Raw genomic sequence first — 72,089 nt, 5'->3', positions numbered from 1 at the left:
TATCAGTATATTACATTATATCCAATGTAGATATAGTATGAATGATGTTGTTGTTAAATGTACATTGATCTGTGGGAAGGAATCAGTATATTACATTTTATCTAATGTAGATACAGTAATAATGATATCGATATTGAATGTACCTTGATCTGTGGGATGTAATCACTATATTACATTATACCTAGTGTTGATATAGTATGAATGCTGTTGTTATTAAATGTACATTGATCTGTGGGAAGGAATCAGTATATTACATTATGTGTAATGTGGATATAGTACTAAGGATATCGTTATTAAATATAGGTACATTGATCTGTGAGCAGGGATCAGTATATTACATTATACCTAATGTAGATATAGTAATAACGATTTTGCTATTATATGTACATTGACGTATGGGAAGGTATCAGTATATTACATTATATCCAATGTAGATATAGTATGAATGATGTTGTTATAAAATGTACATTGATCTGTGGGGAGGAATCCGTATATTGTATTATATCCAGTGTAGATATAGTATGAATGATGGTGTTACTAAATGTACATTGATCTGTGGGAAGGGATCAGTATATTACATTATATGTGATGTGGATATAGTACTAATGATATTGTTATTAAATATAGGTACATTGAACTATGGGCAGGGATCAGTATATTACATTATATCTAATGTAGATATAGTAATAATGATATCGCTATTAAATATACATTGATCTGTGGGCAGGGATTAGTATATATCATTATGTCTCATGTAGATATAGTATTAATGATAATGTTATTAAATGTAGGTACATTGATCTGTGGGACGTAATCACTATATTACATTATACCTAATGTGGATATAGTATGAACGATGTTGTTATTAAATGTACATTGACCGGTGGGCAGGGATCAGGATATTACATTATATCTAATGTAGATATAGTAATAATGATATTGTTACTAAATGTAGGCACCTTGGTCTGTGGGAAGGGATCAGTATATTACATTATACCTAGTGTTGATATAGTATGAAGGATGTTGTTATTAAATCTACACTGATCTGTGAGAAGGAATCAGTATACTACATTATATGTAATGTGGACGTAGTACTAATGATATTGCTATTAAATGTAGGTACATTGATCTGTGGGCAGGGATCAGTATATTACATTATACCTAATGTAGATATAGTAATAACGATTTTGCTATTATATGTACATTGACGTATGGGAAGGGATCAGTATATTACATTATATCCAATGTAGATATAGTATGAATGATGTTGTTATAAAATGTACATTGATCTGTGGGAAGGGATCAGTATATTACATTATATCCAATGTAGTTATAGTATGAATGATGTTGTTGTTAAATGTACATTGATCTGTGGGAAGGAATCAGTATATTACATTATGTGTAATGTGGGTATAGTACTAAGGATATTGTTATTAAATGTAGGTACATTGATCTGTGGGACGTAATCACTATATTACATTATACCTAATGTGGATATAGTATGAACGATGTTGTTATTAAATGTACATTGACCGGTGGGCAGGGATCAGTATATTACATTATATCCAATTTAGCTATAGCATGAATGATGTTGTTGTTAATGTACATTGATCTGTGGGAAGGAATCAGTATATTACATTATATATGATGTGGATATAGTACTAATGATATTATTATTAAATATAGGTACATTGAACTGTGGCAAGGGATCAGCATATTACTTTATATCTAATGTAGATGTAGTAATAATGATATTGTTATTAAATGTAGGTACCTTGATCTGTGGGAAGGGGTGAGTATATTACATTATAGCCAATTTAGCTATAGCATGAATGATGTTATTAAATGTACAATGATCTGTAGGATGTAGTAAATACATTACATTATACCTAATGTAGATATAGTAATAACAATTATACTATTATATGTACATTGACCTGTGGGAAGGGATCAGTATATTACATTATATCCAATGTAGATATAGTATGAATGATGTTGTTGTTATATGTACATTGATCTGTGGGATGTAATCACTATATTACATTATACCTCGTGTAGATATAGTATGAATGATGGTGTTATTAAATGTACATTGTTCTGTGGGAAGGAATCAGTATATTACATTATGTGTAATGTGGATATAGTACTAAGGATATTGTTATTAAATGTAGGTACATTGATCTGTGGGAAGGGATCAGTATATTACATTATATCTAATGTAGATATAGTACGAATGATGTTGTTGTTAAATGTACATTGATCTGTGGGAAGGAATCAGTATATTACATTATGTGTAATGTGGATATAGTACTAAGGATATTGTTGTTAAATGTAGGTACATTGATCTGTGGGACGTAATCACTATATTACATTATATCCAATGTAGATATAGTATGAATGATGTTGTTGTTATATGTACATTGATCTGTGGGAAGGGATCAGTATATTACATTATATCCAATGTAGTTATAGTATGAATGATGTTGTTGTTAAATGTACATTGATCTGTGGGAAGGAATCAGTATATTACATTATGTGTAATGTGGGTATAGTACTAAGGATATTGTTATTAAATGTAGGTACATTGATCTGTGGGACGTAATCACTATATTACATTATACCTAATGTGGATATAGTATGAACGATATTGTTATTAAATGTACATTGACCGGTGGGCAGGGATCAGTATATTACATTATATCCAATTTAGCTATAGCATGAATGATGTTCTTGTTAATGTACATTGATCTGTGGGAAGGAATCAGTATATTACATTATATATGATGTGGATATAGTACTAATGATATTATTATTAAATATAGGTACATTGAACTGTGGGCAGGGATCAGTATATTACTTTATATCTAATGTAGATGTAGTAATAATGATATTGTTACTAAATGTAGGCACCTTGGTCTGTGGGAAGGGATCAGTATATTACATTATACCTAGTGTTGATATAGTATGAAGGATGTTGTTATTAAATCTACACTGATCTGTGAGAAGGAATCAGTGTACTACATTATATGTAATGTGGACGTAGTACTAATGATATTGCTATTAAATGTAGGTACATTGATCTGTGGGCAGGGATCAGTATATTACATTATACCTAATGTAGATATAGTAATAACGATTTTGCTATTATATGTACATTGACGTATGGGAAGGGATCAGTATATTACATTATATCCAATGTAGATATAGTATGAATGATGTTGTTATAAAATGTACATTGATCTGTGGGAAGGGATCAGTATATTACATTATATCCAATGTAGTTATAGTATGAATGATGTTGTTGTTAAATGTACATTGATCTGTGGGAAGGAATCAGTATATTACATTATGTGTAATGTGGGTATAGTACTAAGGATATTGTTATTAAATGTAGGTACATTGATCTGTGGGACGTAATCACTATATTACATTATACCTAATGTGGATATAGTATGAACGATATTGTTATTAAATGTACATTGACCGGTGGGCAGGGATCAGTATATTACATTATATCCAATTTAGCTATAGCATGAATGATGTTGTTGTTAATGTACATTGATCTGTGGGAAGGAATCAGTATATTACATTATATATGATGTGGATATAGTACTAATGATATTATTATTAAATATAGGTACATTGAACTGTGGGCAGGGATCAGTATATTACTTTATATCTAATGTAGATGTAGTAATAATGATATTGTTATTAAATGTAGGTACCTTGATCTGTGGGAAGGGGTGAGTATATTACATTATAGCCAATTTAGCTATAGCATGAATGATGTTATTAAATGTACAATGATCTGTATCATGTAGTAAGTACATTACATTATACCTAATGTAGATATAGTAATAACAATTATACTATTATATGTACATTGACCTGTGGGAAGGGATCAGTATATTACATTATATCCAATGTAGATATAGTATGAATGATGTTGTTGTTATATGTACATTGATCTGTGGGATGTAATCACTATATTACATTATACCTCGTGTAGATATAGTATGAATGATGGTGTTATTAAATGTACATTGTTCTGTGGGAAGGAATCAGTATATTACATTATGTGTAATGTGGATATAGTACTAAGGATATTGTTATTAAATGTAGGTACATTGATCTGTGGGAAGGGATCAGTATATTACATTATATCTAATGTAGATATAGTACGAATGATGTTGTTGTTAAATGTACATTGATCTGTGGGAAGGAATCAGTATATTACATTATGTGTAATGTGGATATAGTACTAAGGATATTGTTGTTAAATGTAGGTACATTGATCTGTGGGACGTAATCACTATATTACATTATATCCAATGTAGATATAGTATGAATGATGTTGTTGTTATATGTACATTGATCTGTGGGAAGGGATCAGTATATTACATTATATCCAATGTAGTTATAGTATGAATGATGTTGTTGTTAAATGTACATTGATCTGTGGGAAGGAATCAGTATATTACATTATGTGTAATGTGGGTATAGTACTAAGGATATTGTTATTAAATGTAGGTACATTGATCTGTGGGACGTAATCACTATATTACATTATACCTAATGTGGATATAGTATGAACGATATTGTTATTAAATGTACATTGACCGGTGGGCAGGGATCAGTATATTACATTATATCCAATTTAGCTATAGCATGAATGATGTTCTTGTTAATGTACATTGATCTGTGGGAAGGAATCAGTATATTACATTATATATGATGTGGATATAGTACTAATGATATTATTATTAAATATAGGTACATTGAACTGTGGGCAGGGATCAGTATATTACTTTATATCTAATGTAGATGTAGTAATAATGATATTGTTACTAAATGTAGGCACCTTGGTCTGTGGGAAGGGATCAGTATATTACATTATACCTAGTGTTGATATAGTATGAAGGATGTTGTTATTAAATCTACACTGATCTGTGAGAAGGAATCAGTGTACTACATTATATGTAATGTGGACGTAGTACTAATGATATTGCTATTAAATGTAGGTACATTGATCTGTGGGCAGGGATCAGTATATTACATTATACCTAATGTAGATATAGTAATAACGATTTTGCTATTATATGTACATTGACGTATGGGAAGGGATCAGTATATTACATTATATCCAATGTAGATATAGTATGAATGATGTTGTTATAAAATGTACATTGATCTGTGGGAAGGGATCAGTATATTACATTATATCCAATGTAGTTATAGTATGAATGATGTTGTTGTTAAATGTACATTGATCTGTGGGAAGGAATCAGTATATTACATTATGTGTAATGTGGGTATAGTACTAAGGATATTGTTATTAAATGTAGGTACATTGATCTGTGGGACGTAATCACTATATTACATTATACCTAATGTGGATATAGTATGAACGATATTGTTATTAAATGTACATTGACCGGTGGGCAGGGATCAGTATATTACATTATATCCAATTTAGCTATAGCATGAATGATGTTGTTGTTAATGTACATTGATCTGTGGGAAGGAATCAGTATATTACATTATATATGATGTGGATATAGTACTAATGATATTATTATTAAATATAGGTACATTGAACTGTGGGCAGGGATCAGTATATTACTTTATATCTAATGTAGATGTAGTAATAATGATATTGTTATTAAATGTAGGTACCTTGATCTGTGGGAAGGGGTGAGTATATTACATTATAGCCAATTTAGCTATAGCATGAATGATGTTATTAAATGTACAATGATCTGTATCATGTAGTAAGTACATTACATTATACCTAATGTAGATATAGTAATAACAATTATACTATTATATGTACATTGACCTGTGGGAAGGGATCAGTATATTACATTATATCCAATGTAGATATAGTATGAATGATGTTGTTGTTATATGTACATTGATCTGTGGGATGTAATCACTATATTACATTATACCTCGTGTAGATATAGTATGAATGATGGTGTTATTAAATGTACATTGTTCTGTGGGAAGGAATCAGTATATTACATTATGTGTAATGTGGATATAGTACTAAGGATATTGTTATTAAATGTAGGTACATTGATCTGTGGGAAGGGATCAGTATATTACATTATATCTAATGTAGATATAGTACGAATGATGTTGTTGTTAAATGTACATTGATCTGTGGGAAGGAATCAGTATATTACATTATGTGTAATGTGGATATAGTACTAAGGATATTGTTGTTAAATGTAGGTACATTGATCTGTGGGACGTAATCACTATATTACATTATATCCAATGTAGATATAGTATGAATGATGTTGTTGTTATATGTACATTGATCTGTGGGATGTAATCACTATATTACATTATACCTCGTGTAGATATAGTATGAATGATGGTGTTATTAAATGTACATTGTTCTGTGGGAAGGAATCAGTATATTACATTATGTGTAATGTGGATATAGTACTAAGGATATTGTTATTAAATGTAGGTACATTGATCTGTGGGAAGGTATCAGTATATTACATTATATCCAATGTAGATATAGTATGAATGATGTTGTTGTTAAATGTACATTGATCTGTGGGAAGGAATCAGTATATTACATTTTATCTAATGTAGATACAGTAATAATGATATCGATATTGAATGTACCTTGATCTGTGGGATGTAATCACTATATTACATTATACCTAGTGTTGATATAGTATGAATGCTGTTGTTATTAAATGTACATTGATCTGTGGGAAGGAATCAGTATATTACATTATGTGTAATGTGGATATAGTACTAAGGATATCGTTATTAAATATAGGTACATTGATCTGTGAGCAGGGATCAGTATATTACATTATACCTAATGTAGATATAGTAATAACGATTTTGCTATTATATGTACATTGACGTATGGGAAGGGATCAGTATATTACATTATATCCAATGTAGATATAGTATGAATGATGTTGTTATAAAATGTACATTGATCTGTGGGGAGGAATCCGTATATTGTATTATATCCAGTGTAGATATAGTATGAATGATGGTGTTACTAAATGTACATTGATCTGTGGGAAGGGATCAGTATATTACATTATATGTGATGTGGATATAGTACTAATGATATTGTTATTAAATATAGGTACATTGAACTATGGGCAGGGATCAGTATATTACATTATATCTAATGTAGATATAGTAATAATGATATCGCTATTAAATATACATTGATCTGTGGGCAGGGATTAGTATATATCATTATGTCTCATGTAGATATAGTATTAATGATAATGTTATTAAATGTAGGTACATTGATCTGTGGGACGTAATCACTATATTACATTATACCTAATGTGGATATAGTATGAACGATGTTGTTATTAAATGTACATTGACCGGTGGGCAGGGATCAGGATATTACATTATATCTAATGTAGATATAGTAATAATGATATTGTTACTAAATGTAGGCACCTTGGTCTGTGGGAAGGGATCAGTATATTACATTATACCTAGTGTTGATATAGTATGAAGGATGTTGTTATTAAATCTACACTGATCTGTGAGAAGGAATCAGTATACTACATTATATGTAATGTGGACGTAGTACTAATGATATTGCTATTAAATGTAGGTACATTGATCTGTGGGCAGGGATCAGTATATTACATTATACCTAATGTAGATATAGTAATAACGATTTTGCTATTATATGTACATTGACGTATGGGAAGGGATCAGTATATTACATTATATCCAATGTAGATATAGTATGAATGATGTTGTTATAAAATGTACATTGATCTGTGGGAAGGGATCAGTATATTACATTATATCCAATGTAGTTATAGTATGAATGATGTTGTTGTTAAATGTACATTGATCTGTGGGAAGGAATCAGTATATTACATTATGTGTAATGTGGGTATAGTACTAAGGATATTGTTATTAAATGTAGGTACATTGATCTGTGGGACGTAATCACTATATTACATTATACCTAATGTGGATATAGTATGAACGATGTTGTTATTAAATGTACATTGACCGGTGGGCAGGGATCAGTATATTACATTATATCCAATTTAGCTATAGCATGAATGATGTTGTTGTTAATGTACATTGATCTGTGGGAAGGAATCAGTATATTACATTATATATGATGTGGATATAGTACTAATGATATTATTATTAAATATAGGTACATTGAACTGTGGCAAGGGATCAGCATATTACTTTATATCTAATGTAGATGTAGTAATAATGATATTGTTATTAAATGTAGGTACCTTGATCTGTGGGAAGGGGTGAGTATATTACATTATAGCCAATTTAGCTATAGCATGAATGATGTTATTAAATGTACAATGATCTGTAGGATGTAGTAAATACATTACATTATACCTAATGTAGATATAGTAATAACAATTATACTATTATATGTACATTGACCTGTGGGAAGGGATCAGTATATTACATTATATCCAATGTAGATATAGTATGAATGATGTTGTTGTTATATGTACATTGATCTGTGGGATGTAATCACTATATTACATTATACCTCGTGTAGATATAGTATGAATGATGGTGTTATTAAATGTACATTGTTCTGTGGGAAGGAATCAGTATATTACATTATGTGTAATGTGGATATAGTACTAAGGATATTGTTATTAAATGTAGGTACATTGATCTGTGGGAAGGGATCAGTATATTACATTATATCTAATGTAGATATAGTACGAATGATGTTGTTGTTAAATGTACATTGATCTGTGGGAAGGAATCAGTATATTACATTATGTGTAATGTGGATATAGTACTAAGGATATTGTTGTTAAATGTAGGTACATTGATCTGTGGGACGTAATCACTATATTACATTATATCCAATGTAGATATAGTATGAATGATGTTGTTGTTATATGTACATTGATCTGTGGGAAGGGATCAGTATATTACATTATATCCAATGTAGTTATAGTATGAATGATGTTGTTGTTAAATGTACATTGATCTGTGGGAAGGAATCAGTATATTACATTATGTGTAATGTGGGTATAGTACTAAGGATATTGTTATTAAATGTAGGTACATTGATCTGTGGGACGTAATCACTATATTACATTATACCTAATGTGGATATAGTATGAACGATATTGTTATTAAATGTACATTGACCGGTGGGCAGGGATCAGTATATTACATTATATCCAATTTAGCTATAGCATGAATGATGTTCTTGTTAATGTACATTGATCTGTGGGAAGGAATCAGTATATTACATTATATATGATGTGGATATAGTACTAATGATATTATTATTAAATATAGGTACATTGAACTGTGGGCAGGGATCAGTATATTACTTTATATCTAATGTAGATGTAGTAATAATGATATTGTTACTAAATGTAGGCACCTTGGTCTGTGGGAAGGGATCAGTATATTACATTATACCTAGTGTTGATATAGTATGAAGGATGTTGTTATTAAATCTACACTGATCTGTGAGAAGGAATCAGTATACTACATTATATGTAATGTGGACGTAGTACTAATGATATTGCTATTAAATGTAGGTACATTGATCTGTGGGCAGGGATCAGTATATTACATTATACCTAATGTAGATATAGTAATAACGATTTTGCTATTATATGTACATTGACGTATGGGAAGGGATCAGTATATTACATTATATCCAATGTAGATATAGTATGAATGATGTTGTTATAAAATGTACATTGATCTGTGGGAAGGGATCAGTATATTACATTATATCCAATGTAGTTATAGTATGAATGATGTTGTTGTTAAATGTACATTGATCTGTGGGAAGGAATCAGTATATTACATTATGTGTAATGTGGGTATAGTACTAAGGATATTGTTATTAAATGTAGGTACATTGATCTGTGGGACGTAATCACTATATTACATTATACCTAATGTGGATATAGTATGAACGATATTGTTATTAAATGTACATTGACCGGTGGGCAGGGATCAGTATATTACATTATATCCAATTTAGCTATAGCATGAATGATGTTGTTGTTAATGTACATTGATCTGTGGGAAGGAATCAGTATATTACATTATATATGATGTGGATATAGTACTAATGATATTATTATTAAATATAGGTACATTGAACTGTGGGCAGGGATCAGTATATTACTTTATATCTAATGTAGATGTAGTAATAATGATATTGTTATTAAATGTAGGTACCTTGATCTGTGGGAAGGGGTGAGTATATTACATTATAGCCAATTTAGCTATAGCATGAATGATGTTATTATATGTACAATGATCTGTATCATGTAGTAAGTACATTACATTATACCTAATGTAGATATAGTAATAACAATTATACTATTATATGTACATTGACCTGTGGGACGTAATCACTATATTACATTATATCCAATGTAGATATAGTATGAATGATGTTGTTGTTATATGTACATTGATCTGTGGGATGTAATCACTATATTACATTATACCTCGTGTAGATATAGTATGAATGATGGTGTTATTAAATGTACATTGTTCTGTGGGAAGGAATCAGTATATTACATTATGTGTAATGTGGATATAGTACTAAGGATATTGTTATTAAATGTAGGTACATTGATCTGTGGGAAGGTATCAGTATATTACATTATATCCAATGTAGATATAGTATGAATGATGTTGTTGTTAAATGTACATTGATCTGTGGGAAGGAATCAGTATATTACATTTTATCTAATGTAGATACAGTAATAATGATATCGATATTGAATGTACCTTGATCTGTGGGATGTAATCACTATATTACATTATACCTAGTGTTGATATAGTATGAATGCTGTTGTTATTAAATGTACATTGATCTGTGGGAAGGAATCAGTATATTACATTATGTGTAATGTGGATATAGTACTAAGGATATCGTTATTAAATATAGGTACATTGATCTGTGAGCAGGGATCAGTATATTACATTATACCTAATGTAGATATAGTAATAACGATTTTGCTATTATATGTACATTGACGTATGGGAAGGTATCAGTATATTACATTATATCCAATGTAGATATAGTATGAATGATGTTGTTATAAAATGTACATTGATCTGTGGGGAGGAATCCGTATATTGTATTATATCCAGTGTAGATATAGTATGAATGATGGTGTTACTAAATGTACATTGATCTGTGGGAAGGGATCAGTATATTACATTATATGTGATGTGGATATAGTACTAATGATATTGTTATTAAATATAGGTACATTGAACTATGGGCAGGGATCAGTATATTACATTATATCTAATGTAGATATAGTAATAATGATATCGCTATTAAATATACATTGATCTGTGGGCAGGGATTAGTATATATCATTATGTCTCATGTAGATATAGTATTAATGATAATGTTATTAAATGTAGGTACATTGATCTGTGGGACGTAATCACTATATTACATTATACCTAATGTGGATATAGTATGAACGATGTTGTTATTAAATGTACATTGACCGGTGGGCAGGGATCAGGATATTACATTATATCTAATGTAGATATAGTAATAATGATATTGTTACTAAATGTAGGCACCTTGGTCTGTGGGAAGGGATCAGTATATTACATTATACCTAGTGTTGATATAGTATGAAGGATGTTGTTATTAAATCTACACTGATCTGTGAGAAGGAATCAGTATACTACATTATATGTAATGTGGACGTAGTACTAATGATATTGCTATTAAATGTAGGTACATTGATCTGTGGGCAGGGATCAGTATATTACATTATACCTAATGTAGATATAGTAATAACGATTTTGCTATTATATGTACATTGACGTATGGGAAGGGATCAGTATATTACATTATATCCAATGTAGATATAGTATGAATGATGTTGTTATAAAATGTACATTGATCTGTGGGAAGGGATCAGTATATTACATTATATCCAATGTAGTTATAGTATGAATGATGTTGTTGTTAAATGTACATTGATCTGTGGGAAGGAATCAGTATATTACATTATGTGTAATGTGGGTATAGTACTAAGGATATTGTTATTAAATGTAGGTACATTGATCTGTGGGACGTAATCACTATATTACATTATATCCAATGTAGATATAGTATGAATGATGTTGTTGTTATATGTACATTGATCTGTGGGATGTAATCACTATATTACATTATACCTCGTGTAGATATAGTATGAATGATGGTGTTATTAAATGTACATTGTTCTGTGGGAAGGAATCAGTATATTACATTATGTGTAATGTGGATATAGTACTAAGGATATTGTTATTAAATGTAGGTACATTGATCTGTGGGAAGGTATCAGTATATTACATTATATCCAATGTAGATATAGTATGAATGATGTTGTTGTTAAATGTACATTGATCTGTGGGAAGGAATCAGTATATTACATTTTATCTAATGTAGATACAGTAATAATGATATCGATATTGAATGTACCTTGATCTGTGGGATGTAATCACTATATTACATTATACCTAGTGTTGATATAGTATGAATGCTGTTGTTATTAAATGTACATTGATCTGTGGGAAGGAATCAGTATATTACATTATGTGTAATGTGGATATAGTACTAAGGATATCGTTATTAAATATAGGTACATTGATCTGTGAGCAGGGATCAGTATATTACATTATACCTAATGTAGATATAGTAATAACGATTTTGCTATTATATGTACATTGACGTATGGGAAGGTATCAGTATATTACATTATATCCAATGTAGATATAGTATGAATGATGTTGTTATAAAATGTACATTGATCTGTGGGGAGGAATCCGTATATTGTATTATATCCAGTGTAGATATAGTATGAATGATGGTGTTACTAAATGTACATTGATCTGTGGGAAGGGATCAGTATATTACATTATATGTGATGTGGATATAGTACTAATGATATTGTTATTAAATATAGGTACATTGAACTATGGGCAGGGATCAGTATATTACATTATATCTAATGTAGATATAGTAATAATGATATCGCTATTAAATATACATTGATCTGTGGGCAGGGATTAGTATATATCATTATGTCTCATGTAGATATAGTATTAATGATAATGTTATTAAATGTAGGTACATTGATCTGTGGGACGTAATCACTATATTACATTATACCTAATGTGGATATAGTATGAACGATGTTGTTATTAAATGTACATTGACCGGTGGGCAGGGATCAGGATATTACATTATATCTAATGTAGATATAGTAATAATGATATTGTTACTAAATGTAGGCACCTTGGTCTGTGGGAAGGGATCAGTATATTACATTATACCTAGTGTTGATATAGTATGAAGGATGTTGTTATTAAATCTACACTGATCTGTGAGAAGGAATCAGTATACTACATTATATGTAATGTGGACGTAGTACTAATGATATTGCTATTAAATGTAGGTACATTGATCTGTGGGCAGGGATCAGTATATTACATTATACCTAATGTAGATATAGTAATAACGATTTTGCTATTATATGTACATTGACGTATGGGAAGGGATCAGTATATTACATTATATCCAATGTAGATATAGTATGAATGATGTTGTTATAAAATGTACATTGATCTGTGGGAAGGGATCAGTATATTACATTATATCCAATGTAGTTATAGTATGAATGATGTTGTTGTTAAATGTACATTGATCTGTGGGAAGGAATCAGTATATTACATTATGTGTAATGTGGGTATAGTACTAAGGATATTGTTATTAAATGTAGGTACATTGATCTGTGGGACGTAATCACTATATTACATTATACCTAATGTGGATATAGTATGAACGATGTTGTTATTAAATGTACATTGACCGGTGGGCAGGGATCAGTATATTACATTATATCCAATTTAGCTATAGCATGAATGATGTTGTTGTTAATGTACATTGATCTGTGGGAAGGAATCAGTATATTACATTATATATGATGTGGATATAGTACTAATGATATTATTATTAAATATAGGTACATTGAACTGTGGCAAGGGATCAGCATATTACTTTATATCTAATGTAGATGTAGTAATAATGATATTGTTATTAAATGTAGGTACCTTGATCTGTGGGAAGGGGTGAGTATATTACATTATAGCCAATTTAGCTATAGCATGAATGATGTTATTAAATGTACAATGATCTGTAGGATGTAGTAAATACATTACATTATACCTAATGTAGATATAGTAATAACAATTATACTATTATATGTACATTGACCTGTGGGAAGGGATCAGTATATTACATTATATCCAATGTAGATATGGTATGAATGATGTTGTTGTTATATGTACATTGATCTGGGGGATGTAATCACTATATTACATTATACCTCGTGTAGATATAGTATGAATGATGCGGTTATTAAATGTACATTGTTCTGTGGGAAGGAATCAGTATATTACATTATGTGTGATGTGGATATAGTACTAAGGATATTGTTATTAAATGTAGGTACATTGATCTGTGGGAAGGGATCAGTATATTACATTATATCCAATGTAGATATAGTACGAATGATGTCGTTGTTAAATGTACATTGATCTGTGGGAAGGAATCAGTATATTACATTATGTGTAATGTGGATATAGTACTAAGGATATTGTTATTAAATGTAGGTACATTGATCTGTGGGACGTAATCACTATATTACATTATACCTAATGTGGATATAGTATGAACGATGTTGTTATTAAATGTACATTGACCGGTGGGCAGGGATCAGTATATTACATTATATCTAATGTAGATATAGTAATAATGATATTGTTACTAAATGTAGGCACCTTGGTCTGTGGGAAGGGATCAGTATATTACATTATACCTAGTGTTGATATAGTATGAAGGATGTTGTTATTAAATCTACACTGATCTGAGAGAAGGAATCAGTATACTACATTATATGTAATGTGGACGTAGTACTAATGGTATTGTTATTAAACGGTAGGTACATTGATCTGTGGGAAGGTATCAGTATATTACATTATATCCAATGTAGATATAGTATGAATGATGTTGTTGTTAAATGTACATTGATCTGTGGGAAGGAATCAGTATATTACATTTTATCTAATGTAGATACAGTAATAATGATATCGATATTGAATGTACCTTGATCTGTGGGATGTAATCACTATATTACATTATACCTAGTGTTGATATAGTATGAATGCTGTTGTTACTAAATGTACATTGATCTGTGGGAAGGAATCAGTATATTACATTATGTGTAATGTGGATATAGTACTAAGGATATCGTTATTAAATATAGGTACATTGATCTGTGAGCAGGGATCAGTATATTACATTATACCTAATGTAGATATAGTAATAACGATTTTGCTATTATATGTACATTGACGTATGGGAAGGTATCAGTATATTACATTATATCCAATGTAGATATAGTATGAATGATGTTGTTATAAAATGTACATTGATCTGTGGGGAGGAATCCGTATATTGTATTATATCCAGTGTAGATATAGTATGAATGATGGTGTTACTAAATGTACATTGATCTGTGGGAAGGGATCAGTATATTACATTATATGTGATGTGGATATAGTACTAATGATATTGTTATTAAATATAGGTACATTGAACTATGGGCAGGGATCAGTATATTACATTATATCTAATGTAGATATAGTAATAATGATATCGCTATTAAATATACATTGATCTGTGGGCAGGGATTAGTATATATCATTATGTCTCATGTAGATATAGTATTAATGATAATGTTATTAAATGTAGGTACATTGATCTGTGGGACGTAATCACTATATTACATTATACCTAATGTGGATATAGTATGAACGATGTTGTTATTAAATGTACATTGACCGGTGGGCAGGGATCAGGATATTACATTATATCTAATGTAGATATAGTAATAATGATATTGTTACTAAATGTAGGCACCTTGGTCTGTGGGAAGGGATCAGTATATTACATTATACCTAGTGTTGATATAGTATGAAGGATGTTGTTATTAAATCTACACTGATCTGTGAGAAGGAATCAGTATACTACATTATATGTAATGTGGACGTAGTACTAATGATATTGCTATTAAATGTAGGTACATTGATCTGTGGGCAGGGATCAGTATATTACATTATACCTAATGTAGATATAGTAATAACGATTTTGCTATTATATGTACATTGACGTATGGGAAGGGATCAGTATATTACATTATATCCAATGTAGATATAGTATGAATGATGTTGTTATAAAATGTACATTGATCTGTGGGAAGGGATCAGTATATTACATTATATCCAATGTAGTTATAGTATGAATGATGTTGTTGTTAAATGTACATTGATCTGTGGGAAGGAATCAGTATATTACATTATGTGTAATGTGGGTATAGTACTAAGGATATTGTTATTAAATGTAGGTACATTGATCTGTGGGACGTAATCACTATATTACATTATACCTAATGTGGATATAGTATGAACGATGTTGTTATTAAATGTACATTGACCGGTGGGCAGGGATCAGTATATTACATTATATCCAATTTAGCTATAGCATGAATGATGTTGTTGTTAATGTACATTGATCTGTGGGAAGGAATCAGTATATTACATTATATATGATGTGGATATAGTACTAATGATATTATTATTAAATATAGGTACATTGAACTGTGGCAAGGGATCAGCATATTACTTTATATCTAATGTAGATGTAGTAATAATGATATTGTTATTAAATGTAGGTACCTTGATCTGTGGGAAGGGGTGAGTATATTACATTATAGCCAATTTAGCTATAGCATGAATGATGTTATTAAATGTACAATGATCTGTAGGATGTAGTAAATACATTACATTATACCTAATGTAGATATAGTAATAACAATTATACTATTATATGTACATTGACCTGTGGGAAGGGATCAGTATATTACATTATATCCAATGTAGATATGGTATGAATGATGTTGTTGTTATATGTACATTGATCTGGGGGATGTAATCACTATATTACATTATACCTCGTGTAGATATAGTATGAATGATGGGGTTATTAAATGTACATTGTTCTGTGGGAAGGAATCAGTATATTACATTATGTGTGATGTGGATATAGTACTAAGGATATTGTTATTAAATGTAGGTACATTGATCTGTGGGAAGGGATCAGTATATTACATTATATCCAATGTAGATATAGTACGAATGATGTCGTTGTTAAATGTACATTGATCTGTGGGAAGGAATCAGTATATTACATTATGTGTAATGTGGATATAGTACTAAGGATATTGTTATTAAATGTAGGTACATTGATCTGTGGGACGTAATCACTATATTACATTATACCTAATGTGGATATAGTATGAACGATGTTGTTATTAAATGTACATTGACCGGTGGGCAGGGATCAGTATATTACATTATATCTAATGTAGATATAGTAATAATGATATTGTTACTAAATGTAGGCACCTTGGTCTGTGGGAAGGGATCAGTATATTACATTATACCTAGTGTTGATATAGTATGAAGGATGTTGTTATTAAATCTACACTGATCTGAGAGAAGGAATCAGTATACTACATTATATGTAATGTGGACGTAGTACTAATGGTATTGTTATTAAACGGTAGGTACATTGATCTGTGGGAAGGGATCAGTATATTACATTATATCTAATGTAGGAATAGTAATAATGATATCGATATTAAATGTACATTGATCTGAGGGAAGGAATCAGTATATTACATTATATCTAGTGTAGTTATAGTAATAATGATATTGTTATTATATGTACATTGATCTGTGGGAAGGGAACAGTATATTACATTATATCCAATGTAGACATAGTATGAATGATGCGGTTGTTAAATGTACATTGATCTGTGGGAAGGAATCAGTATATTACATTATATATGATGTGGATATAGTACTAATGATATTGTTATTAAATATAGTTACATTGAACTGTGGGCAGGGATCAGTATATTACATTATATCTAATGTAGATATAGTACTAATGATATTGTTATTAAATGTAGGTACATTGATCTGTGGGCAGGGATCAGTATATTACATTATATCCAATTTAGCTGTAGCATGAATGATGTTGTTGTTAATGTACATTGATCTGTGGGAAGGAATCAGTATATTACATTATATATGATGTGGATATAGTACTAATGATATTATTATTAAATATAGGTACATTGAACTGTGGGCAGGGATCAGTATATTACTTTATATCTAATGTAGATGTAGTAATAATGATATTGTTATTAAATGTAGGTACCTTGATCTGTGGGAAGGGGTGAGTATATTACATTATATCCAATTTAGCTATAGCATGAATGATGCTATTAAATGTACAATGATCTGTAGGATGTTGTAAATACATTACATTATACCTAATGTAGATATAGTAATAACGATTTTGCTATTGTATGTACATTGACCTGTGGGAAGGGATCAGTATATTACATTATATCCAATGCAGATATAGTATGAATGATGTTGTTATTAAATGTACATTGATCTGTGGGAAGGAATCCGTATATTGCATCATATCTAGTGTAGATATAGTAATAATGATATTGTTATTAAATGTAGATACCTTAATCTGTGGGAAGGGATCAGTATATTACATTATATCCAATGTAGTTATAGTATGAATGATGTTGTTATTAAGTGTACATTGATCTGCGGGATGTAATCACTATGTTACATTATCCCTAGTGTAGATATAGTATGAATAATGTTGTTATTAAATGTACATTGATCTGTGGGAAGGAATCAGTATATTACATTATGTGTAATGTGGATATAGTACTACGGATATTGTTATTAAATGTAGGTACATTGATCTGTGGGACGTAATCACTATGTTACATTATACCTAATGTGGATATAGTATGAACGATGTTGTTATTAAATGTACATTGACCGGTGGGCAGGGATCAGTATATTACATTATATCCAATGCAGATATAGTATGAATGATGTTGTTATTAAATGTACATTGATCTGTGGGAAGGAATCCGTATATTGCATTATATCTAGTGTAGATATAGTAATAATGATGTTGTTATTAAATGTAGATACCTTGATCTGTGGGAAGGGATCAGTATATTACATTATATCCGATGTAGTTATAGTATGAATGATGTTGTTGTTAAATGTACATTGATCTGTGGGAAGGAATCAGTATATTACATTATGTGTAATGTGGGTATAGTACTAAGGATATTGTTATTAAATGTAGGTACATTGATCTGTGGGACGTAATCACTATATTACATTATACCTAATGTGGATATAGTATGAACGATGTTGTTATTAAATGTACATTGACCGGTGGGCAGGGATCAGTATATTACATTATATCCAATTTAGCTATAGCATGAATGATGTTGTTGTTAATGTACATTGATCTGTGGGAAGGAATCAGTATATTACATTATATATGATGTGGATATAGTACTAATGATATTATTATTAAATATAGGTACATTGAACTGTGGGCAGGGATCAGTATATTACTTTATATCTAATGTAGATGTAGTAATAATGATATTGTTATTAAATGTAGGTACCTTGATCTGTGGGAAGGGGTGAGTATATTACATTATAGCCAATTTAGCTATAGCATGAATGATGTTATTAAATGTACAATGATCTGTAGGATGTAGTTAATACATTACATTATACCTAATGTAGATATAGTAATAACGATTATGCTATTATATGTACATTGACCTGTGGGAAGGGATAAGTATATTACATTATATCCAATGTAGATATAGTATGAATGATGTTGTTGTTATATGTACATTGATCTGTGGGATGTAATCACTATATTACATTATACCTCGTGTAGATATAGTATGAATGATGGTGTTATTAAATGTACATTGTTCTGTGGGAGGGAATCAGTATATAACATTATGTGTAATGTGGATATAGTACTAAGGATATTGTTATTAAATGTAGGTACATTGATCTGTGGGAAGGGATCAGTATACTACATTATATCCAATGTAGATATAGTATGAATGATGTTGTTGTTAAATGTACATTGATCTGTGGGAAGGAATCAGTATATTACATTTTATCTAATGTAGATACAGTAATAATGATATCGATATTGAATGTACCTTGATCTGTGGGATGTAATCACTATATTACATTATACCTAGTGTTGATATAGTATGAATGCTGTTGTTATTAAATGTACATTGATCTGTGGGAAGGAATCAGTATATTACATTATATGCAATGTGGACGTAGTACTAATGATATTGTTGTTAAATGTAGGTACATTGATCTGTGGGGAGGGTTCAGTATATTACATTATATCCAATGTAGATATAGTAATAATGATATCGCTACTAAATATACATTGATCTGTGGGCAGGGATTAGTATATTACATTATATCTAATGAAGATATAGAAATAATGATATTGTTACTAAATGTAGGCACCTCGATCTGTGGGAAGGGATCAGTATAATACATTATATCCAATGTAGATATAGTATGAATGATGTTGTTATAAAATGTACATTGATCTGTGGGGAGGAATCCGTATATTGTATTATATCCAGTGTAGATATAGTATGAATGATGGTGTTACTAAATGTACATTGATCTGTGGGAAGGGATCAGTATATTATATTATATCCAATGTAGATATAGTATGAACGATGTTGTTATAAAATGTACCTTGATCTGTGGGATGTAATCACTATATTACATTATACCTAGTGTTGATATAGTATGAATGATGTTGTTATTAAATCTACGTTGATCTGTGGGAAGGAATCAGTATATTACATTATATATGATGTGGATATACTACTAATGATATTGTTATTAAGTATAGGTACAATGAACTGTGGGCAGGGATCAGTATATAACATTATATCTAATGTAGTTATAGTAATAATGATATTGTTACTAAATGTAGGCACCTTGGTCTGTGGGAAGGAATCCGTATATTGCATTATATCTAGTGTAGATATAGTAATAATGATGTTGTTATTAAATGTAGATACCTTGATCTGTGAGAAGGGATCAGTATATTACATTATATCCAATGTAGTTATAGTATGAATGATGTTGTTTTTAAGTGTACATTGATCTGTGGGATGTAATCACTATGTTACATTATACCTAGTGTAGATATAGTATGAATAATGTTGTTATTAAATGTACATTGATCTGTGGGAAGGAATCAGTATATTACATTATATGTGATGTGGATATAGTACTAATGATATTGTTATTAAATATAGGTACATTGAACTATGGGCAGGGATCAGTATATTACATTATATCCATTGTAGATATAGTATGAATGATGTTGTTGTTAAATGTACATTGATCTGTGGGAAGGAATCAGTATATTACATTATGTGTGATGTGGATATAGTACTAAGGATATTGTTATTAAATGTAGGTACATTGATCTGTGGGACGTAATCACTATATTACATTATACCTAATGTGGATATAGTATGAACGATGTTGTTATTAAATGTACATTGACCGGTGGGCAGGGATCAGTATATTACATTATATCTAATGTAGATATAGTAATAATGATATTGTTACTAAATGTAGCCACCTTGGTCTGTGGGAAGGGATCAGTATATTACATTATACCTAGTGTTGATATAGTATGAAGGATGTTGTTATTAAATCTACACTGATCTGAGAGAAGGAATCAGTATACTACATTATATGTAATGTGGACGTAGTACTAATGATATTGTTATTAAATGTAGGTACATTGATCTGTGGGAAGGGATCAGTATATTACATTATATCCAATGTAGTTATAGTATGAATGATGTTGTTATTAAATGTACATTGATCTGTGGGAAGGAATCCGTATATTGCATTATATCTAGTGCAGATATAGTAATAATGATATTGTTATTAAATGTAGATACCTTGATCTGTGGGAAGGGATCAGTATATTACATTATATCCAATGTAGTTATAGTATGAATGATATTATTAAATGTACATTGATCTGTGGGATGTAACCACCACGTTACATTATACCTAGTGTAGATATAGTATGAATAGTGTTGTTATTAAATGTACATTGATCTGTGGGAAGGAATCAGTATATTACATTATATCCAATTTAGCTATAGCATGAATGATGATATTAAATGTACAATGATCTGTAGGATGTAGTAAATACATTACATTATACCTAATGTAGATATAGTAATAACGATTTTGCTATTGTATGTACATTGACCTGTGGGAAGGGATCAGTATATTACATTATATCCAATGCAGATATAGTATGAATGATGTTGTTATTAAATGTACATTGATCTGTGGGAAGGAATCCGTATATTGCATTATATCTAGTGTAGATATAGTAATAATGATGTTGTTATTAAATGTAGATACCTTGATCTGTGGGAAGGGATCAGTATATTACATTATATCCAATGTAGTTATAGTATGAATGATGTTGTTTTTAAGTGTACATTGATCTGTGGGATGTAATCACTATGTTACATTATACCTAGTGTAGATATAGTATGAATAATGTTGTTATTAAATGTACATTGATCTGTGGGAAGGAATCAGTATATTACATTATATGTGATGTGGATATAGTACTAATGATATTGTTATTAAATATAGGTACATTGAACTATGGGCAGGGATCAGTATATTACATTATATCCATTGTAGATATAGTATGAATGATGTTGTTGTTAAATGTACATTGATCTGTGAGACGTAATCACTATATTACATTATACCTAATGTGGATATAGTATGATCGATGTTGTTATTAAATGTACATTGACCGGTGGGCAGGGATCAGTATATTACATTATATCTAATGTAGATATAGTAATAATGATATTGTTACTAAATGTAGGCACCTTGATCTGTGGGAAGGGATCAGTATAGTACATTTTATCTAATGTAGATATAGTAATAATGATATCGATATTGAATGTACCTTGATCTGTTGGATGTAATCACTATATTACATTATACCTAGTGTTGATATAGTATGAATGCTGTTGTTATTAAATGTACATTGATCTGTGGGAAGGAATCAGTATATTACATTATGTGTAATGTGGATATAGTACTAAGGATATTGTTATTAAATATAGGTTCATTGATCTGTGAGCAGGGATCAGTATATTACATTATACCTAATGTAGATATAGTAATAACGATTTTGCTATTATATGTACATTGACGTATGGGAAGGGATCAGTATATTACATTATATCCAATGTAGATATAGTATGAATGATGTTGTTATAAAATGTACATTGATCTGTGGGGAGGGATCAGTATATTACATTATATCCAATGTAGTTATAGTATGAATGATGTTGTTATTAAATGTACATTGATCTGTGGGATGTAATCACTATGTTACATTATACCTAGTGTAGATATAGTATGAATGATGGTGTTACTAAATGTACATTGATCTGTGGGAAGGGATCAGTATATTACATTATATGTGATGTGGATATAGTACTAATGACATTGTTATTAAATATAGGTACAATGAACTATGGGCAGGGATCAGTATATAACATTATATCTAATGTAGATATAGTAATAATGATATCGCTATTAAATATACATTGATCTGTGGGCAGGGATTAGTATATAACATTATATCTCATGTAGATATAGTATTAATGATAATGTTATTAAATGTAGCTACCTTGATCTGTGGGAAAGGATCAGTATATTACATTATATCCAATTTAGCTATAGCATGAATGATGTTATTAAATGTACAATGATCTGTAGGATGTAGTTAATACATTACATTATACCTAATGTAGATATAGTAATAACGATTATGCTATTATATGTACATTGACCTTTGGGAAGGGATCAGTATATTACATTATATCCAATGTAGATATAGTATGAATGATGTTGTTGTTATATGTACATTGATCTGGGGGATGTAATCACTATATTACATTATACCTCGTGTAGATATAGTATGATTGATGGGGTTATTAAATGTACATTGTTCTGTGGGAAGGAATCAGTATATTACATTATGTGTAATGTGGATATAGTACTAAGGATATTGTTATTAAATGTAGGTACATTGATCAGTGGGAAGGGATCAGTATATTACATTATATCCAATGTAGATATAGTACGAATGATGTTGTTGTTAAATGTACATTGATCTGTGGGAAGGAATCAGTATATTACATTATGTGTAATGTGGATATAGTACTAAGGATATTGTTACGAAATGTAGGTACATTGATCTGTGGGACGTAATCACTATATTACATTATACCTAATGTGGATATAGTATGAACGATGTTGTTATTAAATGTACATTGACCGGTGGGCAGGGATCAGTATATTACATTATATCTAATGTAGATATAGTAATAATGATATTGTTACTAAATGTAGGTACATTGATCTGTGGGCAGGGATCAGTATATTACATTATATCTAATGTAGATATAGTACTAATGATATTGTTATTAAATGTAGGTACATTGATCTGTGGGCAGGGATCAGTATATTACATTATATCCAATTTAGCTATAGCATGAATGATGTTGTTGTTAATGTACATTGATCTGTGGGAAGGAATCAGTATATTACATTATATATGATGTGGATATAGTACTAATGATATTATTATTAAATATGGGTACATTGAACCGTGGGCAGGGATCAGTATATTACTTTATATCTAATGTAGATGTAGTAATAATGATATTGTTATTAAATGTAGGTACCTTGATCTGTGGGAAGGGGTGAGTATATTACATTATATCCAATTTAGCTATAGCATGAATGATGTTATTAAATGTACAATGATCTGTCGGATGTAGTAAATACATTACATTATACCTAATGTGGATATAGTAATAACGATTTTGCTATTGTATGTACATTGACCTGTGGGAAGGGATCAGTATATTACGTTATATCCAATGCAGATATAGTATGAATGATGTTGTTATTAAATGTACATTGATCTGTGGGAAGGAATCCGTATATTGCATTATATCTAGTGTAGATATAGTAATAATGATATTGTTATTAAATGTAGATACCTTGATCTGTGGGAAGGGATCAGTATATTACATTATATCCAATGTAGTTATAGTATGAATGATGTTGTTTTTAAGTGTACATTGATCTGTGGGATGTAATCACTATGTTACATTCTACCTAGTGTAGATATAGTATGAATAACGTTGTTATTAAATGTACATTGATCTGTGAGAAGGAATCAGTATATTACATTATATGTGATGTGGATATAGTACTAATGATATTGTTATTAAATATAGGTACATTGAACTATGGGCAGGGATCAGTATATTACATTATATCCATTGTAGATATAGTATGAATGATGTTGTTGTTAAATGTACATTGATCTGTGGGAAGGAATCAGTATATTACATTATATCTAATGTAGAAATAGTAATAATGATATCGATATTAAATGTACATTGATCTGAGGGAAGGAATCAGTATATTACATTATATCTAGTGTAGTTATAGTAATAATGATATTGTTATTATATGTACATTGATCTGTGGGAAGGGAACAGTATATTACATTACATCCAATGTAGACATAGTATGAATGATGCGGTTGTTAAATGTACATTGATCTGTGGGAAGGAATCAGTATATTACATTATATATGATGTGGATATAGTACTAATGATATTGTTATTAAATATAGTTACATTGAACTGTGGGCAGGGATCAGTATATTACATTATATCTAATGTAGATAGAGTAGTAATGATATTGTTATTAAATGTAGGTACATTGATCTGTGGGCAGGGATCAGTATATTACATTATATCCAATTTAGCTATAGCATGAATGATGTTGTTGTTAATGCACATTGATCTGTGGGAAGGAATCAGTATATTACATTATATATGATGTGGATATAGTACTAATGATATTATTATTAAATATAGGTACATTGAACTGTGGGCAGGGATCAGTATATTACTTTTTATCTAATGTAGATGTAGTAATAATGATATTGTTATTAAATGTAGGTACCTTGATCTGTGGGAAGGGGTGAGTATATTACATTATATCCAATTTAGCTATAGCATGAATGATGGTGTTATTAAACGTACAATGATCTGTGGGATGTAGTCACTAGATTACATTATACCTAATGCAGATATAGTACTAACGATGTTGCTGTTATATGTACATTGATCTGTGGGAAGGGATCAGTATATTACATTATATCCAATGTAGTTATATTATGAATGATGTTGTTATTAAATGTACATTGATCTGTGGGATGTAATCACTATGTTACATTATACCTAGTGTAGATATAGTATGAATGATGGTGTTACTAAATGTACATTGATCTGTGGGAAGGGATCAGTATATTACATTATATGTGATGTGGATATAGTACTAATGATATTGTTATTAAATATAGGTACATTGAACTATGGGCCGGGATCAGTATATTACATTATATCTAATGTAGATATAGTAATAATGATATCCATATTACATGTACATCAATCTGTGGGATGTAATCACTATATTACATTGTACCCAATATAGATATGTAATGAATGATGTTGTTATTAAATGTACACTGATCTGTGGCAAGGAATCAGTATATTACATTATATGCAATGTGGACGTAGTACTAATGATATTGTTGTTAAATGTAGGTACATTGATCTGTGGGGAGGGTTCAGTATATTACATTATATCCAATGTAGATATAGTAATAGTGATATCGCTACTAAATATACATTGATCTGTGGGCAGGGATTAGTATATTACATTATATCTAATGAAGATATAGTAATAATGATATTGTTACAAAATGTAGGCACCTTGATCTGTGGGATGTAATCACTATATTACATTATACCTAGTGTTGATATAGCATGAATGATGTTGTTATTAAATCTACGTTGATCTGTGGGAAGGAATCAGTATATAACATTATATATGATGTGGATATACAACTAATGATATTGTTATTAAGTATAGGTACAATGAACTGTGGGCAGGGATCAGTATATAACATTATATCTAATGTAGATATAGTAATAATGATATCGCTATTAAATATACATTGATCTGTGGGCAGGGATTAGTATATATCATTATGTCTCATGTAGATATAGTATTAATGATAATGTTATTAAATGTAGGTACATTGATCTGTGGGACGTAATCACTATATTACATTATACCTAATGTGGATATAGTATGAACGATGTTGTTATTAAATGTACATTGACCGGTGGGCAGGGATCAGTATATTACATTATATCCAATTTAGCTTTAGCATGAATGATGTTGTTGTTAATCTACATTGATCTGTGGGAAGGAATCAGTATATTACATTATATATGATGTGGATATAGTACTAATGATATTATTATTAAATATAGGTACATTGAACTGTGGGCAGGGATCAGTATATTACTTTATATCTAATGTAGATGTAGTAATAATGATATTGTTATTAAATGTAGGTACCTTGATCTGTGGGAAGGGGTGAGTATATTACATTATAGCCAATTTAGCTATAGCATGAATGATGTTATTAAATGTACAATGATCTGTAGAATGTAGTAAATACATTACATTATACCTAATGTAGATATAGTAATAACAATTATACTATTATATGTACATTGACCTGTGGGAAGGGATCAGTATATTACATTATATCCAATGTAGATATAGTATGAATGATGTTGTTGTTATATGTACATTGATCTGGGGGATGTAATCACTATATTACATTATACCTCGTGTAGATATAGTATGAATGATGGGGTTATTAAATGTACATTGTTCTGTGGGAAGGAATCAGTATATTACATTATGTGTGATGTGGATATCGTACTAAGGACAATGTTATTAAATGTAGGTACATTGATCTGTGGGAAGGGATCAGTATATTACATTATATCCATTGTAGATATAGTACGAATGATGTCGTTGTTAAATGTACATTGATCTGTGGGAAGGAATCAGTATATTACATTATGTGTAATGTGGATATAGTACTAAGGATATTGTTATTAAATGTAGGTACATTGATCTGTGGGACGTAATCACTATATTACATTATACCTAATGTGGATATAGTATGAACGATGTTGTTATTAAATGTACATTGACCGGTGGGCAGGGATCAGTATATTACATTATATCTAATGTAGATATAGTAATAATGATATTGTTACTAAATGTAGGTACATTGATCTGTGGGCAGGGATCAGTATATTACATTATATCTAATGTAGATATAGTACTAATGATATTGTTATTAAATGTAGGTACATTGATCTGTGGGCAGGGATCAGTATATTACATTATATCCAATTTAGCTATAGCATGAATGATGTTGTTGTTAATGTACATTGATCTGTGGGAAGGAATCAGTATATTACATTATATATGATGTGGATATAGTACTAATGATATTATTATTAAATATGGGTACATTGAACCGTGGGCAGGGATCAGTATATTACTTTATATCTAATGTAGATGTAGTAATAATGATATTGTTATTAAATGTAGGTACCTTGATCTGTGGGAAGGGGTGAGTATATTACATTATATCCAATTTAGCTATAGCATGAATGATGTTATTAAATGTACAATGATCTGTTGGATGTAGTAAATACGTTACATTATACCTAATGTGGATATAGTAATAACGATTTTGCTATTGTATGTACATTGACCTGTGGGAAGGGATCAGTATATTACGTTATATCCAATGCAGATATAGTATGAATGATGTTGTTATTAAATGTACATTGATCTGTGGGAAGGAATCCGTATATTGCATTATATCTAGTGTAGATATAGTAATAATGATATTGTTATTAAATGTAGATACCTTGATCTGTGGGAAGGGATCAGTATATTACATTATATCCAACGTAGTTATAGTATGAATGATGTTGTTTTTAAGTGTACATTGATCTGTGGGATGTAATCACTATGTTACATTCTACCTAGTGTAGATATAGTATGAATAACGTTGTTATTAAATGTACATTGATCTGTGAGAAGGAATCAGTATATTACATTATATGTGATGTGGATATAGTACTAATGATATTGTTATTAAATATAGGTACATTGATCTGTGGGACGTAATCACTATACTACATTATACCTAATGTGGATATAGTATGAACGATGTTGTTATTAAATGTACATTGACCGGTGGGCAGGGATCAGTATATTACATTATATCTAATGTAGATATAGTAATAATGATATTGTTACTAAATGTAGGCACCTTGGTCTGTGGGATGGGATCAGTATATTACATTATACCTAGTGTTGATATAGTATGAAGGATGTTGTTATTAAATCTACACTGATCTGAGAGAAGGAATCAGTATACTACATTATATGTAATGTGGACGTAGTACTAATGGTATTGTTATTAAATGTAGGTACATTGATCTGTGGGAAGGGATCAGTATATTACATTATATCTAATGTAGAAATAGTAATAATGATATCGATATTAAATGTACATTGATCTGAGGGAAGGAATCAGTATATTACATTATATCTAGTGTAGTTATAGTAATAATGATATTGTTATTATGTGTACATTGATCTGTGGGAAGGGAACAGTATATTACATTATATCCAATGTAGACATAGTATGAATGATGCGGTTGTTAAATGTACATTGATCTGTGGGAAGGAATCAGTATATTACGTTATATATGATGTGGATATAGTACTAATGATATTATTATTAAATATAGGTACATTGAACTGTGGGCAGGGATAAGTATATTACTTTATATCTAATGTAGATGTAGTAATAATGATATTGTTATTAAATGTAGGTACCTTGATCTGTGGGAAGGGGTGAGTATATTACATTATATCCAATTTAGCTATAGCATGAATGATGTTATTAAATGTACAATGATCTGTAGGATGTAGTAAATACATTACATTATACCTAATGTAGATATAGTAATAACGATTTTGCTATTGTATGTACATTGACCTGTGGGAAGGGATCAGTATATTACATTATATCCAATGCAGATATAGTATGAATGATGTTGTTATTAAATGTACATTGATCTGTGGGAAGGAATCCGTATATTGCATCATATCTAGTGTAGATATAGTAATAATGATATTGTTATTAAATGTAGATACCTTAATCTGTGGGAAGGGATCAGTATATTACATTATATCCAATGTAGTTATAGTATGAGTGATGTTGTTATTAAGTGTACATTGATCTGCGGGATGTAATCACTATGTTACATTATCCCTAGTGTAGATATAGTATGAATAATGTTGTTATTAAATGTACATTGATCTGTGGGAAGGAATCAGTATATTACATTATGTGTAATGTGGATACAGTACTAAGGATATTGTTATTAAATGTAGGTACATTGATCTGTGGGAAGGGATCAGTATATTACATTATATCCATTGTAGATATAGTATGAATGATGTTGTTGTTCAATGTACATTGATCTGTGGGAAGGAATCAGTATATTACATTATGTGTAATGTGGATATAGTACTACGGATATTGTTATTAAATGTAGGTACATTGATCTGTGGGACGTAATCACTATGTTACATTATACCTAATGTGGATATAGTATGAACGATGTTGTTATTAAATGTACATTGACCGGTGGGCAGGGATCAGTATATTACATTATATCCAATGCAGATATAGTATGAATGATGTTGTTATTAAATGTACATTGATCTGTGGGAAGGAATCCGTATATTGCATTATATCTAGTGTAGATATAGTAATAATGATGTTGTTATTAAATGTAGATACCTTGATCTGTGGGAAGGGATCAGTATATTACATTATATCCAATGTAGTTATAGTATGAATGATGTTGTTGTTAAATGTACATTGATCTGTGGGAAGGAATCAGTATATTACATTATATATGATGTGGATATAGTACTAATGATATTATTATTAAATATAGGTACATTGAACTGTGGGCAGGGATCAGTATATTACTTTATATCTAATGTAGATGTAGTAATAATGATATTGTTATTAAATGTAGGTACCTTGATCTGTGGGAAGGGGTGAGTATATTACATTATATCCAATTTAGCTATAGCATTAAATGTACAATGATCTGTAGGATGTAGTAAATACATTACATTATACCTAATGTAGATATAGTAATAACGATTTTGCTATTGTATGTACATTGACCTGTGGGAAGGGATCAGTATATTACATTATATCCAATGTAGTTATAGTATGAATGATGTTGTTGTTAAATGTACATTGATCTGTGGGAAGGAATCAGTATATTACATTATGTGTAATGTGGGTATAGTACTAAGGATATTGTTATTAAATGTAGGTACATTGATCTGTGGGACGTAATCACTATATTACATTATACCTAATGTGGATATAGTATGAACGATGTTGTTATTAAATGTACATTGACCGGTGGGCAGGGATCAGTATATTACATTATATCCAATTTAGCTATAGCATGAATGATGTTGTTGTTAATGTACATTGATCTGTGGGAAGGAATCAGTATATTACATTATATATGATGTGGATATAGTACTAATGATATTATTATTAAATATAGGTACATTGAACTGTGGGCAGGGATCAGTATATTACTTTATATCTAATGTAGATGTAGTAATAATGATATTGTTATTAAATGTAGGTACCTTGATCTGTGGGAAGGGGTGAGTATATTACATTATATCCAATTTAGCTATAGCATGAATGATGGTGTTATTAAACGTACAATGATCTGTGGGATGTAGTCACTAGATTACATTATACCTAATGCAGATATAGTACTAACGATGTTGCTGTTATATGTACATTGATCTGTGGGAAGGGATCAGTATATTACATTATATCCAATGTAGTTATAGTATGAGTGATGTTGTTATTAAATGTACATTGATCTGTGGGATGTAATCACTATGTTACATTATACCTAGTGTAGATATAGTATGAATGATGGTGTTACTAAATGTACATTGATCTGTGGGAAGGGATCAGTATATTACATTATATGTGATGTGGATATAGTATGAACGATGTTGTTATTAAATGTACATTGACCGGTGGGCAGGGATCAGTATATTACATTATATCTAATGTAGATATAGTAATAATGATATCGATATTACATGTACATCAATCTGTGGGATGTAATCACTATATTACATTGTACCCAATATAGATATGTAATGAATGATGTTGTTATTAAATGTACACTGATCTGTGGCAAGGAATCAGTATATTACATTATATGCAATGTGGACGTAGTACTAATGATATTGTTGTTAAATGTAGGTACATTGATCTGTGGGGAGGGTTCAGTATATTACTTTATATCCAATGTAGATGTAGTAATAATGATATTGTTATTAAATGTAGGTACCTTGATCTGTGGGAAGGGGTGAGTATATTACATTATATCCAATTTAGCTATAGCATGAATGATGGTGTTATTAAACGTACAATGATCTGTGGGATGTAGTCACTAGATTACATTATACCTAATGCAGATATAGTACTAACGATGTTGCTGTTATATGTACATTGATCTGTGGGAAGGGATCAGTATATTACATTATATCCAATGTAGTTATATTATGAATGATGTTGTTATTAAATGTACATTGATCTGTGGGATGTAATCACTATGTTACATTATACCTAGTGTAGATATAGTATGAATGATGGTGTTACTAAATGTACATTGATCTGTGGGAAGGGATCAGTATATTACATTATATGTGATGTGGATATAGTACTAATGATATTGTTATTAAATATAGGTACATTGAACTATGGGCCGGGATCAGTATATTACATTATATCTAATGTAGATATAGTAATAATGATATCGATATTACATGTACATCAATCTGTGGGATGTAATCACTATATTACATTGTACCCAATATAGATATGTAATGAATGATGTTGTTATTAAATGTACACTGATCTGTGGCAAGGAATCAGTATATTACATTATATGCAATGTGGACGTAGTACTAATGATATTGTTGTTAAATGTAGGTACATTGATCTGTGGGGAGGGTTCAGTATATTACATTATATCCAATGTAGATATAGTAATAATGATATCGCTACTAAATATACATTGATCTGTGGGCAGGGATTAGTATATTACATTATATCTAATGAAGATATAGTAATAATGATATTGTTACAAAATGTAGGCACCTTGATCTGTGGGATGTAATCACTATATTACATTATACCTAGTGTTGATATAGCATGAATGATGTTGTTATTAAATCTACGTTGATCCGTGGGAAGGAATCAGTATATTACATTATATATGATGTGGATATACAACTAATGATATTGTTATTAAGTATAGGTACAATGAACTGTGGGCAGGGATCAGTATATAACATTATATCTAATGTAGTTATGGTAATAATGATATCGTTACTAAATGTAGGCACCTTGGTCTGTGGGAAGGGATCATTATATTACATTATATCCAATGTAGATATAGTATGAACGATGTTGTTATAAAATGTACCTTGATCTGTGGGATGTAATCACTATATTACATTATACCTAGTGTTGATATAGTATGAATGATATTGTTACTAAATGTAGGCACCTTGGTCTGTGGGAAGGGATCAGTATATTACATTATATCCACCGTAGATATAGTATGAACGATGTTGTTATAAAATGTACCTTGATCTGTGGGATGTAATCACTATATTACATTATACCTGGTGTTGATATTGTATGAATGATGTTGTTATTAAATCTACGTTGATCTGTGGGAAGGAATCAGTATATTACATTATATATGATGTGGATATAGTACTAATGATATTGTTATTAAGTATAGGAACATTGAACTGTGGGCAGGGATCAGTATATAACATTATATCTAATGTAGATATACTAATAATGATATCGCTATTAAATATACATTGATCTGTGGGCAGGGATTAGTATATATCATTATGTCTCATGTAGATATAGTATTAATGATAATGTTATTAAATGTAGGTACATTGATCTGTGGGACGTAATCACTATATTACATTATACCTAATGTGGATATAGTATGAACGATGTTGTTATTAAATGTACATTGACCGGTGGGCAGGGATCAGTACATTACATTATACCTAATGTAGATATAGTAATAACGATTTTGCTATTATATGTACATTGACGTATGGGAAGGGATCAGTATATTACATTATATCCAATGTAGATATAGTATGAATGATGTTGTTATAAAATGTACATTGATCTGTGGGGAGGGATCAGTATATTACATTATATCCAATGTAGTTATAGTATGAATGATGTTGTTATTAAATGTACATTGATCTGTGGGAAGGAATCCGTATATTGCATTATATCTAATGTAGATGTAGTAATAATGATATTGTTATTAAATGTAGGTACCTTGATCTGTGGGAAGGGGTGAGTATATTACATTATATCCAATTTAACTATAGCATGAATGATCTTATTAAATGTACAATGATCTGTAGGATGTAGTAAATACATTACATTATACCTAATGTAGATATAGTAATAACGATTTTGCTATTGTATGTACATTGACCTGTGGGAAGGAATCAGTATATTACATTATATGTGATGTGGATATAGTACTAATGATATTGTTATTAAATATAGGTACATTGAACTATGGGCAGGGATCAGTATATTACATTATATCCATTGTAGATATAGTATGAATGATGTTGTTGTTAAATGTACATTGATCTGTGGGAAGGAATCAGTATATTACATTATGTGTAATGTGGGTATAGTACTAAGGATATTGTTATTAAATGTAGGTACATTGATCTGTGGGACGTAATCACTATATTACATTATACCTAATGTGGATATAGTATGAACGATGTTGTTATTAAATGTACATTGACCGGTGGGCAGGGATCAGTATATTACATTATATCCAATTTAGCTATCGCATGAATGATGTTGTTGTTAATGTACATTGATCTGTGGGATGTAATCACTATGTTACATTATACCTAGTGTAGATATAGTATGAATGATGGTGTTACTAAATGTACATTGATCTGTGGGAAGGGATCAGTATATTACATTATATGTGATGTGGATATAGTACTAATGATATTGTTATTAAATATAGGTACATTGAACTATGGGCTGGGATCAGTATATTACATTATATCTAATGTAGATATAGTAATAATGATATCGATATTACATGTACATCAATCTGTGGGATGTAATCACTATATTACATTGTACCCAATATAGATATGTAATGAATGATGTTGTTATTAAATGTACACTGATCTGTGGCAAGGAATCAGTATATTACATTATATGCAATGTGGACGTAGTACTAATGATATTGTTGTTAAATGTAGGTACATTGATCTGTGGGGAGGGTTCAGTATATTACATTATATCCAATGTAGATATAGTAATAATGATATCGCTACTAAATATACATTGATCTGTGGGCAGGGATTAGTATATTACATTATATCTAATGAAGATATAGTAATAATGATATTGTTACAAAATGTAGGCACCTTGATCTGTGGGATGTAATCACTATATTACATTATACCTAGTGTTGATATAGCATGAATGATGTTGTTATTAAATCTACGTTGATCCGTGGGAAGGAATCAGTATATTACATTATATATGATGTGGATATACAACTAATGATATTGTTATTAAGTATAGGTACAATGAACTGTGGGCAGGGATCAGTATATAACATTATATCTAATGTAGTTATAGTAATAATGATATCGCTACTAAATGTAGGCACCTTGGTCTGTGGGAAGGGATCATTATATTACATTATATCCAATGTAGATATAGTATGAACGATGTTGTTATAAAATGTACCTTGATCTGTGGGATGTAATCACTATATTACATTATACCTAGTGTTGATATAGTATGAATGATATTGTTACTAAATGTAGGCACCTTGGTCTGTGGGAAGGGATCAGTATATTACATTATATCCACCGTAGATATAGTATGAACGATGTTGTTATAAAATGTACCTTGATCTGTGGGATGTAATCACTATATTACATTATACCTGGTGTTGATATTGTATGAATGATGTTGTTATTAAATCTACGTTGATCTGTGGGAAGGAATCAGTATATTACATTATATATGATGTGGATATAGTACTAATGATATTGTTATTAAGTATAGGAACATTGAACTGTGGGCAGGGATCAGTATATAACATTATATCTAATGTAGATATACTAATAATGATATCGCTATTAAATATACATTGATCTGTGGGCAGGGATTAGTATATATCATTATGTCTCATGTAGATATAGTATTAATGATAATGTTATTAAATGTAGGTACATTGATCTGTGGGACGTAATCACTATATTACATTATACCTAATGTGGATATAGTATGAACGATGTTGTTATTAAATGTACATTGACCGGTGGGCAGGGATCAGTACATTACATTATACCTAATGTAGATATAGTAATAACGATTTTGCTATTATATGTACATTGACGTATGGGAAGGGATCAGTATATTACATTATATCCAATGTAGATATAGTATGAATGATGTTGTTATAAAATGTACATTGATCTGTGGGGAGGGATCAGTATATTACATTATATCCAATGTAGTTATAGTATGAATGATGTTGTTATTAAATGTACATTGATCTGTGGGAAGGAATCCGTATATTGCATTATATCTAATGTAGATGTAGTAATAATGATATTGTTATTAAATGTAGGTACCTTGATCTGTGGGAAGGGGTGAGTATATTACATTATATCCAATTTAGCTATAGCATGAATGATCTTATTAAATGTACAATGATCTGTAGGATGTAGTAAATACATTACATTATACCTAATGTAGATATAGTAATAACGATTTTGCTATTGTATGTACATTGACCTGTGGGAAGGAATCAGTATATTACATTATATGTGATGTGGATATAGTACTAATGATATTGTTATTAAATATAGGTACATTGAACTATGGGCAGGGATCAGTATATTACATTATATCCATTGTAGATATAGTATGAATGATGTTGTTGTTAAATGTACATTGATCTGTGGGAAGGAATCAGTATATTACATTATGTGTAATGTGGGTATAGTACTAAGGATATTGTTATTAAATGTAGGTACATTGATCTGTGGGACGTAATCACTATATTACATTATACCTAATGTGGATATAGTATGAACGATGTTGTTATTAAATGTACATTGACCGGTGGGCAGGGATCAGTATATTACATTATATCCAATTTAGCTATCGCATGAATGATGTTGTTGTTAATGTACATTGATCTGTGGGATGGAATCAGTATATTACATTATATATGATGTGGATATAGTACTAATGATATTATTATTAAATATAGGTACATTGAACTGTGGGCAGGGATCAGTATATTACTTTATATCTAATGTAGATGTAGTAATAATGATATTGTTATTAAATGTAGGTACCTTGATCTGTGGGAAGGGGTGAGTATATTACATTATAGCCAATTTAGCTATAGCATGAATGATGTTATTAAATGTACAATGATCTGTAGGATGTAGTAAATACATTACATTATACCTAATGTAGATATAGTAATAACAATTATACTATTATATGTACATTGACCTGTGGGAAGGGATCAGTATATTACATTATATCCAATGTAGATATAGTATGAATGATGTTTTTGTTATATGTACATTGATCTGGGGGATGTAATCACTATATTACATTATACCTCGTGTAGATATAGTATGAATGATGTTGTTGTTATATGTACATTGATCTGTGGGAAGGAATCAGTATATTACATTATGTGTAATGTGGATATAGTACTAAGGATATTGTTATTAAATGTAGGTACATTGATCTGTGGGAAGGGATCAGTATATTACATTATATCCAATGTAGATATAGTACGAATGATGTTGTTGTTAAATGTACATTGATCTGTGGGAAGGAATCAGTATATTACATTATGTGTAATGTGGATATAGTACTAAGGATATTGTTATTAAATGTAGGTACATTGATCTGTGGGACGTAATCACTATATTACATTATACCTAATGTGGATATAGTATGAACGATGTTGTTATTAAATGTACATTGACCGGTGGGCAGGGATCAGTATATTACATTATATCTAATGTAGATATAGTAATAATGATATTGTTACTAAATGTAGGTACATTGATCTGTGGGCAGGGATCAGTATATTACATTATATCCAATGTAGATATAGTACTAATGATATTGTTATTAAATGTAGGTACATTGATCTGTGGGCAGGGATCAGTATATTACATTATATCCAATTTAGCTATAGCATGAATGATGTTGTTGTTAATGTACATTGATCTGTGGGAAGGAATCAGTATATTACATTATATATGATGTGGATATAGTACTAATGATATTATTATTAAATATGGGTACATTGAACTGTGGGCAGGGATCAGTATATTACTTTATATCTAATGTAGATGTAGTAATAATGATATTGTTATTAAATGTAGGTACCTTGATCTGTGGGAAGGGGTGAGTATATTACATTATATCCAATTTAGCTATAGCATGAATGATGTTATTAAATGTACAATGATCTGTTGGATGTAGTAAATACATTACATTATACCTAACGTGGATATAGTAATAACGATTTTGCTATTGTATGTACATTGACCTGTGGGAAGGGATCAGTATATTACGTTATATCCAATGCAGATATAGTATGAATGATGTTGTTATTAAATGTACATTGATCTGTGGGAAGGAATCCGTATATTGCATTATATCTAGTGTAGATATAGTAATAATGATATTGTTATTAAATGTAGATACCTTGATCTGTGGGAAGGGATCAGTATATTACATTATATCCAATGTAGATATAGTATGAATGATGTTGTTATAAAATGTACATTGATCTGTGGGGAGGGATCAGTATATTACATTATATCCAATGTAGTTATAGTATGAATGATGTTGTTATTAAATGTACATTGATCTGTGGGAAGGAATCCGTATATTGCATTATATCTAATGTAGATGTAGTAATAATGATATTGTTATTAAATGTAGGTACCTTGATCTGTGGGAAGGGGTGAGTATATTACATTATATCCAATGTAGTTATAGTATGAATGATGTTGTTATTAAGTGTACATTGATCTGCGGGATGTAATCACTATGTTACATTATCCCTAGTGTAGATATAGTATGAATAATGTTGTTATTAAATGTACATTGATCTGTGGGAAGGAATCAGTATATTACATTATGTGTAATGTGGATACAGTACTAAGGATATTGTTATTAAATGTAGGTACATTGACCTGTGGGAAGGGATAAGTATATTACATTATATCCAATGTAGATATAGTATGAATGATGTTGTTGTTATATGTACATTGATCTGTGGGATGTAATCACTATATTACATTATACCTCGTGTAGATATAGTATGAATGATGGTGTTATTAAATGTACATTGTTCTGTGGGAAGGAATCAGTATATTACATTATGTGTAATGTGGATATAGTACTAAGGATATTGTTATTAAATGTAGGTACATTGATCTGTGGGAAGGGATCAGTATATTACATTATATCCAATGTAGATATAGTATGAATGATGTTGTTGTTAAATGTACATTGATCTGTGGGAAGGGATCAGTATATTACATTTTATCTAATGTAGATACAGTAATAATGATATCGATATTGAATGTACCTTGATCTGTGGGATGTAATCACTATATTACATTATACCTAGTGTTGATATAGTATGAATGCTGTTGTTATTAAATGTACATTGATCTGTGGGAAGGAATCAGTATATTACATTATGTGTAATGTGGATATAGTACTAAGGATATTGTTATTAAATATAGGTACATTGATCTGTGAGCAGGGATCAGTATATTACATTATACCTAATGTAGATATAGTAATAACGATTTTGCTATTATATGTACATTGACGTATGGGAAGGGATCAGTATATTACATTATATCCAATGTAGATATAGTATGAATGATGTTGTTATAAAATGTACATTGATCTGTGGGGAGGAATCCGTATATTGTATTATATCCAGTGTAGATATAGTATGAATGATGGTGTTACTAAATGTACATTGATCTGTGGGAAGGGATCAGTATATTACATTATATGTGATGTGGATATAGTACTAATGATATTGTTATTAAATATAGGTACATTGAGCTATGGGCAGGGATCAGTATATTACATTATATCTAATGTAGATATAGTAATAATGATATCGATATTACATGTACATTGATCTGTGGGATGTAATCACTATATTACATTGTACCCAAAATAGATATGTAATGAATGATGTTGTTATTAAATGTACACTGATCTGTGGCAAGGAATCAGTATATTACATTATATGCAATGTGGACGTAGTACTAATGATATTGTTGTTAAATATAGGTACATTGATCTGTGGGGAGGGTTCAGTATATTACATTATATCCAATGTGGATATAGTAATAATGATATCGCTACTAAATATACATTGATCTGTGGGCAGGGATTAGTATATTACGTTATATCTAATGAAGATATAGTAATAATGATATTGTTACTAAATGTAGGCACCTCGATCTGTGGGAAGGGATCAGTATAATACATTATATCCAATGTAGATATAGTATGAATGATGTTGTTATTAAATGTACCTTGATCTGTGGGATGTAATCACTATATTACATTATACCTAGTGTTGATATAGTATGAATGATGTTGTTATTAAATCTACGTTGATCTGTGGGAAGGAATCGGTATATTACATTATATATGATGTGGATATAGTACTAATGATATTGTTATTAAGTATAGGTACATTGAACTGTGGGCAGGGATCAGTATATAACATTATATCTAATGTAGATATAGTAATAATGATATCGCTATTAAATATACATTGATCTGTGGGCAGGGATTAGTATATAACATTATATCTCATGTAGATATAGTATTAATGATAATGTTATTAAATGTAGCTACCTTGATCTGTGGGAAAGGATCAGTATATTACATTATATCCAATATAGCTATAGCATGAATGATGTTATTAAATGTACAATGATCTGTAGGATGTAGTTAATACATTACATTATACCTAATGTAGATATAGTAATAACGATTATGCTATTATATGTACATTGACCTTTGGGAAGGGATCAGTATATTACATTATATCCAATGTAGATATAGTATGAATGATGTTGTTGTTATATGTACATTGATCTGGGGGATGTAATCACTATATTACATTATACCTCTTGTAGATATAGTATGAATGATGGGGTTATTAAATGTACATTGTTCTGTGGGAAGGAATCAGTATATTACATTATGTGTAATGTGGATATAGTACTAAGGATATTGTTATTAAATGTAGGTACATTGATCTGTGGGAAGGGATCAGTATATTACATTATATCCAATGTAGATATAGTACGAATGATGTTGTTGTTAAATGTACATTGATCTGTGGGAAGGAATCAGTATATTACATTATGTGTAATGTGGATATAGTACTAAGGATATTGTTATTAAATGTAGGTACATTGATCTGTGGGACGTAATCACTATATTACATTATACCTAATGTGGATATAGTATGAACGATGTTGTTATTAAATGTACATTGACCGGTGGGCAGGGATCAGTATATTACATTATATCTAATGTAGATATAGTAATAATGGTATTGTTACTAAATGTAGGCACCTTGGTCTGTGGGAAGGGATCAGTATATTACATTATACCTAGTGTTGATATAGTATGAAGGATGTTGTTATTAAATCTACACTGATCTGAGAGAAGGAATCAGTATACTACATTATATGTAATGTGGACGTAGTACTAATGATATTGTTATTAAATGTAGGTACATTGATCTGTGGGAAGGGATCAGTATGTTACATTATATCCAATGTAGTTATAGTATGAATGATGTTGTTATTAAATGTACATTGATCTGTGGGAAGGAATCCGTATATTGCATTATATCTAGTGCAGATATAGTAATAATGATATTGTTATTAAATGTAGATACCTTGATCTGTGGGAAGGGATCAGTATATTACATTATATCCAATGTAGTTATAGTATGAATGATATTATTAAATGTACATTGATCTGTGGGATGTAATCACCACATTACATTATACCTAGTGTAGATATAGTATGAATAGTGTTGTTATTAAATGTACATTGATCTGTGGGAAGGAATCAGTATATTACATTATATCCAATTTAGCTATAGCATGAATGATGATATTAAATGTACAATGATCTGTAGGATGTAGTTAATACATTACATTATACCTAATGTAGATATAGTAATAACGATTATGCTATTATATGTACATTGACCTTTGGGAAGGGATCAGTATATTACATTATATCCAATGTAGATATAGTATGAATGATGTTGTTGTTATATGTACATTGATCTGGGGGATGTAATCACTATATTACATTATACCTCGTGTAGATATAGTATGAATGATGGGGTTATTAAATGTACATTGTTCTGTGGGAAGGAATCAGTATATTACATTATGTGTAATGTGGATATAGTACTAAGGATATTGTTATTAAATGTAGGTACATTGATCTGTGGGAAGGGATCAGTATATTACATTATATCCAATGTAGATATAGTACGAATGATGTTGTTGTTAAATGTACATTGATCTGTGGGAAGGAATCAGTATATTACATTATGTGTAATGTGGATATAGTACTAAGGATATTGTTATTAAATGTAGGTACATTGATCTGTGGGACGTAATCACTATATTACATTATACCTAATGTGGATATAGTATGAACGATGTTGTTATTAAATGTACATTGACCGGTGGGCAGGGATCAGTATATTACATTATATCTAATGTAGATATAGTAATAATGGTATTGTTACTAAATGTACGCACCTTGGTCTGTGGGAAGGGATCAGTATATTACATTATACCTAGTGTTGATATAGTATGAAGGATGTTGTTATTAAATCTACACTGATCTGAGAGAAGGAATCAGTATACTACATTATATGTAATGTGGACGTAGTACTAATGATATTGTTATTAAATGTAGGTACATTGATCTGTGGGAAGGGATCAGTATATTACATTATGTCCAATGTAGTTATAGTATGAATGATGTTGTTATTAAATGTACATTGATCTGTGGGAAGGAATCCGTATATTGCATTATATCTAGTGCAGATATAGTAATAATGATATTGTTATTAAATGTAGATACCTTGATCTGTGGGAAGGGATCAGTATATTACATTATATCCAATGTAGTTATATTATGAATGATGTTGTTATTAAATGTACATTGATCTGTGGGATGTAATCACTATGTTACATTATACCTAGTGTAGATATAGTATGAATGATGGTGTTACTAAATGTACATTGATCTGTGGGAAGGGATCAGTATATTACATTATATGTGATGTGGATATAGTATGAACGATGTTGTTATTAAATGTACATTGACCGGTGGGCAGGGATCAGTATATTACATTATATCTAATGTAGATATAGTAATAATGATATCGATATTACATGTACATCAATCTGTGGGATGTAATCACTATATTACATTGTACCCAATATAGATATGTAATGAATGATGTTGTTATTAAATGTACACTGATCTGTGGCAAGGAATCAGTATATTACATTATATGCAATGTGGACGTAGTACTAATGATATTGTTGTTAAATGTAGGTACATTGATCTGTGGGGAGGGTTCAGTATATTACTTTATATCCAATGTAGATGTAGTAATAATGATATTGTTATTAAATGTAGGTACCTTGATCTGTGGGAAGGGGTGAGTATATTACATTATATCCAATTTAGCTATAGCATGAATGATGGTGTTATTAAACGTACAATGATCTGTGGGATGTAGTCACTAGATTACATTATACCTAATGCAGATATAGTACTAACGATGTTGCTGTTATATGTACATTGATCTGTGGGAAGGGATCAGTATATTACATTATATCCAATGTAGTTATATTATGAATGATGTTGTTATTAAATGTACATTGATCTGTGGGATGTAATCACTATGTTACATTATACCTAGTGTAGATATAGTATGAATGATGGTGTTACTAAATGTACATTGATCTGTGGGAAGGGATCAGTATATTACATTATATGTGATGTGGATATAGTACTAATGATATTGTTATTAAATATAGGTACATTGAACTATGGGCCGGGATCAGTATATTACATTATATCTAATGTAGATATAGTAATAATGATATCGATATTACATGTACATCAATCTGTGGGATGTAATCACTATATTACATTGTACCCAATATAGATATGTAATGAATGATGTTGTTATTAAATGTACACTGATCTGTGGCAAGGAATCAGTATATTACATTATATGCAATGTGGACGTAGTACTAATGATATTGTTGTTAAATGTAGGTACATTGATCTGTGGGGAGGGTTCAGTATATTACATTATATCCAATGTAGATATAGTAATAATGATATCGCTACTAAATATACATTGATCTGTGGGCAGGGATTAGTATATTACATTATATCTAATGAAGATATAGTAATAATGATATTGTTACAAAATGTAGGCACCTTGATCTGTGGGATGTAATCACTATATTACATTATACCTAGTGTTGATATAGCATGAATGATGTTGTTATTAAATCTACGTTGATCCGTGGGAAGGAATCAGTATATTACATTATATATGATGTGGATATACAACTAATGATATTGTTATTAAGTATAGGTACAATGAACTGTGGGCAGGGATCAGTATATAACATTATATCTAATGTAGTTATAGTAATAATGATATCGTTACTAAATGTAGGCACCTTGGTCTGTGGGAAGGGATCATTATATTACATTATATCCAATGTAGATATAGTATGAACGATGTTGTTATAAAATGTACCTTGATCTGTGGGATGTAATCACTATATTACATTATACCTAGTGTTGATATAGTATGAATGATATTGTTACTAAATGTAGGCACCTTGGTCTGTGGGAAGGGATCAGTATATTACATTATATCCACCGTAGATATAGTATGAACGATGTTGTTATAAAATGTACCTTGATCTGTGGGATGTAATCACTATATTACATTATACCTGGTGTTGATATTGTATGAATGATGTTGTTATTAAATCTACGTTGATCTGTGGGAAGGAATCAGTATATTACATTATATATGATGTGGATATAGTACTAATGATATTGTTATTAAGTATAGGAACATTGAACTGTGGGCAGGGATCAGTATATAACATTATATCTAATGTAGATATACTAATAATGATATCGCTATTAAATATACATTGATCTGTGGGCAGGGATTAGTATATATCATTATGTCTCATGTAGATATAGTATTAATGATAATGTTATTAAATGTAGGTACATTGATCTGTGGGACGTAATCACTATATTACATTATACCTAATGTGGATATAGTATGAACGATGTTGTTATTAAATGTACATTGACCGGTGGGCAGGGATCAGTACATTACATTATACCTAATGTAGATATAGTAATAACGATTTTGCTATTATATGTACATTGACGTATGGGAAGGGATCAGTATATTACATTATATCCAATGTAGATATAGTATGAATGATGTTGTTATAAAATGTACATTGATCTGTGGGGAGGGATCAGTATATTACATTATATCCAATGTAGTTATAGTATGAATGATGTTGTTATTAAATGTACATTGATCTGTGGGAAGGAATCCGTATATTGCATTATATCTAATGTAGATGTAGTAATAATGATATTGTTATTAAATGTAGGTACCTTGATCTGTGGGAAGGGGTGAGTATATTACATTATATCCAATTTAGCTATAGCATGAATGATCTTATTAAATGTACAATGATCTGTAGGATGTAGTAAATACATTACATTATACCTAATGTAGATATAGTAATAACGATTTTGCTATTGTATGTACATTGACCTGTGGGAAGGAATCAGTATATTACATTATATGTGATGTGGATATAGTACTAATGATATTGTTATTAAATATAGGTACATTGAACTATGGGCAGGGATCAGTATATTACATTATATCCATTGTAGATATAGTATGAATGATGTTGTTGTTAAATGTACATTGATCTGTGGGAAGGAATCAGTATATTACATTATGTGTAATGTGGGTATAGTACTAAGGATATTGTTATTAAATGTAGGTACATTGATCTGTGGGACGTAATCACTATATTACATTATACCTAATGTGGATATAGTATGAACGATGTTGTTATTAAATGTACATTGACCGGTGGGCAGGGATCAGTATATTACATTATATCCAATTTAGCTATCGCATGAATGATGTTGTTGTTAATGTACATTGATCTGTGGGATGGAATCAGTATATTACATTATATATGATGTGGATATAGTACTAATGATATTATTATTAAATATAGGTACATTGAACTGTGGGCAGGGATCAGTATATTACTTTATATCTAATGTAGATGTAGTAATAATGATATTGTTATTAAATGTAGGTACCTTGATCTGTGGGAAGGGGTGAGTATATTACATTATAGCCAATTTAGCTATAGCATGAATGATGTTATTAAATGTACAATGATCTGTATCATGTAGTAAGTACATTACATTATACCTAATGTAGATATAGTAATAACAATTATACTATTATATGTACATTGACCTGTGGGAAGGGATCAGTATATTACATTATATCCAATGTAGATATAGTATGAATGATGTTGTTGTTATATGTACATTGATCTGTGGGATGTAATCACTATATTACATTATACCTCGTGTAGATATAGTATGAATGATGGTGTTATTAAATGTACATTGTTCTGTGGGAAGGAATCAGTATATTACATTATGTGTAATGTGGATATAGTACTAAGGATATTGTTATTAAATGTAGGTACATTGATCTGTGGGAAGGGATCAGTATATTACATTATATCTAATGTAGATATAGTACGAATGATGTTGTTGTTAAATGTACATTGATCTGTGGGAAGGAATCAGTATATTACATTATGTGTAATGTGGATATAGTACTAAGGATATCGTTATTAAATATAGGTACATTGATCTGTGAGCAGGGATCAGTATATTACATTATACCTAATGTAGATATAGTAATAACGATTTTGCTATTATATGTACATTGACGTATGGGAAGGGATCAGTATATTACATTATATCCAATGTAGATATAGTATGAATGATGTTGTTATAAAATGTACATTGATCTGTGGGGAGGAATCCGTATATTGTATTATATCCAGTGTAGATATAGTATGAATGATGGTGTTACTAAATGTACATTGATCTGTGGGAAGGGATCAGTATATTACATTATATGTGATGTGGATATAGTACTAATGATATTGTTATTAAATATAGGTACATTGAACTATGGGCAGGGATCAGTATATTACATTATATCTAATGTAGATATAGTAATAATGATATCGCTATTAAATATACATTGATCTGTGGGCAGGGATTAGTATATATCATTATGTCTCATGTAGATATAGTATTAATGATAATGTTATTAAATGTAGGTACATTGATCTGTGGGACGTAATCACTATATTACATTATACCTAATGTGGATATAGTATGAACGATGTTGTTATTAAATGTACATTGACCGGTGGGCAGGGATCAGGATATTACATTATATCTAATGTAGATATAGTAATAATGATATTGTTACTAAATGTAGGCACCTTGGTCTGTGGGAAGGGATCAGTATATTACATTATACCTAATGTAGATATAGTAATAACGATTTTGCTATTATATGTACATTGACGTATGGGAAGGGATCAGTATATTACATTATATCCAATGTAGATATAGTATGAATGATGTTGTTATAAAATGTACATTGATCTGTGGGAAGGGATCAGTATATTACATTATATCCAATGTAGTTATAGTATGAATGATGTTGTTGTTAAATGTACATTGATCTGTGGGAAGGAATCAGTATATTACATTATGTGTAATGTGGGTATAGTACTAAGGATATTGTTATTAAATGTAGGTACATTGATCTGTGGGACGTAATCACTATATTACATTATATCCAATGTAGATATAGTATGAATGATGTTGTTGTTATATGTACATTGATCTGTGGGATGTAATCACTATATTACATTATACCTCGTGTAGATATAGTATGAATGATGGTGTTATTAAATGTACATTGTTCTGTGGGAAGGAATCAGTATATTACATTATGTGTAATGTGGATATAGTACTAAGGATATTGTTATTAAATGTAGGTACATTGATCTGTGGGAAGGTATCAGTATATTACATTATATCCAATGTAGATATAGTATGAATGATGTTGTTGTTAAATGTACATTGATCTGTGGGAAGGAATCAGTATATTACATTTTATCTAATGTAGATACAGTAATAATGATATCGATATTGAATGTACCTTGATCTGTGGGATGTAATCACTATATTACATTATACCTAGTGTTGATATAGTATGAATGCTGTTGTTATTAAATGTACATTGATCTGTGGGAAGGAATCAGTATATTACATTATGTGTAATGTGGATATAGTACTAAGGATATCGTTATTAAATATAGGTACATTGATCTGTGAGCAGGGATCAGTATATTACATTATACCTAATGTAGATATAGTAATAACGATTTTACTATTATATGTACATTGACGTATGGGAAGGTATCAGTATATTACATTATATCCAATGTAGATATAGTATGAATGATGTTGTTATAAAATGTACATTGATCTGTGGGGAGGAATCCGTATATTGTATTATATCCAGTGTAGATATAGTATGAATGATGGTGTTACTAAATGTACATTGATCTGTGGGAAGGGATCAGTATATTACATTATATGTGATGTGGATATAGTACTAATGATATTGTTATTAAATATAGGTACATTGAACTATGGGCAGGGATCAGTATATTACATTATATCTAATGTAGATATAGTAATAATGATATCGCTATAAAATATACATTGATCTGTGGGCAGGGATTAGTATATATCATTATGTCTCATGTAGATATAGTATTAATGATAATGTTATTAAATGTAGGTACATTGATCTGTGGGACGTAATCACTATATTACATTATACCTAATGTGGATATAGTATGAACGATGTTGTTATTAAATGTACATTGACCGGTGGGCAGGGATCAGGATATTACATTATATCTAATGTAGATATAGTAATAATGATATTGTTACTAAATGTAGGCACCTTGGTCTGTGGGAAGGGATCAGTATATTACATTATACCTAGTGTTGATATAGTATGAAGGATGTTGTTATTAAATCTACACTGATCTGTGAGAAGGAATCAGTATACTACATTATATGTAATGTGGACGTAGTACTAATGATATTGCTATTAAATGTAGGTACATTGATCTGTGGGCAGGGATCAGTATATTACATTATACCTAATGTAGATATAGTAATAACGATTTTGCTATTATATGTACATTGACGTATGGGAAGGGATCAGTATATTACATTATATCCAATGTAGATATAGTATGAATGATGTTGTTATAAAATGTACATTGATCTGTGGGAAGGGATCAGTATATTACATTATATCCAATGTAGTTATAGTATGAATGATGTTGTTGTTAAATGTACATTGATCTGTGGGAAGGAATCAGTATATTACATTATGTGTAATGTGGGTATAGTACTAAGGATATTGTTATTAAATGTAGGTACATTGATCTGTGGGACGTAATCACTATATTACATTATACCTAATGTGGATATAGTATGAACGATGTTGTTATTAAATGTACATTGACCGGTGGGCAGGGATCAGTATATTACATTATATCCAATTTAGCTATAGCATGAATGATGTTGTTGTTAATGTACATTGATCTGTGGGAAGGAATCAGTATATTACATTATATATGATGTGGATATAGTACTAATGATATTATTATTAAATATAGGTACATTGAACTGTGGCAAGGGATCAGCATATTACTTTATATCTAATGTAGATGTAGTAATAATGATATTGTTATTAAATGTAGGTACCTTGATCTGTGGGAAGGGGTGAGTATATTACATTATAGCCAATTTAGCTATAGCATGAATGATGTTATTAAATGTACAATGATCTGTAGGATGTAGTAAATACATTACATTATACCTAATGTAGATATAGTAATAACAATTATACTATTATATGTACATTGACCTGTGGGAAGGGATCAGTATATTACATTATATCCAATGTAGATATAGTATGAATGATGTTGTTGTTATATGTACATTGATCTGGGGGATGTAATCACTATATTACATTATACCTCGTGTAGATATAGTATGAATGATGGGGTTATTAAATGTACATTGTTCTGTGGGAAGGAATCAGTATATTACATTATGTGTGATGTGGATATAGTACTAAGGATATTGTTATTAAATGTAGGTACATTGATCTGTGGGAAGGGATCAGTATATTACATTATATCCAATGTAGATATAGTACGAATGATGTCGTTGTTAAATGTACATTGATCTGTGGGAAGGAATCAGTATATTACATTATGTGTAATGTGGATATAGTACTAAGGATATTGTTATTAAATGTAGGTACATTGATCTGTGGGACGTAATCACTATATTACATTATACCTAATGTGGATATAGTATGAACGATGTTGTTATTAAATGTACATTGACCGGTGGGCAGGGATCAGTATATTACATTATATCTAATGTAGATATAGTAATAATGATATTGTTACTAAATGTAGGCACCTTGGTCTGTGGGAAGGGATCAGTATATTACATTATACCTAGTGTTGATATAGTATGAAGGATGTTGTTATTAAATCTACACTGATCTGAGAGAAGGAATCAGTATACTACATTATATGTAATGTGGACGTAGTACTAATGGTATTGTTATTAAACGGTAGGTACATTGATCTGTGGGAAGGGATCAGTATATTACATTATATCTAATGTAGGAATAGTAATAATGATATCGATATTAAATGTACATTGATCTGAGGGAAGGAATCAGTATATTACATTATATCTAGTGTAGTTATAGTAATAATGATATTGTTATTATATGTACATTGATCTGTGGGAAGGGAACAGTATATTACATTATATCCAATGTAGACATAGTATGAATGATGCGGTTGTTAAATGTACATTGATCTGTGGGAAGGAATCAGTATATTACATTATATATGATGTGGATATAGTACTAATGATATTGTTATTAAATATAGTTACATTGAACTGTGGGCAGGGATCAGTATATTACATTATATCTAATGTAGATATAGTACTAATGATATTGTTATTAAATGTAGGTACATTGATCTGTGGGCAGGGATCAGTATATTACATTATATCCAATTTAGCTGTAGCATGAATGATGTTGTTGTTAATGTACATTGATCTGTGGGAAGGAATCAGTATATTACATTATATATGATGTGGATATAGTACTAATGATATTATTATTAAATATAGGTACATTGAACTGTGGGCAGGGATCAGTATATTACTTTATATCTAATGTAGATGTAGTAATAATGATATTGTTATTAAATGTAGGTACCTTGATCTGTGGGAAGGGGTGAGTATATTACATTATATCCAATTTAGCTATAGCATGAATGATGCTATTAAATGTACAATGATCTGTAGGATGTTGTAAATACATTACATTATACCTAATGTAGATATAGTAATAACGATTTTGCTATTGTATGTACATTGACCTGTGGGAAGGGATCAGTATATTACATTATATCCAATGCAGATATAGTATGAATGATGTTGTTATTAAATGTACATTGATCTGTGGGAAGGAATCCGTATATTGCATCATATCTAGTGTAGATATAGTAATAATGATATTGTTATTAAATGTAGATACCTTAATCTGTGGGAAGGGATCAGTATATTACATTATATCCAATGTAGTTATAGTATGAATGATGTTGTTATTAAGTGTACATTGATCTGCGGGATGTAATCACTATGTTACATTATCCCTAGTGTAGATATAGTATGAATAATGTTGTTATTAAATGTACATTGATCTGTGGGAAGGAATCAGTATATTACATTATGTGTAATGTGGATATAGTACTACGGATATTGTTATTAAATGTAGGTACATTGATCTGTGGGACGTAATCACTATGTTACATTATACCTAATGTGGATATAGTATGAACGATGTTGTTATTAAATGTACATTGACCGGTGGGCAGGGATCAGTATATTACATTATATCCAATGCAGATATAGTATGAATGATGTTGTTATTAAATGTACATTGATCTGTGGGAAGGAATCCGTATATTGCATTATATCTAGTGTAGATATAGTAATAATGATGTTGTTATTAAATGTAGATACCTTGATCTGTGGGAAGGGATCAGTATATTACATTATATCCGATGTAGTTATAGTATGAATGATGTTGTTGTTAAATGTACATTGATCTGTGGGAAGGAATCAGTATATTACATTATGTGTAATGTGGGTATAGTACTAAGGATATTGTTATTAAATGTAGGTACATTGATCTGTGGGACGTAATCACTATATTACATTATACCTAATGTGGATATAGTATGAACGATGTTGTTATTAAATGTACATTGACCGGTGGGCAGGGATCAGTATATTACATTATATCCAATTTAGCTATAGCATGAATGATGTTGTTGTTAATGTACATTGATCTGTGGGAAGGAATCAGTATATTACATTATATATGATGTGGATATAGTACTAATGATATTATTATTAAATATAGGTACATTGAACTGTGGGCAGGGATCAGTATATTACTTTATATCTAATGTAGATGTAGTAATAATGATATTGTTATTAAATGTAGGTACCTTGATCTGTGGGAAGGGGTGAGTATATTACATTATAGCCAATTTAGCTATAGCATGAATGATGTTATTAAATGTACAATGATCTGTAGGATGTAGTTAATACATTAAATTATACCTAATGTAGATATAGTAATAACGATTATGCTATTATATGTACATTGACCTGTGGGAAGGGATAAGTATATTACATTATATCCAATGTAGATATAGTATGAATGATGTTGTTGTTATATGTACATTGATCTGTGGGATGTAATCACTATATTACATTATACCTCGTGTAGATATAGTATGAATGATGGTGTTATTAAATGTACATTGTTCTGTGGGAGGGAATCAGTATATAACATTATGTGTAATGTGGATATAGTACTAAGGATATTGTTATTAAATGTAGGTACATTGATCTGTGGGAAGGGATCAGTATACTACATTATATCCAATGTAGATATAGTATGAATGATGTTGTTGTTAAATGTACATTGATCTGTGGGAAGGAATCAGTATATTACATTTTATCTAATGTAGATACAGTAATAATGATATCGATATTGAATGTACCTTGATCTGTGGGATGTAATCACTATATTACATTATACCTAGTGTTGATATAGTATGAATGCTGTTGTTATTAAATGTACATTGATCTGTGGGAAGGAATCAGTATATTACATTATATGCAATGTGGACGTAGTACTAATGATATTGTTGTTAAATGTAGGTACATTGATCTGTGGGGAGGGTTCAGTATATTACATTATATCCAATGTAGATATAGTAATAATGATATCGCTACTAAATATACATTGATCTGTGGGCAGGGATTAGTATATTACATTATATCTAATGAAGATATAGAAATAATGATATTGTTACTAAATGTAGGCACCTCGATCTGTGGGAAGGGATCAGTATAATACATTATATCCAATGTAGATATAGTATGAATGATGTTGTTATAAAATGTACATTGATCTGTGGGGAGGAATCCGTATATTGTATTATATCCAGTGTAGATATAGTATGAATGATGGTGTTACTAAATGTACATTGATCTGTGGGAAGGGATCAGTATATTATATTATATCCAATGTAGATATAGTATGAACGATGTTGTTATAAAATGTACCTTGATCTGTGGGATGTAATCACTATATTACATTATACCTAGTGTTGATATAGTATGAATGATGTTGTTATTAAATCTACGTTGATCTGTGGGAAGGAATCAGTATATTACATTATATATGATGTGGATATACTACTAATGATATTGTTATTAAGTATAGGTACAATGAACTGTGGGCAGGGATCAGTATATAACATTATATCTAATGTAGTTATAGTAATAATGATATTGTTACTAAATGTAGGCACCTTGGTCTGTGGGAAGGAATCCGTATATTGCATTATATCTAGTGTAGATATAGTAATAATGATGTTGTTATTAAATGTAGATACCTTGATCTGTGAGAAGGGATCAGTATATTACATTATATCCAATGTAGTTATAGTATGAATGATGTTGTTTTTAAGTGTACATTGATCTGTGGGATGTAATCACTATGTTACATTATACCTAGTGTAGATATAGTATGAATAATGTTGTTATTAAATGTACATTGATCTGTGGGAAGGAATCAGTATATTACATTATATGTGATGTGGATATAGTACTAATGATATTGTTATTAAATATAGGTACATTGAACTATGGGCAGGGATCAGTATATTACATTATATCCATTGTAGATATAGTATGAATGATGTTGTTGTTAAATGTACATTGATCTGTGGGAAGGAATCAGTATATTACATTATGTGTGATGTGGATATAGTACTAAGGATATTGTTATTAAATGTAGGTACATTGATCTGTGGGACGTAATCACTATATTACATTATACCTAATGTGGATATAGTATGAACGATGTTGTTATTAAATGTACATTGACCGGTGGGCAGGGATCAGTATATTACATTATATCTAATGTAGATATAGTAATAATGATATTGTTACTAAATGTAGCCACCTTGGTCTGTGGGAAGGGATCAGTATATTACATTATACCTAGTGTTGATATAGTATGAAGGATGTTGTTATTAAATCTACACTGATCTGAGAGAAGGAATCAGTATACTACATTATATGTAATGTGGACGTAGTACTAATGATATTGTTATTAAATGTAGGTACATTGATCTGTGGGAAGGGATCAGTATATTACATTATATCCAATGTAGTTATAGTATGAATGATGTTGTTATTAAATGTACATTGATCTGTGGGAAGGAATCCGTATATTGCATTATATCTAGTGCAGATATAGTAATAATGATATTGTTATTAAATGTAGATACCTTGATCTGTGGGAAGGGATCAGTATATTACATTATATCCAATGTAGTTATAGTATGAATGATATTATTAAATGTACATTGATCTGTGGGATGTAACCACCACGTTACATTATACCTAGTGTAGATATAGTATGAATAGTGTTGTTATTAAATGTACATTGATCTGTGGGAAGGAATCAGTATATTACATTATATCCAATTTAGCTATAGCATGAATGATGATATTAAATGTACAATGATCTGTAGGATGTAGTAAATACATTACATTATACCTAATGTAGATATAGTAATAACGATTTTGCTATTGTATGTACATTGACCTGTGGGAAGGGATCAGTATATTACATTATATCCAATGCAGATATAGTATGAATGATGTTGTTATTAAATGTACATTGATCTGTGGGAAGGAATCCGTATATTGCATTATATCTAGTGTAGATATAGTAATAATGATGTTGTTATTAAATGTAGATACCTTGATCTGTGGGAAGGGATCAGTATATTACATTATATCCAATGTAGTTATAGTATGAATGATGTTGTTTTTAAGTGTACATTGATCTGTGGGATGTAATCACTATGTTACATTATACCTAGTGTAGATATAGTATGAATAATGTTGTTATTAAATGTACATTGATCTGTGGGAAGGAATCAGTATATTACATTATATGTGATGTGGATATAGTACTAATGATATTGTTATTAAATATAGGTACATTGAACTATGGGCAGGGATCAGTATATTACATTATATCCATTGTAGATATAGTATGAATGATGTTGTTGTTAAATGTACATTGATCTGTGAGACGTAATCACTATATTACATTATACCTAATGTGGATATAGTATGATCGATGTTGTTATTAAATGTACATTGACCGGTGGGCAGGGATCAGTATATTACATTATATCTAATGTAGATATAGTAATAATGATATTGTTACTAAATGTAGGCACCTTGATCTGTGGGAAGGGATCAGTATAGTACATTTTATCTAATGTAGATATAGTAATAATGATATCGATATTGAATGTACCTTGATCTGTTGGATGTAATCACTATATTACATTATACCTAGTGTTGATATAGTATGAATGCTGTTGTTATTAAATGTACATTGATCTGTGGGAAGGAATCAGTATATTACATTATGTGTAATGTGGATATAGTACTAAGGATATTGTTATTAAATATAGGTTCATTGATCTGTGAGCAGGGATCAGTATATTACATTATACCTAATGTAGATATAGTAATAACGATTTTGCTATTATATGTACATTGACGTATGGGAAGGGATCAGTATATTACATTATATCCAATGTAGATATAGTATGAATGATGTTGTTATAAAATGTACATTGATCTGTGGGGAGGGATCAGTATATTACATTATATCCAATGTAGTTATAGTATGAATGATGTTGTTATTAAATGTACATTGATCTGTGGGATGTAATCACTATGTTACATTATACCTAGTGTAGATATAGTATGAATGATGGTGTTACTAAATGTACATTGATCTGTGGGAAGGGATCAGTATATTACATTATATGTGATGTGGATATAGTACTAATGACATTGTTATTAAATATAGGTACAATGAACTATGGGCAGGGATCAGTATATAACATTATATCTAATGTAGATATAGTAATAATGATATCGCTATTAAATATACATTGATCTGTGGGCAGGGATTAGTATATAACATTATATCTCATGTAGATATAGTATTAATGATAATGTTATTAAATGTAGCTACCTTGATCTGTGGGAAAGGATCAGTATATTACATTATATCCAATTTAGCTATAGCATGAATGATGTTATTAAATGTACAATGATCTGTAGGATGTAGTTAATACATTACATTATACCTAATGTAGATATAGTAATAACGATTATGCTATTATATGTACATTGACCTTTGGGAAGGGATCAGTATATTACATTATATCCAATGTAGATATAGTATGAATGATGTTGTTGTTATATGTACATTGATCTGGGGGATGTAATCACTATATTACATTATACCTCGTGTAGATATAGTATGATTGATGGGGTTATTAAATGTACATTGTTCTGTGGGAAGGAATCAGTATATTACATTATGTGTAATGTGGATATAGTACTAAGGATATTGTTATTAAATGTAGGTACATTGATCAGTGGGAAGGGATCAGTATATTACATTATATCCAATGTAGATATAGTACGAATGATGTTGTTGTTAAATGTACATTGATCTGTGGGAAGGAATCAGTATATTACATTATGTGTAATGTGGATATAGTACTAAGGATATTGTTACGAAATGTAGGTACATTGATCTGTGGGACGTAATCACTATATTACATTATACCTAATGTGGATATAGTATGAACGATGTTGTTATTAAATGTACATTGACCGGTGGGCAGGGATCAGTATATTACATTATATCTAATGTAGATATAGTAATAATGATATTGTTACTAAATGTAGGTACATTGATCTGTGGGCAGGGATCAGTATATTACATTATATCTAATGTAGATATAGTACTAATGATATTGTTATTAAATGTAGGTACATTGATCTGTGGGCAGGGATCAGTATATTACATTATATCCAATTTAGCTATAGCATGAATGATGTTGTTGTTAATGTACATTGATCTGTGGGAAGGAATCAGTATATTACATTATATATGATGTGGATATAGTACTAATGATATTATTATTAAATATGGGTACATTGAACCGTGGGCAGGGATCAGTATATTACTTTATATCTAATGTAGATGTAGTAATAATGATATTGTTATTAAATGTAGGTACCTTGATCTGTGGGAAGGGGTGAGTATATTACATTATATCCAATTTAGCTATAGCATGAATGATGTTATTAAATGTACAATGATCTGTTGGATGTAGTAAATACATTACATTATACCTAATGTGGATATAGTAATAACGATTTTGCTATTGTATGTACATTGACCTGTGGGAAGGGATCAGTATATTACGTTATATCCAATGCAGATATAGTATGAATGATGTTGTTATTAAATGTACATTGATCTGTGGGAAGGAATCCGTATATTGCATTATATCTAGTGTAGATATAGTAATAATGATATTGTTATTAAATGTAGATACCTTGATCTGTGGGAAGGGATCAGTATATTACATTATATCCAATGTAGTTATAGTATGAATGATGTTGTTTTTAAGTGTACATTGATCTGTGGGATGTAATCACTATGTTACATTCTACCTAGTGTAGATATAGTATGAATAACGTTGTTATTAAATGTACATTGATCTGTGAGAAGGAATCAGTATATTACATTATATGTGATGTGGATATAGTACTAATGATATTGTTATTAAATATAGGTACATTGAACTATGGGCAGGGATCAGTATATTACATTATATCCATTGTAGATATAGTATGAATGATGTTGTTGTTAAATGTACATTGATCTGTGGGAAGGAATCAGTATATTACATTATATCTAATGTAGAAATAGTAATAATGATATCGATATTAAATGTACATTGATCTGAGGGAAGGAATCAGTATATTACATTATATCTAGTGTAGTTATAGTAATAATGATATTGTTATTATATGTACATTGATCTGTGGGAAGGGAACAGTATATTACATTACATCCAATGTAGACATAGTATGAATGATGCGGTTGTTAAATGTACATTGATCTGTGGGAAGGAATCAGTATATTACATTATATATGATGTGGATATAGTACTAATGATATTGTTATTAAATATAGTTACATTGAACTGTGGGCAGGGATCAGTATATTACATTATATCTAATGTAGATAGAGTAGTAATGATATTGTTATTAAATGTAGGTACATTGATCTGTGGGCAGGGATCAGTATATTACATTATATCCAATTTAGCTATAGCATGAATGATGTTGTTGTTAATGCACATTGATCTGTGGGAAGGAATCAGTATATTACATTATATATGATGTGGATATAGTACTAATGATATTATTATTAAATACAGGTACATTGAACTGTGGGCAGGGATCAGTATATTACTTTATATCTAATGTAGATGTAGTAATAATGATATTGTTATTAAATGTAGGTACCTTGATCTGTGGGAAGGGGTGAGTATATTACATTATATCCAATTTAGCTATAGCATGAATGATGGTGTTATTAAACGTACAATGATCTGTGGGATGTAGTCACTAGATTACATTATACCTAATGCAGATATAGTACTAACGATGTTGCTGTTATATGTACATTGATCTGTGGGAAGGGATCAGTATATTACATTATATCCAATGTAGTTATATTATGAATGATGTTGTTATTAAATGTACATTGATCTGTGGGATGTAATCACTATGTTACATTATACCTAGTGTAGATATAGTATGAATGATGGTGTTACTAAATGTACATTGATCTGTGGGAAGGGATCAGTATATTACATTATATGTGATGTGGATATAGTATGAACGATGTTGTTATTAAATGTACATTGACCGGTGGGCAGGGATCAGTATATTACATTATATCTAATGTAGATATAGTAATAATGATATCGATATTACATGTACATCAATCTGTGGGATGTAATCACTATATTACATTGTACCCAATATAGATATGTAATGAATGATGTTGTTATTAAATGTACACTGATCTGTGGCAAGGAATCAGTATATTACATTATATGCAATGTGGACGTAGTACTAATGATATTGTTGTTAAATGTAGGTACATTGATCTGTGGGGAGGGTTCAGTATATTACTTTATATCCAATGTAGATGTAGTAATAATGATATTGTTATTAAATGTAGGTACCTTGATCTGTGGGAAGGGGTGAGTATATTACATTATATCCAATTTAGCTATAGCATGAATGATGGTGTTATTAAACGTACAATGATCTGTGGGATGTAGTCACTAGATTACATTATACCTAATGCAGATATAGTACTAACGATGTTGCTGTTATATGTACATTGATCTGTGGGAAGGGATCAGTATATTACATTATATCCAATGTAGTTATATTATGAATGATGTTGTTATTAAATGTACATTGATCTGTGGGATGTAATCACTATGTTACATTATACCTAGTGTAGATATAGTATGAATGATGGTGTTACTAAATGTACATTGATCTGTGGGAAGGGATCAGTATATTACATTATATATGATGTGGTTATAGTACTAATGATATTGTTATTAAATATAGTTACATTGAACTGTGGGCAGGGATCAGTATATTACATTATATCTAATGTAGATATAGTACTAATGATATTGTTATTAAATGTAGGTACATTGATCTGTGGGCAGGGATCAGTATATAACATTATATCCAATTTAGCTATAGCATGAATGATGTTGTTGTTCATGTACATTGATCTGTGGGAAGGAATCAGCATATTACATTATATATGATGTGGATATAGTACTAATGATATTATTATTAAATATAGGTACATTGAACTGTGGGCAGGGATCAGTATATTACTTTATATCTAATGTAGATGTAGTAATAATGATATTGTTATTAAATGTAGGTACCTTGATCTGTGGGAAGGGGTGAGTATATTACATTATAGCCAATTTAGCTATAGCATGAATGATGTTATTAAATGTACAATGATCTGTAGGATGTAGTAAATACATTACATTATACCTAATGTAGATATAGTAATAACAATTATACTATTATATGTACATTGACCTGTGGGAAGGGATCAGTATATTACATTATACCCAATGTAGATATAGTATGAATGATGTTGTTGTTATATGTACATTGATCTGGGGGATGTAATCACTATATTACATTATACCTCGTGTAGATATAGTATGAATGATGGGGTTATTAAATGTACATTGTTCTGTGGGAAGGAATCAGTATATTACATTATATCCAATGTAGTTATAGTATGAATGATGTTGTTTTTAAGTGTACATTGATCTGTGGGATGTAATCACTATGTTACATTCTACCTAGTGTAGATATAGTATGAATAATGTTGTTATTAAATGTACATTGATCTGTGAGAAGGAATCAGTATATTACATTATATGTGATGTGGATATAGTACTAATGATATTGTTATTAAATATAGGTACATTGAACTATGGGCAGGGATCAGTATATTACATTATATCCATTGTAGATATAGTATGAATGATGTTGTTGTTAAATGTACATTGATCTGTGGGAAGGAATCAGTATATTACATTATGTGTAATGTGGATATAGTACTAAGGATATTGTTATTAAATGTAGGTACATTGATCTGTGAGACGTAATCACTATATTACATTATACCTAATGTGGATATAGTATGATCGATGTTGTTATTAAATGTACATTGACCGGTGGGCAGGGATCAGTATATTACATTATATCTAATGTAGATATAGTAATAATGATATTGTTACTAAATGTAGGCACCTTGATCTGTGGGAAGGGATCAGTATATTACATTTTATCTAATGTAGATATAGTAATAATGATATCGATATTGAATGTACCTTGATCTGTTGGATGTAATCACTATATTACATTATACCTAGTGTTGATATAGTATGAATGCTGTTGTTATTAAATGTACATTGATCTGTGGGAAGGAATCAGTATATTACATTATGTGTAATGTGGATATAGTACTAAGGATATTGTTATTAAATATAGGTTCATTGATCTGTGAGCAGGGATCAGTATATTACATTATACCTAATGTAGATATAGTAATAACGATTTTGCTATTATATGTACATTGACGTATGGGAAGGGATCAGTATATTACATTATATCCAATGTAGATATAGTATGAATGATGTTGTTATAAAATGTACATTGATCTGTGGGGAGGGATCAGTATATTACATTATATCCAATGTAGTTATAGTATGAATGATGTTGTTATTAAATGTACATTGATCTGTGGGATGTAATCACTATGTTACATTATACCTAGTGTAGATATAGTATGAATGATGGTGTTACTAAATGTACATTGATCTGTGGGAAGGGATCAGTATATTACATTATATGTGATGTGGATATAGTACTAATGACATTGTTATTAAATATAGGTACAATGAACTATGGGCAGGGATCAGTATATAACATTATATCTAATGTAGATATAGTAATAATGATATCGCTATTAAATATACATTGATCTGTGGGCAGGGATTAGTATATAACATTATATCTCATGTAGATATAGTATTAATGATAATGTTATTAAATGTAGCTACCTTGATCTGTGGGAAAGGATCAGTATATTACATTATATCCAATTTAGCTATAGCATGAATGATGTTATTAAATGTACAATGATCTGTAGGATGTAGTTAATACATTACATTATACCTAATGTAGATATAGTAATAACGATTATGCTATTATATGTACATTGACCTTTGGGAAGGGATCAGTATATTACATTATATCCAATGTAGATATAGTATGAATGATGTTGTTGTTATATGTACATTGATCTGGGGGATGTAATCACTATATTACATTATACCTCGTGTAGATATAGTATGATTGATGGGGTTATTAAGTGTACATTGTTCTGTGGGAAGGAATCAGTATATTACATTATGTGTAATGTGGATATAGTACTAAGGATATTGTTATTAAATGTAGGTACATTGATCAGTGGGAAGGGATCAGTATATTACATTATATCCAATGTAGATATAGTACGAATGATGTTGTTGTTAAATGTACATTGATCTGTGGGAAGGAATCAGTATATTACATTATGTGTAATGTGGATATAGTACTAAGGATATTGTTACGAAATGTAGGTACATTGATCTGTGGGACGTAATCACTATATTACATTATACCTAATGTGGATATAGTATGAACGATGTTGTTATTAAATGTACATTGACCGGTGGGCAGGGATCAGTATATTACATTATATCTAATGTAGATATAGTAATAATGATATTGTTACTAAATGTAGGTACATTGATCTGTGGGCAGGGATCAGTATATTACATTATATCTAATGTAGATATAGTACTAATGATATTGTTATTAAATGTAGGTACATTGATCTGTGGGCAGGGATCAGTATATTACATTATATCCAATTTAGCTATAGCATGAATGATGTTGTTGTTAATGTACATTGATCTGTGGGAAGGAATCAGTATATTACATTATATATGATGTGGATATAGTACTAATGATATTATTATTAAATATGGGTACATTGAACCGTGGGCAGGGATCAGTATATTACTTCATATCTAATGTAGATGTAGTAATAATGATATTGTTATTAAATGTAGGTACCTTGATCTGTGGGAAGGGGTGAGTATATTACATTATATCCAATTTAGCTATAGCATGAATGATGTTATTAAATGTACAATGATCTGTTGGATGTAGTAAATACATTACATTATACCTAATGTGGATATAGTAATAACGATTTTGCTATTGTATGTACATTGACCTGTGGGAAGGGATCAGTATATTACGTTATATCCAATGCAGATATAGTATGAATGATGTTGTTATTAAATGTACATTGATCTGTGGGAAGGAATCCGTATATTGCATTATATCTAGTGTAGATATAGTAATAATGATATTGTTATTAAATGTAGATACCTTGATCTGTGGGAAGGGATCAGTATATTACATTATATCCAATGTAGTTATAGTATGAATGATGTTGTTTTTAAGTGTACATTGATCTGTGGGATGTAATCACTATGTTACATTCTACCTAGTGTAGATATAGTATGAATAACGTTGTTATTAAATGTACATTGATCTGTGAGAAGGAATCAGTATATTACATTATATGTGATGTGGATATAGTACTAATGATATTGTTATTAAATATAGGTACATTGATCTGTGGGACGTAATCACTATACTACATTATACCTAATGTGGATATAGTATGAACGATGTTGTTATTAAATGTACATTGACCGGTGGGCAGGGATCAGTATATTACATTATATCTAATGTAGATATAGTAATAATGATATTGTTACTAAATGTAGGCACCTTGGTCTGTGGGATGGGATCAGTATATTACATTATACCTAGTGTTGATATAGTATGAAGGATGTTGTTATTAAATCTACACTGATCTGAGAGAAGGAATCAGTATACTACATTATATGTAATGTGGACGTAGTACTAATGGTATTGTTATTAAATGTAGGTACATTGATCTGTGGGAAGGGATCAGTATATTACATTATATCTAATGTAGAAATAGTAATAATGATATCGATATTAAATGTACATTGATCTGAGGGAAGGAATCAGTATATTACATTATATCTAGTGTAGTTATAGTAATAATGATATTATTATTATGTGTACATTGATCTGTGGGAAGGGAACAGTATATTACATTATATCCAATGTAGACATAGTATGAATGATGCGGTTGTTAAATGTACATTGATCTGTGGGAAGGAATCAGTATATTACGTTATATATGATGTGGATATAGTACTAATGATATTATTATTAAACATAGGTACATTGAACTGTGGGCAGGGATAAGTATATTACTTTATATCTAATGTAGATGTAGTAATAATGATATTGTTATTAAATGTAGGTACCTTGATCTGTGGGAAGGGGTGAGTATATTACATTATATCCAATTTAGCTATAGCATGAATGATGTTATTAAATGTACAATGATCTGTAGGATGTAGTAAATACATTACATTATACCTAATGTAGATATAGTAATAACGATTTTGCTATTGTATGTACATTGACCTGTGGGAAGGGATCAGTATATTACATTATATCCAATGCAGATATAGTATGAATGATGTTGTTATTAAATGTACATTGATCTGTGGGAAGGAATCCGTATATTGCATCATATCTAGTGTAGATATAGTAATAATGATATTGTTATTAAATGTAGATACCTTAATCTGTGGGAAGGGATCAGTATATTACATTATATCCAATGTAGTTATAGTATGAGTGATGTTGTTATTAAGTGTACATTGATCTGCGGGATGTAATCACTATGTTACATTATCCCTAGTGTAGATATAGTATGAATAATGTTGTTATTAAATGTACATTGATCTGTGGGAAGGAATCAGTATATTACATTATGTGTAATGTGGATACAGTACTAAGGATATTGTTATTAAATGTAGGTACATTGATCTGTGGGAAGGGATCAGTATATTACATTATATCCATTGTAGATATAGTATGAATGATGTTGTTGTTCAATGTACATTGATCTGTGGGAAGGAATCAGTATATTACATTATGTGTAATGTGGATATAGTACTACGGATATTGTTATTAAATGTAGGTACATTGATCTGTGGGACGTAATCACTATGTTACATTATACCTAATGTGGATATAGTATGAACGATGTTGTTATTAAATGTACATTGACCGGTGGGCAGGGATCAGTATATTACATTATATCCAATGCAGATATAGTATGAATGATGTTGTTATTAAATGTACATTGATCTGTGGGAAGGAATCCGTATATTGCATTATATCTAGTGTAGATATAGTAATAATGATGTTGTTATTAAATGTAGATACCTTGATCTGTGGGAAGGGATCAGTATATTACATTATATCCAATGTAGTTATAGTATGAATGATGTTGTTGTTAAATGTACATTGATCTGTGGGAAGGAATCAGTATATTACATTATATATGATGTGGATATAGTACTAATGATATTATTATTAAATATAGGTACATTGAACTGTGGGCAGGGATCAGTATATTACTTTATATCTAATGTAGATGTAGTAATAATGATATTGTTATTAAATGTAGGTACCTTGATCTGTGGGAAGGGGTGAGTATATTACATTATATCCAATTTAGCTATAGCATTAAATGTACAATGATCTGTAGGATGTAGTAAATACATTACATTATACCTAATGTAGATATAGTAATAACGATTTTGCTATTGTATGTACATTGACCTGTGGGAAGGGATCAGTATATTACATTATATCCAATGTAGTTATAGTATGAATGATGTTGTTGTTAAATGTACATTGATCTGTGGGAAGGAATCAGTATATTACATTATGCGTAATGTGGGTATAGTACTAAGGATATTGTTATTAAATGTAGGTACATTGATCTGTGGGACGTAATCACTATATTACATTATACCTAATGTGGATATAGTATGAACGATGTTGTTATTAAATGTACATTGACCGGTGGGCAGGGATCAGTATATTACATTATATCCAATTTAGCTATAGCATGAATGATGTTGTTGTTAATGTACATTGATCTGTGGGAAGGAATCAGTATATTACATTATATATGATGTGGATATAGTACTAATGATATTATTATTAAATATAGGTACATTGAACTGTGGGCAGGGATCAGTATATTACTTTATATCTAATGTAGATGTAGTAATAATGATATTGTTATTAAATGTAGGTACCTTGATCTGTGGGAAGGGGTGAGTATATTACATTATATCCAATTTAGCTATAGCATGAATGATGGTGTTATTAAACGTACAATGATCTGTGGGATGTAGTCACTAGATTACATTATACCTAATGCAGATATAGTACTAACGATGTTGCTGTTATATGTACATTGATCTGTGGGAAGGGATCAGTATATTACATTATATCCAATGTAGTTATATTATGAATGATGTTGTTATTAAATGTACATTGATCTGTGGGATGTAATCACTATGTTACATTATACCTAGTGTAGATATAGTATGAATGATGGTGTTACTAAATGTACATTGATCTGTGGGAAGGGATCAGTATATTACATTATATGTGATGTGGATATAGTACTAATGACATTGTTATTAAATATAGGTACAATGAACTATGGGCAGGGATCAGTATATAACATTATATCTAATGTAGATATAGTAATAATGATATCGCTATTAAATATACATTGATCTGTGGGCAGGGATTAGTATATAACATTATATCTCATGTAGATATAGTATTAATGATAATGTTATTAAATGTAGCTACCTTGATCTGTGGGAAAGGATCAGTATATTACATTATATCCAATTTAGCTATAGCATGAATGATGTTATTAAATGTACAATGATCTGTAGGATGTAGTTAATACATTACATTATACCTAATGTAGATATAGTAATAACGATTATGCTATTATATGTACATTGACCTTTGGGAAGGGATCAGTATATTACATTATATCCAATGTAGATATAGTATGAATGATGTTGTTGTTATATGTACATTGATCTGGGGGATGTAATCACTATATTACATTATACCTCGTGTAGATATAGTATGATTGATGGGGTTATTAAGTGTACATTGTTCTGTGGGAAGGAATCAGTATATTACATTATGTGTAATGTGGATATAGTACTAAGGATATTGTTATTAAATGTAGGTACATTGATCAGTGGGAAGGGATCAGTATATTACATTATATCCAATGTAGATATAGTACGAATGATGTTGTTGTTAAATGTACATTGATCTGTGGGAAGGAATCAGTATATTACATTATGTGTAATGTGGATATAGTACTAAGGATATTGTTACGAAATGTAGGTACATTGATCTGTGGGACGTAATCACTATATTACATTATACCTAATGTGGATATAGTATGAACGATGTTGTTATTAAATGTACATTGACCGGTGGGCAGGGATCAGTATATTACATTATATCTAATGTAGATATAGTAATAATGATATTGTTACTAAATGTAGGTACATTGATCTGTGGGCAGGGATCAGTATATTACATTATATCTAATGTAGATATAGTACTAATGATATTGTTATTAAATGTAGGTACATTGATCTGTGGGCAGGGATCAGTATATTACATTATATCCAATTTAGCTATAGCATGAATGATGTTGTTGTTAATGTACATTGATCTGTGGGAAGGAATCAGTATATTACATTATATATGATGTGGATATAGTACTAATGATATTATTATTAAATATGGGTACATTGAACCGTGGGCAGGGATCAGTATATTACTTTATATCTAATGTAGATGTAGTAATAATGATATTGTTATTAAATGTAGGTACCTTGATCTGTGGGAAGGGGTGAGTATATTACATTATATCCAATTTAGCTATAGCATGAATGATGTTATTAAATGTACAATGATCTGTTGGATGTAGTAAATACATTACATTATACCTAATGTGGATATAGTAATAACGATTTTGCTATTGTATGTACATTGACCTGTGGGAAGGGATCAGTATATTACGTTATATCCAATGCAGATATAGTATGAATGATGTTGTTATTAAATGTACATTGATCTGTGGGAAGGAATCCGTATATTGCATTATATCTAGTGTAGATATAGTAATAATGATATTGTTATTAAATGTAGATACCTTGATCTGTGGGAAGGGATCAGTATATTACATTATATCCAATGTAGTTATAGTATGAATGATGTTGTTTTTAAGTGTACATTGATCTGTGGGATGTAATCACTATGTTACATTCTACCTAGTGTAGATATAGTATGAATAACGTTGTTATTAAATGTACATTGATCTGTGAGAAGGAATCAGTATATTACATTATATGTGATGTGGATATAGTACTAATGATATTGTTATTAAATATAGGTACATTGAACTATGGGCAGGGATCAGTATATTACATTATATCCATTGTAGATATAGTATGAATGATGTTGTTGTTAAATGTACATTGATCTGTGGGAAGGAATCAGTATATTACATTATATCTAATGTAGAAATAGTAATAATGATATCGATATTAAATGTACATTGATCTGAGGGAAGGAATCAGTATATTACATTATATCTAGTGTAGTTATAGTAATAATGATATTGTTATTATATGTACATTGATCTGTGGGAAGGGAACAGTATATTACATTACATCCAATGTAGACATAGTATGAATGATGCGGTTGTTAAATGTACATTGATCTGTGGGAAGGAATCAGTATATTACATTATATATGATGTGGATATAGTACTAATGATATTGTTATTAAATATAGTTACATTGAACTGTGGGCAGGGATCAGTATATTACATTATATCTAATGTAGATAGAGTAGTAATGATATTGTTATTAAATGTAGGTACATTGATCTGTGGGCAGGGATCAGTATATTACATTATATCCAATTTAGCTATAGCATGAATGATGTTGTTGTTAATGCACATTGATCTGTGGGAAGGAATCAGTATATTACATTATATATGATGTGGATATAGTACTAATGATATTATTATTAAATATAGGTACATTGAACTGTGGGCAGGGATCAGTATATTACTTTTTATCTAATGTAGATGTAGTAATAATGATATTGTTATTAAATGTAGGTACCTTGATCTGTGGGAAGGGGTGAGTATATTACATTATATCCAATTTAGCTATAGCATGAATGATGGTGTTATTAAACGTACAATGATCTGTGGGATGTAGTCACTAGATTACATTATACCTAATGCAGATATAGTACTAACGATGTTGCTGTTATATGTACATTGATCTGTGGGAAGGGATCAGTATATTACATTATATCCAATGTAGTTATATTATGAATGATGTTGTTATTAAATGTACATTGATCTGTGGGATGTAATCACTATGTTACATTATACCTAGTGTAGATATAGTATGAATGATGGTGTTACTAAATGTACATTGATCTGTGGGAAGGGATCAGTATATTACATTATATGTGATGTGGATATAGTACTAATGATATTGTTATTAAATATAGGTACATTGAACTATGGGCCGGGATCAGTATATTACATTATATCTAATGTAGATATAGTAATAATGATATCCATATTACATGTACATCAATCTGTGGGATGTAATCACTATATTACATTGTACCCAATATAGATATGTAATGAATGATGTTGTTATTAAATGTACACTGATCTGTGGCAAGGAATCAGTATATTACATTATATGCAATGTGGACGTAGTACTAATGATATTGTTGTTAAATGTAGGTACATTGATCTGTGGGGAGGGTTCAGTATATTACATTATATCCAATGTAGATATAGTAATAGTGATATCGCTACTAAATATACATTGATCTGTGGGCAGGGATTAGTATATTACATTATATCTAATGAAGATATAGTAATAATGATATTGTTACAAAATGTAGGCACCTTGATCTGTGGGATGTAATCACTATATTACATTATACCTAGTGTTGATATAGCATGAATGATGTTGTTATTAAATCTACGTTGATCTGTGGGAAGGAATCAGTATATAACATTATATATGATGTGGATATACAACTAATGATATTGTTATTAAGTATAGGTACAATGAACTGTGGGCAGGGATCAGTATATAACATTATATCTAATGTAGATATAGTAATAATGATATCGCTATTAAATATACATTGATCTGTGGGCAGGGATTAGTATATATCATTATGTCTCATGTAGATATAGTATTAATGATAATGTTATTAAATGTAGGTACATTGATCTGTGGGACGTAATCACTATATTACATTATACCTAATGTGGATATAGTATGAACGATGTTGTTATTAAATGTACATTGACCGGTGGGCAGGGATCAGTATATTACATTATATCCAATTTAGCTTTAGCATGAATGATGTTGTTGTTAATCTACATTGATCTGTGGGAAGGAATCAGTATATTACATTATATATGATGTGGATATAGTACTAATGATATTATTATTAAATATAGGTACATTGAACTGTGGGCAGGGATCAGTATATTACTTTATATCTAATGTAGATGTAGTAATAATGATATTGTTATTAAATGTAGGTACCTTGATCTGTGGGAAGGGGTGAGTATATTACATTATAGCCAATTTAGCTATAGCATGAATGATGTTATTAAATGTACAATGATCTGTAGAATGTAGTAAATACATTACATTATACCTAATGTAGATATAGTAATAACAATTATACTATTATATGTACATTGACCTGTGGGAAGGGATCAGTATATTACATTATATCCAATGTAGATATAGTATGAATGATGTTGTTGTTATATGTACATTGATCTGGGGGATGTAATCACTATATTACATTATACCTCGTGTAGATATAGTATGAATGATGGGGTTATTAAATGTACATTGTTCTGTGGGAAGGAATCAGTATATTACATTATGTGTGATGTGGATATCGTACTAAGGACAATGTTATTAAATGTAGGTACATTGATCTGTGGGAAGGGATCAGTATATTACATTATATCCATTGTAGATATAGTACGAATGATGTCGTTGTTAAATGTACATTGATCTGTGGGAAGGAATCA

The sequence above is a fragment of the Osmia lignaria genome, chromosome 3 (assembly GCF_051020975.1).
Source record: "Osmia lignaria lignaria isolate PbOS001 chromosome 3, iyOsmLign1, whole genome shotgun sequence".
Lineage (NCBI taxonomy): Eukaryota > Metazoa > Arthropoda > Insecta > Hymenoptera > Megachilidae > Osmia > Osmia lignaria.
Note: the sequence above shows the minus strand (reverse complement) of the source record.